The following is a 72,089-nucleotide window of genomic DNA, read 5'->3' on the forward strand; positions in this document are numbered from 1 at the left end:
AGTGAAGTAGATCTTAAACAAAAGAGTAAAATGCTTTGAGAATTTAAAAGACAGAGAAAGCAGTGCTTAATTTGCAGCAAAGTAAAAGAGGTTGAAGATCTCAGGAGTGGAAGAGACTAGATAACAAGTCTAGATCTCAAATCCTTCCTTGATCCAACAAGAACAATTGCAAAGGAAATAAAGAAAAGTAAATTGCAGAAATAGTAGAGGAATGAAGCAGTAAAGTAAACAGAAAGTGCAATTCAATTATGCAGAAAATTAAAACAAGATCTCAAGGTGAGATTGAAACAGAAGTTCTTCAATTCTCCTCCCAAGATCCAAAGCAAGAAAATAAAAGAGTGCTCAAGCAAGAACCAAGAAGAAGAGAGATCAATTCTCCTTCCAAGTTCTCAGAAATTACAAACTCAAAGAAAAAAGATCAGAATTAAAATGAAAGCTCCAAAGGAAAATACAAAGTAAAAGTCTAGAGGTAAAAGAAGATAAAAATCCAAAAGTTCAAAAGTCCTAATTACATCAAACTAACTCCTATTTATACACTTTCTATTCTTGGATTTTGGAATTTGGGTGGGCTTTTGATTTGGTGAGGAAATGAATTAAATTGGATTTTTAATCCAATTTTTAGCCCAAATTGCACCTCCAGGGGAAAGCTCAGTTGGAAAATCCAACTTAGCTTTCAAGTATGCTGCCATCCGTGCCAAAATTGGTGCGCCCAGCACTTGGTGGAGTGTGTGACACTAGAGCTCAGTTGGAATTTTGAACTGAGCTCTAGGTGTGTCAAAGTTGTGCGCTATGCTTCCTCTTTGGTGCGCCAAAATGCTTGTCACAGCCCCCTTGTTGCGCCAAGATGCTTGCTCCTTGGTGTCATGACCGTGTCAAATTGTGGAGGCTTGGAGGGTTGATGCTCAGTTGGAAAAACCAACTGAGCTTTCCTTGCAGCGCCTTGCTTATGGCCTCAATGTCCCCAAGTTCGAATCCTGGTGGAGGAAGTCTTGGAGCTAGTTTCCTTGGATGAGTGGGTGCTCTTCCCTTGTGTTTCCAAGAGCTCCTTGGTTCGAACCTTGGCCCAAGCATTTCAGTTATTTTCTTTTGATTTTCCTTGCAAGCTTGGTGGCACTCCTTCCTTATTTTTCAATGAATTCCCACGTTCGAATCTTGGAGGAAGCATTCTAGCTATTTATTCTTGAATTCCCTTGCAAGGAGTAGCGTGTGGTTCCAAGTTCGAACCATGGAGAAGGCCTTTTGGCTATTTCTTCTTGAATTTCATTGCAAGGAGTGTTCCTTGCTTCCCTTAGCTCATGAGTTCGAAACTTGGTGGCTTCACTCCTTGGAAGTTCATCTTGAATAAATTTGGAGAGGTCCTCGATAAAGTTAACTTAGTTAACTTTGCTTTGTACCATTTCCTTGCTTTCTTTAGTGCTCAGTTAACTATTTGAACTTAGCTTTGTACCTTGCCTTCTCCTTTCATTCCTTGTGAAGCTCAGTTTGCTTTCTCAACTTAGCTTTCCTTCTTCCTCAATGTGGTTATGCTTTTTCTTCCCTTTGCCACGCTTTCTCTTTCCTTGGGCACGCTTCTTGCTTCCCTTGGAAACGTTTCTTATTTCCTTTGGGCACACTCCTTAAGCCACGCTTTTCTTGTTTTCTTCTTTCTTCACCTACAATTAACCAAATCAACCAATCAAAGTATCAGAAAATTCACAAGGTTTATAAAGCCATTAATTATCAATTAAATTTAGCTTTTGATTTAAGGAAGTCATGCATTTTCATTCCAAATCACTTACTTAGAATGCAAGAAAGTGCATAAAACCTAATAAAAACAAAGAAAAAGGCTAGTGAAACTAGGCTAAGATGACTTGTCATCACAACACCAAACTTAAAACTTGCTTGTCCCCAAGCAAGCACTTAAACATAAGAGAAGATAGAATGAAATAGATAGGTACGCTTGTCCTTATTATGCAAATAGTTGAATTTTGTTTATGGGGTTTTATGCAGATCAAAAATAGCTCATTTATTACTTGCTGTGAAAACAAACAATGTTTCCTTAAGGGTTCACCAAGGTTGCTGCTATGATTCCTTTCCTTTTTGCTTAATTCCCTTGTTAGCTTTTTCTTCTTTCTTTTGCATTTCAGAGCTTATTATTTATTAAGGGCTTGGTGTCAAATGTTGCAGTGGCCTTTGGCTTATTTTCACTCAACATTTTTTTCACCACAGACACATGGCTCACTTCTTTCTTCCTAGGATCATTGATGCCCAGCATCTCTTTGGATTACTAAATGTTTTGTAGCTAGGTTGCTCTTTATTGTGGACTTTCGGTTGACAATCCCAAATCAGTTGATCTAAGTTGCCAAGTTTTAAAATACTCCTTAGAACCTACTTTTCCAAGCATATCCTAGTACATAAACACCACATGCATATGTCCTAGGGTCCAAGCTATTGGTGTCTAGCCTTATTGTTTGTTTCTTTGCCAACTTTTGGTTTTTCTTCTTTCTTTTTCTTTCTGTTTTGGTTTATTTTCAAGGGTCTTTCATTATTTGAAGGATCATAGCAGCAAACTAGCTTAAGCTTTAAGAAACAAGTCATTCTGCAACATTTATTTCATGAGCTAATAGTTGAATCAAACACACACCACCACTAATCTTTCATTCTAACTTTTGCAACATTGAACAATTATTTTTCTAAATCAAACATCTTTCTTTTATTCAAACAGCAAGGGAGACAAGACAAAGTATTCAAGTTAATGAGTGATGACAATTATTATGAAGATAACTTTCTTTAACTAGCCACTAATTTAAACAAAAGAAATAGTAAATCATGAAGCAATTGGAGGCATGTCATGTTTCAGATATGCATCTTCCTTATTTAAGTAAAAGCAAGAAAAGGAACTTCACCACCTCTATTTGTCAGGCATTTCCATTCTTTTGGATTTGCTAGATTCTCCCTTGTTCTTCTTCCTTTTCCCAAGCTTGGAGTAGTCACGAACTTCTTCACTAGGGCACCTTCTGTCCCAGATGGGATCTATGAGACCTGTGAGCCCAGCTGTCTCCAATCTCTTATACATCATTGCTGTATAATGCTTGGTCTTTGCTTTCTGTTGGTCTCTTAAATCTTGGCACAGCTCAAATGGTTTGATTTGTGAATTTAATCCTGGCATGCAGCGGATTAAATACTCCAACTTTGCTTGTGTATCTTCATAATGCTCTATTTGCTGCACTTGTCTAGTTTCTCCGATGGTATGATGAACATTCTTCCACTGATACAATTTGTGAGTATATTCCCCATACTTAGCTTGGGTCAGGAACATCTTATCATATGACTCTTGAAGTCCTGTTGTTAGTTCCCTTTGTCCCTCAAGAACTTTAGCTTGAAGTTCTTGTTGTTGGGCCATTGATTGTTGCTGCCAGCTCCCCAATCTTTCCTCCATTCTGTGTTGCCAAGCTTCATCTTGCTCCCTGTCCTTCGAATATTGTTCCCGGTGCTCTAGATATTGCTCTTGTTGTTGCAGATGGAGTTCCTGTTGTCTTGAATACTGCTCTTGCGCTTTCGCATTCTGTTGTGATATTTCATCAAGAACTTCCTGCAATTGACTCATATCTATGACACCCTGAGCTTGTTCGTCCCTCCTATGTAACCTTCTTCTTCGGTGAGTTCTTTCTTCTTCTTGATCTTCCTCTTCTTCTTCATTAAGGCCTTCCATTTTTCTCTTTGTAATTCCTCTGGTTTCTTTCACCTTCTCTGTATCCTCATCCTCGAAGAGCACTCCAGCCCTGTTACACAATCTCAGGATTGTGCTTGGGTGTCCAAGCCTACCCGATTTATTTGTGTCTTCGGCCATCTCCTGGATGCTATCTGCTATGAGTTGGGCAAGGTCGATTTCCCCACCATGTAGGATGCAGTATGTTAGGAGAGCTCTCTTGATTATGACTGATGAGGTATTTGCAGTGGGGAGTATTGATACCCTTACCACCTCATACCACCCCTTTGCCTCAGGTCTGAGATCAAGTCTCTTCAGACAACTCGGGGCTCCCTGTGAGTCTCTTTCCCAGTCTCTTCCTTCAATGCATAATCCCTCCAATATTTCATCAGGATCATTGTCGCCACGCAGTCTGTCTTCATAGCTAAGCTCATCGTAAGTTATGGTTCTCAACTTTAGAGCTCTTGTGATTGATGGTGGGCTAAAGTCCACTTCAACACCTCTGACATAACTTTTGTACGATGGGCTGTTTTCGTTCTCCTTAACTGCATTGGCGTAGAATTCCCTTATCATCACAGCACTAATAGCAGTGAGAGGACGGCACAGAAGATCCCATCTTCTTTCCTTGGTGATTTGTCGCATAATGGGGTATTCTCCCTCCTTTAGTTCGAACCCCATTTCAGCAATGACAATCTTTGTTTTCATGAGTCTTTTGTATCTTGCTTCATGAAATTGGGATTTGAACCTTTTTGTGTCATAGGATGGAGGCTCTGTCACCATTGGTTCCTTTCCTGGTCTTCTCCTTGATCTTGAAGAGGCCATTGAATATGTGTGTGAATAAGAGATAGTTGGGGATTGTGTTTGGAGTGATGTTCGGTTTGGTTGTGAAGAGAAGAAGGAAATTGTGTGCTTTGAGTGAGAATGGTCTGTATGAAAGTGTTCTTTATAATGTGTTGGGGGCTATTTATGGAAAAGGTTTTCAAATTTCCCAACAAGATCACAAAAGAGTATTGCATTCGGTTATGATGATGAATGGTGGGGATTAAGTTGAATAGTATAGGTATTCATGAAATGAATGGCCTGCATGTATTGTTGAAGCTTGACAAGGATTCTCTTCCTATTGGTTGCTTGCTTTTTCGATGTCCAATGGTGCATGCATGCAGATTTTGCTTTCCAAGATTGGCACACCTCTCTAGGCACATGTGATCCTTCTCTTGGCTTGTCATAACCGTTCCTTCCTCTTGTCTTTTCTTCAAGCCCCTTTTTTTTCTAATTAAATCAAAACGAAATGCTTCAGAACTCATTTAAAGCATGGTGGTCAAATGGTATATGCTTATATTTTATCTAATGGTCCTTAGTTGTGAAAGATCAATTGTGTCCTTGAACCAAAGTTTGGTGAACACCAAACTTGTCTCTTGCTCAGTGATTTGAATAAGCGCTTGTTACAATTGATACTTTCACCATAAGTGCCAATTTATCTCTTAGCATAAATTTCTAAAACTAAACAATGTATGATCCATCTTTGCATGACTTTGATTTTCTGAACAAAAGTTAAATTTTTCTCAAAATTCGTACATATGCAGACACCAAACTTAATGTTTGGTCATATACTTCACCAAAATGACTAAGCATATGATCTAAGAATGCTTGAAATGTTAACTTTTGTGTGCTGTCAAGCACACCAAACTTAGAAGTCTGGCATGTATTTCAAAGCAGTATATGCATCTGTCAAGGATGTCTAGACGAATTCAAAATCATGCTAAAGTGATCATACTTTTATTGAATTTAAAAGCAAGCAGGAATCATAAATCATGGGTTGCCTCCCATGAAGCACTCGTTTATTGTCATTAGCTTGACATTGACTCCCTCTTTTATGGTGGTTGATGACTGTGGTGCCTCAACTTGTCCCCTCTAATCGTGAGCTTCTTCTTTGTTCCTTGGTGCTCTATCTCAGCATGTTCTAGTGATAATATTTTGCTCACAGTATAGTAATCGTTAGTCTGTTAGTCTGCTCCCAGTTGTTGATAGACTACCTGCACTTTGTCACCTTTGGAGAGCCCTTCTGTTGGAATTTTTTTGTTCTTCCAACCCTTTTTGATTCTGTTTTTGTTTTTCTTCCCTCCTTTTGTTGACTCTTCTTCTTTGAAAACAGGCTCCCTTTTGAAATTCCTTTTCTTAGTTGCCAATACTACAATGTTCTCTTGAGCTTCTTCATTACTTTGCACAATCTCTTTCTCTTTTTGGCCTGTTGTATCATCTATCTCTTGCTTGGGAGAGCAGTTGTTGTTTGTCTTGTTGATTTCCTCCTTCCACTGCAGATTCTCCTTGTCTGTTTCTGTACCATCCTTCTTTCCATTACTGCTCTGTGTTTCTGGTAGTACACTCAGAGTGATACTTTCATTATACATCCAGAGGGTTAATTCTCCTTGCTCTATGTCTATGATGGCCCTAGCAGTGGCCAAGAACGGTCTTCCCAGTATAATGGAGTTGCCCTCATCCTGATTCGAATCCATGATCACAAAATCTGCAGGGAAGATGAATCTGTTTACCTTGACTAGAAGGTTCTCTATTATACCCCTAGGGCATATCACTGATTTGTCCACCAATTCTAGAGACATCTGTACTGCTTTCACCTCTTTTATGCCTAGCTTTTTCACTAGAGAGGCAGGCATTAGATTGATACTAGCTCCCAAGTCACACATCACCTTCTTGATGGTCATACTGCCAATGGCGCAGGGTAGAAAGAAACTCCCAGGGTCCTCGAGTTTGGGAGGAAGTCCCTTCTGGATTAGTGCTCTACATTCCTCAGTGAGCAGTACAGTTTTATTGACTTGCCAATTCCTCTTCTTGTTGATAAGTTCCTTCAAGAACTTTGCATACAGGGGCATTTGCTCAAGTGCTTCAGCTAAGGGAATATTGATCTCTAACTTCTTGAAGATTTCAAGAAATTTTGGGAAGTGTTGGTCCTTAGTCTCCTTGTTGAACCTTTGAGGATATGGCAAGGGAGGAGTGAAGTTCATTCCCTGCCTTTGGTCCTTAGTTGGCTCTTTAATTACTTCCTTTCTCTTTCTTGATTTTTGTGGCTGATCTTCTTTTTCTTGAGCTTGATTCTGAGTTTGCTTGCTTGTTGTCTCCTTCTTGTCATTGACTTTCTTTTCTTCAGCTTGTTTCTTTTCACTTTCCTTTGGCTTCTTGGTTGCTTCTTCATCTTTCACCAGGACTTTTTCACTCCTCAGTTGAATTGCCTTGCACTCCTCTTTAGGATTAGGAATGGTGTCACTTGGCAGTGAGTTTGATGACCTTTCAATGGTGATTTGCTTGGAGAGTTGTCCAATTTGCCTTTCCATATTTTTCATGGAGGCTTCTTGGTTCCTCAATGTCATCTCTTGAGTTTTCATCATTTTTTCCATTAGGAGCTCCAGGTTGTTAATCCTTTGAGATTCTTGTGAGATTGGTTGATTGTGGGGTATTGAGGGTTGAGGGTAAGTGTTTTGATTTGAGGTTTGGTTATTGGATGGGTAATGGTTGGAGTTGGGGTAGTTGTTTTGGGGTTTTCTATAAGGGTTTTGGTTAGTTTGCTGCTGGTTGTGGTTTTGGTTGTTTCTTGAAGTGTTTTGATTTGAGTTTCTCTGCCATGGTTGTTGATTCTGGTTGTGATTGTCTCCCCACCTAAGGTTTGGGTGGTTCTTCCAAGAAGGGTTGTAGGTGTCACCATAGACTTCATTTGGCCCAGAATTTTGGTTGTGCATGTACTGGACTTGTTCTTGTTGTTGCTCCTCTTGAGTTTCTTCATTTTTCCCCCATGTGGATGATGGTTGGCTTGTATTAACTGCTATAACTTGGAGGCTATCAATCCTCTTGGCCATTTGCTCAAATTGTTGTTGAATTTGCTGCTGCATCATTTTGTTTTGAGCCAAGATTGAGTCCACTCCTTCCAACTCCATCACTCCTTTCCTTTGTGATGGTTGGCGTTGCCTTTGGTGAGCAAAGAAATATTGATTGTTGGCCACTATATCAATGAGATTTTGAGCTTTCTCTGCTGTTTTCATTAGTTGTAGAGAGCCCCCTGCTGAATAATCCAAAGCCTCTTGAGATTTCAGTGTCAAACCTTTATAGAAATTCTGCAATTTGTCCCACTCACTGAACATTCTTGGTGGACACTTCCTGATTAGAGCTTTGTATCCTTCCCATGCCTCATACAAGGGTTCAGCATCCATTTGTGTGAATGTTTGCACTTCAGTCTTCAATCTAATAACTCTTTGAGGTGGGTAAAACTTGGCAAGGAACTTTGTTACTAGATCATCCCAATTGTTGATGCTGTCTCTTGGAAAGGATTCCAACCATTGAGTGGCTTTGTCTCTGAGAGAAAATGGAAATAGCAGTAGCTTGTAACTGTCAGGGTGCACACTATTGGTTTTGACAGTGTCATAAATCCTCAAGAAGGTGGACAAGTGTTGGTTAGGGTCTTCAAGTGGTCCTCCTCCATAAGAACAATTGTTTTGAACCAAGGTGATGAGTTGTGGCTTTAGTTCAAAGTTATTTGCATTGACATTTGGGGTGAGAATGCTACTCCCACAATGTCTAGGATCTGCACATGTGTAGGAAGCCAAAACTCTTCTCTGTGGTGGATTATTGTTGTTGTTGGCTGCTCCTTCAGCTCCATTTGGTAGGTTTGTTAAGTGTTCCTCCATATCTTGGAATTTTTCTTCTGACTCCTCTTCTCCAATAATGTTTTTTCCTCTTTCAGCTCTTCTTAATCTTCTGAGGGTTCTTTTGTCTTGTTCACAAAAAGTGGGTGTAATTCTCCTTGTACCTGACATACAACCAAAGCATAAAAATCACAACACCAGAAAGCAATAACACTTGAATCCATGGCTGAAGTGAAATGTTAATTGGCTTAAGCAAAAATTCAAACAGATAGTGTGTTAGTCAAAAACAGAAAAATAAAAAGTGCTTGATCTAGATCTTCACTTCACTTAATCATTGTCAATCTAATCAATCCCCAGCAACGGCGCCAAAAACTTGATGTGTGGAAAACGATCCAACACAAAACTCACCGGCAAGTGTACCGGGTCGCATCAAGTAATAATAACTCACATGAGTGAGGTCGATCCCACAGGGATTGAAGGATTGAGCAATTTTAGTTTAGTGGTTGCTTTAGTCAAGCGGATCAAGTATTGGTTGAGTGGTTTGTAATTTGCAGAAGCTAAATTGCTGGAAATGTAAAGGGAGAAGGGAAAATTGCAGTAAATGAAAGAACAGGAAAGTAAATGTGCTGAATCTTAAAGTGCAAGTAATGTAAATTGCAGAAACTTAGATTGCAAGAAATGTAAATGACTGAATCTTAAAGTGCAAGTAATGTAAATTGCTTGAATTGTAAAGGGATTGAGAGTTGGGTTTGCAGAATTTAGACAAGACAGAAGTAAATTACATTAAACATAAAAGACAAAATTGAATTGCAGTGAAGTAGATCTTAAACAAAAGAGTAAAATGCTTTGAGAATTTAAAAGACAGAGAAAGCAGTGTTTAATTTGCAGCAAAGTAAAAGAGGTTGAAGATCTCAGGAGTGGAAGAGACTAGATAACAAGTCTAGATCTCAAATCCTTCCTTGATCCAACAAGAACAATTACAAAGGAAATAAAGATAAGTAAATTGCAGAAATAGTAGAGGAATGAAGCAGTAAAATAAACAGAAAGTGCAATTCAATTATGCAGAAAATTAAAACAAGATCTCAAGGTGAGATTGAAACAGAAGTTCTTCAATTCTCCACCCAAGATCCAAAGCAAGAAAATAAAAGAGTGCTCAAGCAAGAACCAAGAAGAAGAGAGATCAATTCTCCTTCCAAGTTCTCAGAAATTACAAACTCAAAGCAAAAAGATCAGAATTAAAATGAAAGCTCCAAAGGAAAATACAAAGTAAAAGTCTAGAGGTAAAAGAAGATAAAAATCCAAAAGTTCAAAAGTCCTAATTACATCAAACTAACTCCTATTTATACACTTTCTATTCTTGGATTTTGGAATTTGGGTGGGCTTTGGATTTGGTGAGGAAATGAATTAAATTGGATTTTTAATCCAATTTTTAGCCCAAATTGCACCTCCAGGGGAAAGCTCAGTTGGAAAATCCAACTTAGCTTTCAAGCATGCTGCCATCCGTGCCAAAATTGGTGCGCCCAGCACTTGGTGGAGTGTGTGACACTAGAGCTCAGTTGGAATTTTGAACTGAGCTCTAGGTGTGTCAAAGTTGTGCGCTATGCTTCCTCCTTGGTGCACCAAAATGCTTGTCACAGCCCCCTTGTTGCGCCAAGATGCTTTCTCCTTGGTGTCATGACCGTGTCAAATTGTGGAGGCTTGGAGGGTTGATGCTCAGTTGGAAAAACCAACTGAGCTTTCCTTGCAGCGCCTTGCTTATGGCCTCAATGTCCCCAAGTTCGAATCCTGGTGGAGGAAGTCTTGGAGCTAGTTTCCTTGGATGAGTGGGTGCTCTTCCCTTGTGTTTTCAAGAGCTCCTTGGTTCGAACCTTGGCCCAAGAATTTTAGTTATTTTCTTTTGATTTTCCTTGCAAGCTTGGTGGCACTCCTTCCTTATGTTTCAATGAATTCCCACGTTCGAATCTTGGAGGAAGCATTTTAGCTATTTATTCTTGAATTCCCTTGCAAGGAGTAGCGTGTGGTTCCAAGTTCGAACCATGGAGAAGGCCTTTTGGCTATTTCTTCTTGAATTTCATTGCAAGGAGTGTTCCTTGCTTCCCTTAGCTCATGAGTTCGAAACTTGGTGGCTTCACTCCTTGGAAGTTCATCTTGAATAAATTTGGAGAGGTCCCCGATAAAGTTAACTTAGTTAACTTTGCTTTGTACCGTTTCCTTGCTTTCTTTAGTGCTCAGTTAACTATTTGAACTTAGCTTTGTACCTTGCCTTCTCGTTTCATTCCTTGTGAAGCTCAGTTTGCTTTCTCAACTTAGCTTTCCTTCTTCCTCAATGTGGTTATACTTTTTCTTCCCTTTGCCACGCTTTCTCTTTCCTTGGGCACGCTTCTTGCTTCCCTTGGAAACGTTTCTTATTTCCTTTGGGCACGCTCCTTAAGCCACGCTTTTCTTGTTTTCTTCTTTCTTCACCTACAATTAACCCAATCAACCAATCAAAGTTTCACAAAATTCACAAGGTTTATAAATCAATTAATTATCAATTAAATTTAGCTTAAACCTCATGATTTAGCTCTAATTACATGGTGGTTGTTTGATTTAAGAAAGTCATGCATTTTCATTCCAAATCACTTACTTAGAATGCAAGAAAGTGCATAAAACCTAATAAAAACAAAGAAAAAGGCTAGTGAAACTAGGCTAAGATGACTTGTCATCAACCATACCACTTCTTGATGCTATTCAACAAATTTCAAAGTATGCAAAATTTTTGAAAGACTTGTGTACACACAAAGATAGGATAGGAGAATTGGAGACATTATCCTTGGGTAGTTCAATTTCTTCCTTGATGGAACCTATTCCAAAGAAATGTGGTGACCCTGGACCTTTTTTGGTGTCTTGTTGTATTAGCGGACGCACTTTTCATGATTGTATGTGTGACTTGGGAGCTTGTGTAAGCATCATGCCACTTTCTATCTATGTGCGGCTGAATTTAGCTCCATTAAAGAAGTCGGCGGCGAGGTTTGCCTTAGCCGATAAAAGTGTGATCACGGTGATGGGAATAGCGGAAGATGTACTTGTGGCGATCAAGAATTTGGTTTTTCCGGTTGACTTTTACATCCTTGAAATGCCTCCAACAGAAAATAGAAGCTCATCCTCCGTTCTACTTGGTAGACCCTTCCTCAAGACCTCTAAATTCAAGTTAGATGCCTTCACCGGCACATATTCCTTTGAGGTTGGAGACAAGACTATCAAGTTCAATTTGGAAGAAGCCATGAAACATCCTCCCGAAGAACATTCCGTGCTCCGATGTGATGTAATTGATGAAGTGGTAGCGAAATTGCAAGAAGAAGACCACAAAAAGGTGTTAGATTGTGGATTCTGGTGGCCAACCTTATTCAAGGATGCTAGCCAGTTATGTGTGTCTTGCTATCAGTGTCAGAAGTTCGGAAACACATCCCAAAGGGATGAAATGCCTCAGCAACCTATGTTGTTCTGTGAGATATTTTATGTGTGGGGTGTTGACTTTATGGGACCATTTCCCAACTCTAGTTTGTATCTGTATATTCTGTTAGTGGTTGACTACGTGTCAAAGTGGGTAGAGGCCATACCTACCCGCCTTGACGACGCCAATACCGTTGTTTCTTTTATTAGGAATAATATTGTATGCCGTTATGCGTCACCACGAGCAATCGTGAGCGACCAAGGATCCCACTTTTGTAACAGGAAGGTAGAGGTATTGCTCAAGTGCTATGGAGTGTCGTATAAGGTTGCTACTGCTTATCATCCGCAAACAAATGGACAAGTGGAAGTATCCAACCGGGAAATTAAGAGGATTTTGGAGAAAGTGGTTAATCCACAAAGAAAGGATTAGAGCCTCCGGTTTGGAGATACACGATGGGCGTATAGAACAGCCTACAAGACTCCGATAGGGATGAGTCCCTTCCGAATCGTCTATGGTAAGGCATGCCACCTTCCGGTGGAGATTGAGCATTGAGCCTATTGGGCGGTAAAGCAGTGCAACATGGATTTAGCCAAGGCGGGTGAAGCCAGGAAGTTACAACTAGAGGAGCTTGAGTGTTTGAGGAACGAATCATATGAGAATGTCCGGATCTACAAAGAAAAGACTAAAGCATTTCATGACCATCACATCCGCAAGAAGGACTTTCAAGAAGGTGATGAGGTTCTTCTCTACAACTCGAGGCTTCGATTCATGCCTGGCAAGCTCCGTTCTAGATGGGAAGGACCTTTCAAGGTGAAGGAGATAAAGCCCTATGGAGTGGTGGAGTTGTTTGATCCCAAGAGTGAAGCAACTTTCAAAGTGAATGGACATAGAGTGAAGAAGTATCATGGCTACAAGCCCCCAAAAGAGCTGGAGGTGTTCCTATTGGAGGATGCACCGAGGAGAGAGGAAGCTTAAGAAATGGACCGTCCAACTTAAGGACGTTAAAGAAAAGTGCTTGGTGGGAGGCACCCTACCGTGGTAAGATCTTCCTTGTATATACCATCTTGTTTGTAACCTTAAATTCTTGTGAATTTTGTGATTTCTTGATGATTGATTAATTGCATAGGAATGCTAGTTTTATTCTTCTTGTTGAATAGATAGGATGTTCATATAGTTTTCATCATTTTGGTATGGATTAATTGTTGAAGTAGGGAGAATGTCATGTTTTGGATAATGCATGAAATTGTGAAGTGTTCTCTTTGACTACTAGCTTAGACACCTACCAAGAATGTGTTAGAATAGATCTTGTTATATAAAAAAAAAAAAAAAGAGAAGAGAAAAAGGAAAAATGGGCACCGACGCGCCATCGCACTGTGCGCGCGCGCACCGGTAGTGCACTTCCAACTCTTGGGCCAAACACCGGAGAGTCATGCCCAATTCATGCCCATCTCGTGCCAGGCACTCACGCATCCACGTACTTGCCGCCTGCGCGAACCTTTGCACTTCACCCATCGACGCGCAAGCGCACTGTGCGCGGGCGCGCCGATGGCGCTATATGGACTCCCTGGTACAAAAACCAGAGAGTTATGCCACACTAATGCCACACTTGTGCCCACACCGACGCGTCCGCGCACTGCGCACGTCCGCGCCGGTTGACAACTGCCTCAAGCACGCGCTTGTGCACTGTGCGTGTCCGCGCACCTGCGCCAATCACCATCTCTAGTACAAAACCCAGAGACTCATGCCAACTTTGTGCTAGTCTTGTGCCAGGGGCACAACTAACCTCGCACGTGCGCACCACTGACGCACACGCGTCCCTTGCCAACATCTCACCGAAGCGCCAGTGCACTGTGCGCGCGCGCCGGTTGCGCGAATCAGTTTTAAAGCCTCGCGCCTTGTTCTGTTTCCTTTCTCACTTTTTTTTCATATCTTCTTTCTCCTTCCTTCCTCTCCATCACTTTTCCTTTCTTCTTCTTCTTCCACAATCCACCACTACCGTTGCCGGCCACTCATCGGTGACAACCACCTCTTCCGGTGGCACTACACCTCTCCTATTTCTTTCTCATCTTCACAAAACAAAATTCAACCTTATTCTTTTATACTTCTCAAGGTTCTACTTCCGCCATATCTCATCTATTATTTTCTTTGCATTATTTATTCTTCTAGTTAGATTCTTCTTGTTGCTTTACTTAGTTTCTCTTTTAGTTGCATGATGGTATTCCTTACTTTTGTTTGCTTACTTTTCCTTTTTCTTATTTTTCCATGGATGTTGAATTTGAGTTTAATTTGCTTTAATAGATTTTTTGTCATTTTTTCCTTATGTTTGCCAATATGTGATGTTTATGTGATGATTGATGTTTCATTCTGGGCTTTAAATTGATTGAGTATCTTATAATTGCTCTTTGCTTGATAATTGCACACCAAGTGTTCGAGGAAATGCATGAATGCCATTTTGGTTTCTTTTAATAATGTACTTTCAATTGGGTGCTTCTCCTCATTCACTTGTTGTACTCTATATGCATTGAGTCCACTTTGCTTGTTGATTAGATACTCATTGAACATGACTTGCTCTTCATTATGGATTCTTGAGACTATACTTCTCATGCCATTTTGCATGCTTCACTTCCTCTTGCATCCAATGCCAAGTGTTATGACCCATGTCTTTATGATTAGATTATTGCAATGTTTCTTTTGGGCACTACCTTTTACTTGCATGTTTTTGTTAAAATGATTCTTTGGGTTTAATGTTTTCTTATTTCCCTTCCTTTCTCAAGATGTCCACCAAGAAAGGCAAGGAGAGAGCTCCAAGGAAACCGGCCGCAAAGAGGGCGCCCCAAAGATCAACTTCTAAGGCGCACTCTTCATTGGGAGCCAGACCCCTAACTAAGAAGGCGAAGACACCCGCTCCTATTGATGAGAATGAAAAGAGCAAACCGGCAAAAGATTCTTCAAGGTTTCCCAACCGCTTCTGTGAACTTATGTTCCCCTCCATAGCTGTATGGAACTATCAACCTAAGCATCTACTTGCTCGCCGGACAAGGTTGCTCCTTATATTCTACCCCGCATTGAACAGCGAGGATGGGAGTTTCTTTTGAGAAAACCAAGGGAGATCAACCTCTCTTGGGTGGAAGAATTCTACACTAACTACCATCTCTCCTCCCTTCAATCGGTATACATGCGCCGGAAGCAAGTCTCGGTTTCAGAAGAGGCTATTCAGCAAGTGCTTAATATCCTACCGGTTCCAAGTGACATGGATGGCTACCAAGAAGTCTTACGTCAGCGAGAGAAGTTTGGATTTTATTGGGACTCGATCTTCCGAGTCATTGCTGAACCAAAGGCATTTTGGATCCATGGTCGGATGAGGCCCAAGTGCATTGACGCTCGTTTCCTCACTATGGAAGCTAGAGCTTGGGCCCAGATCCTATCCCACTATGTGCTACTGATGCCAGGGCATTTTGGCCAGTTTCACTGACCTTTTCTTTACTGTTTTAGGGTAGTTTCATGCATTTTCTTAGTTAATAAGCAAGTTTTGGGTAGATAATCACTTACATCTTGATTCAAGCAAACATTGTGAATTTTATATAATTTTATGAGAATTATGCATGAATTGAATGATAAAGTGGATGATGCATGATCTCATGAGTTAGAACCTAGCTTTGATGCACTTTACTTGCTTGATTTCAGAATAAAGGAAGCAAGGAAGATGCCACGTTAATCGCCACGTTAGTCTAACTAACGTGACCATTAACGTGGAATGGGAGCTAGCTTGCAACGTTAATGAGAAAAGTGATCGCCAATAACGCCTTCGTGAGCCATCATAGCCCACGTTAGTTGCCACGTTAACTACATTAACGTGGAAGCTAACGTGGAGGAGAAGTAAAGCTCCAACTTTAGTGGTAAAAGTGAATACCACTAACGTTGGAAAAAGGGGCACGCTTAGCCACGTTAAGAGTCACGTTAATTACATTAACGTGAACTCTAACGTGGAAGGAACAAAGAAGTGCCAACGTTAGTGACACTCACCTTTGTCACTAACGTTGGACCAAGCCACTATTAGCCACGTTAGTTGCCACGTTAACTACATTAACGTGGAAGCTAGTGTGGAGGAAAGAAATGATGAGCCAACGTTAGTGACACTCACCTTTGTCACTAACATTGGAGATGGCAATCATCACCACGTTAGTGTCCACGTTAATACAATTAACGTGAGGCACTAACGTGAGAAGGGGTGTTTGGAGCGTTAGTGACAAAGGTAAGTGTCACTAACGCTCTCGAAGCTGAGGCATGCCCACGTTAGGGGTCACGTTAGCTACACTAATGTGGACTCTAACGTAGGAAGGAAAGGCAACAAGAAAACATTATTGGAAAAGGTGAATGCCAATAACGTTTGCGAAGGGCCAAGAGGCAACGTTAGTGGTCATGTTAGTGCCACTAATGTTGAAGTTAACGTGGACCATCCTGAGTTAGGAACGTTAGTGAAAAAGGTGATCGTCACTAACGTTCTCAAACCCACATTTTCACTTAACGTTTCCGGTCCCGACCGCCCTTTGCGCATTGTTCGTAGCACGGAGGACTGTGCTAAATTCTAAGTGTGGGGAGGTCGTTCGAACTGATCTCCATGGGTAACAATCTCTTCCTTTCAACACCCATGGATTTATCTTTTGCTTAGTAGTTAGTACATTGTTAGTACATTGCATGTGTAGTTAGTTTTGCTTGTAAATACTCCTTGCATGATAGTTAGTTTCTATAGAGTTGCTTGGTCAAAACAATAACTTCTTCCCCAGGAAACTGTGTTTTGGGGTACCCTACCAAATTTTGAAAATTTTTTTTGCAGTAAACTTGCTTTAAGAATGTATTTTGGAACATAGTGATTGAGCTAAGAATACAAGCATGTAAGTTTTGAGCCTATTGCATGGTTACATCTTCTAACCATTATTTCCCATTCTTGTGTGCATATCTCTCTCTATGATTGTGATCCTTGCTTTGTCTGATTCTATATGTCCATTACTTTGTGTATGAATGCATTTACATGATTGAGGCCATCATTTCAATAGTTACCTTTTCCAAATGGCCTTCACCCTTTTATCTACCATTGCTAACCAATTTTGAACCCATGATAAACCCTTTTTGTTCTTAAATAGAGCACATCAATAACCCTAAGCAAAAAACCATGAATGTCCCTAAATTTGGATCCTTGATTAGCTTAGGTAAGTTAGGATGTGTATCATTCAATTAGGAGGGTATACTTGGGAAATTTGGGTAGATATATAGGTGTGTAATTGTAGTGTAATTAAAACTCTAGGATTTGGAAACATGCTCATGTATTGAATGATTGAACTATATGCATTGAAACTTTTGTACATAAAGCCCCAAGAAAAGGGGACCAATAAAAAAAACAATGTATATGGGATGTGAATTGAAAATAATGCATGAGTATGCAAAAAGTGAAACTCAAGGGTAGCTAGGTAATGTATTATAGTTGTATAGGTTGTTCTATATGTCTAGTGGGATCCTAGGTTAATCAAGGACTCAAATTTTAAGCTCACTTGGCCATATACATCCTTACCTTCACCCTAGCCCTATTACAACCCATGGATAATACCTCATGATACTTGTAAGCATGCATTAAGTAATTGTTGATTGTTAGACGAAAGACAAATCTTGAAAAGCATGATTAGGAGAGGATTGAGTGACGAACCCTATACACTTGAGCTAATAGAGCGGATACACTTCCGGTGAGGGTTCGATGCTCAATTCTTTGTTCCCGGCTTTCACAAGCATTCATCTAGCAAGTTATATGCACTCCTTAGTGATGTTCAATTTGGTAGGATTCATAAGCTACATACTATTTTCACCCCATATGTTCACATGTGTACTTGAAGGATAGATTTGCCCTTGACCAAGTAGGTAGATGATTTTACATTAGTTGTATGCATTTACTTAGGTAGTTTGCATTTCATAAACCATTTCTCACCATGACCTTTGGTCTTTTTATTCTAAGCATGAGGACATGCTTGGTTTAAGTGTGGGGAGATTTGATAAACCCCAATTTTGTGGTTTATATTGTGTAGAATTTGGGAGGTTTTGTCAATATTTCTCGCACTTATTCACAAGAAATGCATGGTTTTGTGTTCACTTTCTAATATTGCTTCATGATGAAAAACATGCCTATTTTGCCTTAAAATTGCCATATTTTAATCCTCTTCTATTGCCATTCGATGTCGTAATGTATTTGCTAAGTGATTTCAGGAATTATAGGGTAGGAATGGCCTAGAAGAGAGAAAGAAAGCATGCACAAAAGGGAGGAACATGAAGATTTGAATTTTGGGAAAATCAGCATTGGCGCGCACGTGCACTGCACGCGCACGCGTGGATAAGGATGGCTGGAAGTGGCGCGCAAGGATGGACACATCCGTGCGGATCAGAGGATTCCTATCGACGCGCATGCGTACTTGGCGCGCACGCGTGGATCACAAAAAACCAATCGGGGCGCACGCACGCATGGCGTGCACGCGCGGGAAGCTGCACGTGACCTCATTAAAGGAAATCATGCCTGGCGATTTCTGAGGCTCATCAGGCCCAAATTCAAGCTGTTTCTGCATGGAAAAGACCCAAGGATGCTAGGGGGAAAAGGGGGGATGAATCATTTTACACTAAGACACAATTTTAGCTAGTTTTTTGGTTCTTTATTCTTCTAGAGAGAGAAACCCTTGTTCCTCTCTAGATCTAGTTTTAATTTGATCTTCCCTTGTTGAATTCTAAATTGGATCTTGTTAATTACTATTTTTGATAGTTTAATTTGAATTCCTTAGTATAATTTTGCTTAGATCTTTTGTTAGTTTCATGAATTCTTGTCAATTGTCATTTTATACCCATTTCATGAATGTTGTGAATCTTGACTTGTTGCTGTTACATTGATAATTTCTATGATTAATTGTGTTGTTTGCATGATTGTATGTTTATAATTGTTAGTGGGTACTTGTTGATTTCAATTTAATTGCTATTTGGAACATGTCTTTTGTTAATCCTTACCATGTGTTCGATGAATTGTTTACTTTGATTATGGAGTAGTTCTCTTTACTCTTGGCCTAGGCTAAGAGAATTGGGTAAACTTGAGTCATTGGGTCTAATGGATTTGATGATTTGGGAGCCCTTAGTGGTTAATTTGATAGCCATTGGCGCTAACCTTCTCTTAAGTCAATTAGTAGTGAGGTTAGAACTTATGGGTTGATGTTGACCAAACCATTTGACGTACTTCAAGTATAGAAGTAGACTTAATGAGTTTGGTTCCTCATAATTGTCAAGATATGGTTATTAGACAAGGATGGTGACCCCAATTCCCCTACCTAGCCAAGAGTTGCTTTTATTATTCATATTTGAAAACCCAAAATTCTTGATTACTTGTCTTAGTTCTAGTTACTTGTTTAGTTTAGAATAGAATCATATTGGATGTTACTTTGTTAGTTTGGAATTGCTCATGTCTTGCTTAGTTATTTGAATTATTTTCTGGCATTTTAAGATTACTTGCTTGTTAAGATTTCCCTTTTATTTTCTTGTTCATGACTTGCAACCCCGGAATTCTAACCAATATTGAAGCACATGTTTGCCCATTCCTTGTGAGACGACCCGAGGTTTGACTACTTCGGTTATTTTTATTGGGGTTGAACTTGTGACAACTAAATCCCTTCTAAATTTGATACTCGGGGATTGTTGTTGGGTAGAGGCTATACTACCAACGCGGATTTCATTGAGAAATTCTACTCCGACGATAATCCTCAGCAATCAGCCATCAATTGTTATTATCTCACTTATCCCAAATAGCCCACCATTTTATTTGCCTTTATTTGCCACTTTGAGCCTTTTTAATCCCCATTTGTTCTTTATATTACCACATCACTAACCTTAAGTGAAAAAATAATTAATTACCCGATTTGAATCTTTGGTTAGCTTAAGATAGTGTGTGTCAACTAAGTGTGGGAAAATGTGAAAACTTGGGTTGATGAGAATGTGCTGTGTTTTTACTGACAAATATTGAAAATTTTGGTGCTTGCTCATGTGAAATCAGAAAAACCAAATGCATTGATATATTATGTTTTTATTTATGAAAAAAATAAAAAAATAAAAAAAATAAAAAAAAAGAGAAAAGAAAAGAAATAAATAAATAGGGGATGAAATCACCCCAATGCTAAGTTCAATAAAAGATCAATGCATGTGTGATGGAATTAAAAAAAAAACAAAAAAAATTGATACATGAGTATATGATGCAAAAGTGGGATTTTTGGGTAGCTAGACATCATTTTAGAGTTACATAGAGTGTGTGTGTGTTAGGTGAGAACTTAGGTTAGTCAAAGATTCATATTATAGCTCACTTGGCCATACATATATCCTTACCCTTACCTTAGCCCCATTACAACCTTGAAAAGATATCATGATGTTTGTATTTGTACATTAAATATTTGTTGATTAGTTAGATGAAGAACAAGGTTTTAGAAAGCATGACTAGAGAAGAGTATAGTGGATTAACCCTAGACACTTGAGCGATTAGAGTGCACATACAAATCCAGTGAGGGTTCAATGGCTCAATTTCCATATGTCCATATTTGATCATTGCTTGTCTTGGAAGTTTGTGAACTCTTTTGATTAACTCAACTCAATTGTGAATGTGTTTTAATATGATTTAGTCCTTGATTGTGCATGTATGATTTCTTGGAATTTTGACTCAATTTGACCACATGTATGCTTATATATATATAGATAAATAGTAATTAGAATAGCGTGATGCACATAGGTAGCTTGCATTTAGATAGGTTGCATTGCATAAGTTCCACCATTCTGCCTTCACTCTTTTGGTTATCTTGAGCTTAGCATGAGGACATGCAAATGTTTAAGTGTGGAGAGATTGATAAACCACTATTTTATGGTTTATCTTGTGCTCAATTAAGTGGTTTTTATCAATTCTTTGCTCACTTATTCATATAATTTGTATGGTTTTACAAATCCTTCCTAATTCTGCGATATAGTTGAAAATATGTTTCCTAGGCCTTTAAACTGTCAAATTTAATTACCCTTTATTACCATTCGATGTCGTGATCTGTGTGTTAAGTGTTTTCAGGCTCTATAGGGCAGGAATGACTTAGAGGATGGAAAGGAAACATGCAAAAGTGGAAGGAACGCGAGAAAATGAAGTTTTAAGAAGCTGGAAGTGATGCGTACGCGTGGACGACGCGCACGTGTGCCTAGCGCATAAGACAAGCGACGCATACACGTCACTGACGCGTATGGTGACAAGGACGTTCACCAAATAACGCACATGCGTGACCTACGCGTACGCGTGACATGTGCCATGTACAGAAATTGCAGAAATCGCTGGGAGCGATTTCTGGGCTCCTTTTTGGCCCAGTTCCAAGCCCGAAAACACAGAATAGAGGCTGCAGTGTGGAGGGATCAATCATCAATTCACTCATACAACTTTCATTCACATCGATTTAGGTTTTAGATGTAGTTTCTAGGTTTTATGATTTCTCTTAGTTTTAGGTTTATTTCTTCTCAATTCCAGGTTCAATGTTCATTTAATTTAGTTTCTCTTCTACTTTTATTCGTTCTAGCATTCTAGTTTATTTATTTTCCTTGTTGATTACTTTATGTTGCTATTTGGTTTATAAATTCTCATGTTAGATTTGATTCTCTATTTAATGCAATTTGAGGTATTTCATAATTATTGTTCCTTTCTTCCATTTATGTTATTGATGTTTGCTACTATTGGTTGCTTAGGTTTTATTATCTCTTATTAATTTCTATGTTTTTATGTTGTGCCTTCCAAGTGTTTGATAAAATGCTTGGGAGGGTTTTAAGTTAGATTTTTATATTCTTGGCTTTGGTTGAGTAATTGGAGACTCTTGAGTTATCAAACTCCTTTGTTGATTGATAATTAAAAGTTGCTAATTGATTTGAATTCCACTAACTCTAGTCTCTCTTTAGGAGTTGACTTGGACTTGAGGAATCAAATTATTTTATCCACTTGACTTACATTCATAGTTAGAGGTTGACTAAGTGGGAGCAATGGACAATTCACATCACAATTGATGATGATAATGAGGATAGGAATTCCAATTATCAATCCTTGCTAAGATTTTTCTTAATTATTATTTTATTTCCTTGTTATTTACATTGCTTGTTCCTTATTTCAAAACCCAAAAAGATAAAATCCCATAACCAATAATAAATACACCTACCTGCAATTCCTTGAGAGGCGACCCACGGTTTAAATACTTCAGTTTAATTTTATTGGGTTTGCATTAGTGACAACCAAATTTATTTGTACAAAAGGATTCTTTGTTGATTTAGAAACTATACTTTCAACGAGAATATATTTGTGAAATTCTTTACTAGCAAAAATCCGCTCGTAATGCACGCACGGAAGACTTTTTTTTTTTAGGAAAGGGTCAAGTATGCGTGCGCACACAGGTCCGTGCGCAAGCACAGAGTGAAAAGGGGTATGGGGAGCAGGCGCACAAGCTGCACTGACGCTTTCACCAGAGGGGTTGCGCATTGGCGTGTGGACGCATACGTTTGTGCGACCGCACAAAGAGCGCAAGAAAGGAAACTCGTGCGTACGCACACAGCAGTGCGCACGCACATGTCACAAAATAGAGGGAGGTGCGCGCGCATAGGGCGTGCTGGCGCTACGAACAGAGGGCATATCAAGGAGTGTGCAGACGCACAAGCTTGTACGGCCACACAGGTGGCAAAAAATGCAGTTTTGTGCGTACGCACAGCATGGTGCGCACGCACAGATGCCCTGTTTCACAAAAAAATTTTCTTCAAAATTCTAAGGTACCAAGCCTTAGTTCAATGAAAGCTCAACCACAAAAACATTCAAACATCCAAAAATTCATGACCCACATTCAAATTTACCTACTAAACTCAAAATTAAACTAATCCTAAGCAAACCAAAATAAGCAAAAATGCAATAAACCAAAATTATATACAAGAAAAAGGGTAAGAACAATGTTACCATGGTGGGGTGTCTCCCACCTAGCACTTGGGTTTAATGTCCTTAAGTTGGACTTATAGAGAGCTCTCATCAAACCTCCTTGAAATCCCACCCAAGCTTGTATTCTGCAAGGCTTTTGAGACTCCAAAGCTTGTGCACCCACATCTCGTTATGAATTCCTTCCATTCCATGTAGGTAACAAGCAATTGAAATTCCCACTTCTTATAGCACAATAGCAATAAGACTCACAATGCAACAAGTGAGAATTCATAGGATAAAAAGGAAACAAAAACCTTTACAATCAATCAAAATTAAGCTATTCACACTATTTACATATTAACAATAGCCAACAACAAGCACCATTACAACTCCCCGGCAACGGTGCCAAATTTGATAACGAAAATTTTGTATGGTTCGGAATTAATCAAAATAAGAATCAATTCGTTGACAGCATAGTCCAAACCAACAATGAATTCTCACTATCAAATATTAAATCCAATACAAAATAAACAAGAGTAATTAAACCTCGGGTTGTCTTCCCTAGGAGTTGCAATTAAGTGTCTATTATTGGCTATGTAGAGAAATGGGGGTTGGATGATAGCAATTGGCAAGAACAAGAAATGTAAATGGCAAGAAATTGAAATGCAAGAAGATAACTTGGCATGCAAAAAATTAAAGGTCAAAGCAATTAAAGGCAAGAAAGGGAAATTAAATGCTAAAAAGAACCCTTAGCAAGAAGTGGGTAATTAAGGATTTCTATCCTATTGTGGACCACAAACATGGTAATTGTGTGTGAATTAATCTCAATTAGTCAACCCTACATCGAGGATAAGTCAATTAGGCATAATTAATCTCAATCCCTAAGTCCTAAGTTAACATTAGTGGGTCACTTAGAGTCAAGGGAAACCAAATTAATTAACAACCCTTACACAATGTAGAATGGACATCCCCCAGTCAAGTTCACCCAAACCACACAATTTCTCAACAAAGAGTGAGAAAAACTAAGCAAAATTCCAACCAAGCATTTTGTCAAACACTTGGTGGGCATGTAAGGAAAACATGGTAAAATGACAAGAAATAATAAATGCTACAACTACTAAGCAACGAAAATAAAGATAGCAACTCAATGAAGCAGTAAATGACATGAAACATAAAATTGCATTAAATGTAAATTAAAATAACAAGAGTGTGCCCATAAACATAAAAAGCAAAAAAATGAGAAATTAACATGATAAACTAAAGAGATTAAGACAATAAAGTAAAGAAAGGTAGAAGAGACTGGATTAAAACAAGAATTAAAAGTAGCAATTACAAGGAAATTAAACTAAAAACCCTAGGTTCTAGAGATAAAGGGGAGCTTCTCTCTCTAGAAAATAAACTACATGACTAAACTAAACCATAATTGCTCCCCCCTTTACATGGAGTGAGGCCTTGTCTAATATAGGAAGAATCAGCTTCAGAAGGTCCAAAAACTGGGCTCTAGAGGCCCAGAAATCGCCCCCAGCGATTTCCATTAAATGAGTCATGTACTGGGACATGTGCGGATGCACAGGTTGTCGTGCGTATGCACACATGGTTTTGTGGATTTTGTGCGTACGCACACTAGGTCGTGCGCACGGACACTCCAATGTGTGCTTCTCCTTTGTTTACTTCATGTTTTATTCCTTTGTGCATGCTTTTCCATCACTTCTTCTATCCATATTAGCCTTGTAATCCTGAAATCACTCATCAACCACATCAAGGCACCGAATGGAATAAAAGTGAAATGAAATTAGCTATTTTAAGGCCTAAAAAGCATGTTTTCACAATTAAGCACAAATCTAGGGAGAATTACAAAACTATGATATTTAAAGGAATAAGTGTAGAAAAAGATGAAATCCACCCAAATAGAGCAAATAAATATCCTGAAATGTGGATTCATCAGGGATCTAGGAGAAGCTTATCTTGGGGCTTCATCCCTTGACAGAAAGAGCTAATAAGGACCAACTCGTCAATACGATGGTGGGGGTAAGCTTCCAATAACTTCTTGAATCTCTCCTAGTACTCATAAAGAGTCTCGCCATCTCGTTGCACAATGCAAGAGATCTCCTTTTGCAGCTTGTCTGTCTTTTATGGTGGGTAGAACTTTTCCAGAAATTCCTTACGCAACAAGTCCCAATAAGAAATCACATCTCCCGGTTGAGTATAAAACCATTCTTTTGCTTTTTTCTCCAAAGAGAAAGGGAAAGCGAACGCCAAAACTGCTACTTCATCTGCACCATCTCGTCTCGCAGTGAAGCATGCAACTTGAAAATCCTTAAGATGCTTAAGAGGATCTTCTCCAGGTAGTCTATTGTACTTGGGGAGCAAGTTGATTGTGCCGGTCTTAAGCTCAAAATTTGGATCCAAAGCCGGATACCGGATCTGTATTGGTTGCAAGTTAATATCAGGAGCTCCGGCTTCCCTTAAGGTGATTCTCCGAGGTGGATCCGCCATGGTGTCGTCACCTGAGTCACTAACAGAGATTTTAGCACTCCTCACAGATGAATATAAGGTTTCCTCATTGATTGATGAATGATGGTCACGGATTGATGGTGATAGTGAATTGGAGTGCTCTTCAAGCAAGCCCGATTCACTATTCATAAATGCTAGCCAGCGCCGAGCTTGCCTAATATGAGTTAAAGTTCTTTCTATTTCCAGATTAAAAGGGGCTAAGCTTGGGTCTGGAAGTGACCGTGTCATTCAACTGAGGAAACAGTAGAAGCATGAAATTATGAAAAGCAAAACAAGAGTAGACCATTAAACATAAACCAACCTAACAATTAACAACTACCAAGACTAGCTAGATAGGAACAATATCTACAAATTAGTACCAAGTAGCAAACAATAACCCAATATTCACGCTATTTACATATTCATAACAACCAAAATTTTAGCACTCATTGCACTTGAAGTGATTCCCCAGCAACTGCGCCAAATTTGACGAAGGCCGGATTCACCGTCAATCTAGGTTTTCACAAATTTGAATCTTATCATTGAAGGTATAGGCTAGACCAACGATCAATCCACCACATAAAATGTTTAATCTAAAGATATGTCACAATTCAAAACCAATTCAATTCCGGGAGTTTTAATTCCCAGGTCGTCTCCCAAGGACACTTGAGAACAATGAGTGTACAATCTTGGTTGTGAGGGTCATGGAGTTTGCAATAAAGAGATGAACATATAAAGTAATTAAAGAACATGAAAAATTGTAATAAATGAACTAATAAAGAAATCAATGAAGTAACTATGCAATATAGACAAGTAAAGTGTAAAAGGAACTAATGTAAATGTGTATGAAGAAATTGAAGCATAAAAGGTATCTTGGCTTGGAGTGAGCTAAGGGTCCTTTCCTTGTTGGAACCACAACCATGCCAACTAGAATGGATCAATCTCATTTGATCAACTCTCACATCGGAAAGTAAGTTAAATGAGCATAAGTGTTCTTAACCCACAAATTCTAAATTGCTTGCTAATTAACTTAGCAACAACATTGTGTTAGTGGGAACAAGAACAATTAACAATCCAAAATTGACACTAAATATTGGATATTCCAACTCTAGGAACCCAATTGCTCACTTTTCCCAAGCCAAGAGATAGAAAACTAGCCCAAAATCATGCTTGACATTTTGTTTAACACTTGGTAGGCAAAAAGCTTAAACGTGGGAAAAATGAGAAAGAGCTTGAAACCAAAAGTAACAAATGATCTCAATCAACAATAAAGACTCAAGAAAGCATGTAACACTCATCAAACATCAATTTCATCAATAAGAAATAGAAATTGCAAAGGAGAAGTGAAATTGAACTATAACTTGAATTATAAGAAAGTGTAAGAACAATGTAACTATAAAGAGTAATAGCAAGAGATACTTACAATGGGAATTAGCAAAATCCATAATCAAAATTGAAATTGCACTTGAATATAAAAACCCTATTGTAAACCCTAGTAGAGAAGATGATGAAAAACTTAAAGAAAAAATACCACTACTCCTAAGCTATTCTAATATTATGCTCTCCTATTGTCTTCATTCTCACTTCCTTATGAGCTAAATGGCTTCAGAAATGGGCCTCAAATCCATCAAAATCGTGAGTCACGCGCTACTTTAATAAAGGCATGTGCGTCCACCTGTGTGGACGCACAGACATGTGCATCCGCACACTCTGCGAAAAATCTCGACCCGTGTGTACGCATAGGAGGTTGTGCGCATGCACACTAGGCGATGCTTGACTGGACGCGTGACACTGATACCAGGGCATTTTGGCCAGTTTCACTGACATTTTCTTTACTGTTTAGGGTAGTTTCATGCATTTTCTTAGTTAATAAGCAAGTTTTGGGTAGATAATCACTTACATCTTGATTCAAGAAAACTTTGTGAATTTTATATGATTTTGTGAGAATTATACATGAATTGAATGATAAAGTGGATGAGGCATGATCTCATGAGTTAGAACCTAGCTTCGATGCACTTTACTTGCTTGATTTCAGGATAAAGGAAGCAAGGAAGATGCCACATTAATAGCCACGTTAGTCTAACTAACGTGACTATTAACGTGGAATGGGAGCTAGCTTGCAACCTTAATGAGAAAAGTGATCGCCAATAACGCCTTTGTGAGCCATCATAGCACACGTTAGTTGCCACGTTAACTACATTAACGTGGAAGCTAACGTGGAAGAGAAGTAAAGCTCCAACGTTAGTGGTAAAAGTGAATACCACTAACGTTGGAAAAAGGGGCACACTTAGCCACGTTAAGAGTCACGTTAATTACATTAACGTGAACTCTAACGTGGAAGGAACAAAGAAGTGCCAACGTTAGTGACACTCACCTTTGTCACTAACATTTGACCAAGCCACTATTAGCCACGTTAATTGCCACGTTAACTACATTAACGTGGAAGCTAACGTGGAGGAAAGAAATGATGAGCCAACGTTAGTGACACTCACCTTTGTCACTAACGTTGGAGATGGCAATCACCACCACGTTAGTGGCCACCTTAATACAATTAACGTGAGGCACTAACGTGAGAAGGGGTGTTTAGAGCATTAGTAACAAAGGTAAGTGTCACTAACGCTCTCGAGGCTGAGGCATGCCCAAGTTAGGAGTCACGTTAGCTACACTAACGTGGACTCTAACGTAGGGAGGAAGGGCAACAAGCAAACGTTATTGGAAAAGGTGAATGCTAATAACGTTTGCGAAGGACCAAGAGGCAACGTTAGTGATCACGTTAGTGCCACTAACGTTGAAGTTAACGTGGACCATCTTGGGTTAGGAACGTTAGTGAAAAAGGTGATCGTCACTAACGTTCTCGAACCCAGATTTTCACTTAATGTTAACACCACTAACGTCCTAACTAACGTCCATGCCTAACTCACATTTTCTCTGCAAGCAAAGCTGAGCCCACTGAAGACTGCAACTGCTTCAACTTAAGATCCAAAGGCCCATATCCAAGACTTGAAGAGCCAACTAGAAGATCAGAAGAGTAGTATATATAGGAGTAGTTTTGAACTAGTAAGGGAGCTTTTGGCATTTTGGAGAACTACACTCTATACTTTACTTTCTCTGCAACTTCTAGTTTTAGTTTTCATAATGTACTTTACACTTACGCTTTCCATTCCCAGAGCTATGAACAACTAAATCTCTTTCATTGGGTTAAGGAGCTCTCTTGTAATTTGTTGGATCAATAATAGTTTTCATTATTCTTCTTCTTTTTTTTCTCTTGATTTTACTAGAAAGCTTTCAATCTTCATCCTATTGGGTAGTTATCTTGGAAAAGAAGATATTCATACTTGGATCTCTTCGGACCTTGGAAGAAGATTCTGCAATTTACTTTCCGTTATTTACATTCAGTTCTTTATTTCCAGTAATTACACTTTCTGCCATTTACTTTCCCACCAGTTAATTTCCTGCAACTCTCCATTCAAATTCTGCTTAGCTCAACTAGAACATTCCTCTAATTAAAATTGCTTGACCAATCAATCCCTGTGAGATTCGACCTCACTCTATTGTGAGTTTTTACTTGACGACAATTCGGTATACTTGCCGAGGGAAATTTGTTGAGAGACAGGTTTCCGTGCATCAAGTTTATGGCGCCGTTGCCGGGCATTGATTTTGTATCAACAATGATTAAATTGGTGGATAACTAGATTGAGCATTTTTCTTTTGTTTGATTTAATTTCTGTTTAATTGATTCACTTTCAGTTTCAATTATTTTCTTCCCGTTACCCCTACTCGTTTGTGGTGTTCTCTTATTTATTACAATTTAGTTCACTAACCCACTAACTGTTTGATATATTACATCACTCACACTAACATCATTTTTAACAAGAATACTCTCCATCTCCCTTTTGCTTTGGCCTTGTTGGTTGTATGACAGGTAGAAGAAGTGGGGCTTCAACTTCTTTTGATTCTGAACCTGAGAGGACCTTCCTTAGATTAAGGAGGGAAGCAAGAGGAAAGAGAGTTATTGGTGCTGAGGAAGAGGAAGAGTACTTTGAACCAGACATGGATGAGAATATGGAGAACCATCATGAAGAAGAGGCTTACAACCATGGCAGAGAAGGTCCAGCGCAAGAGAGAAGAGTTCTGGGATCCTACATAAATCTAAACCCAGGAAACTATGGAAGTAGCATCCAAAAGCCAACCATACATGCCAATAATTTTGAACTAAAGCCACATCTCATCACCCTTGTTCAGAATAACTGTTCATTCAGAGGAAGTGTCCAAGAAGATCCCAATCAACATCTCACTACATTCCTGAGGATATGCGATACTGTGAAGTCTAATGGTGTTCATCCTGACACCTATAGACTACTTCTGTTGCCCTTCTCACTCAAGGACAAAGCATCTAAATGGCTGGAATCCTTCCAGAAGGAGAGTTTAATAACCTGGGAAGATGTGGTGAACAAATTCTTGGCGAGATTCTATCCTCCTCAATGAATCAACAGGTTGAGAGCTGAGGTACAAACCTTCAGGCAACAAGATGGTGAAACTCTCTATGAAGCATAGGAGAGGTTTAAGGACTTGACAAGAAGGTGCCCGCCAGATATGTTCAATGAATAGGTGCAGTTACACATTTTCTATGAAGGTATTTCTTATGAATCAAAGAAGGCAGTAGACCACTCATCTGGGGGATCTCTGAACAAGAAGAAGACCATTGAAGAAGCCATTGATGTCATTGAGACTGTAGCTGAGAATGACTACTTCTATGCTTCTGAAAGAGGCAACACTAGAGGAGTGATGGAGCTAAACAACATGGATGTATTGCTGGCCCAAAACAAGATGATCACCAAGTAGCTGGCTGATCTTACCAAGAAGATGGAGAGGAACCAAGTAGCAGCAATCACCACCTCATCAGCAACCCAAGAAGGAGTGAATGCAGAAGCAGAGGGTGATCAGGAACAAGCTAACTACATTGGAAACTCACCTAGGCAGACCCATGACCCATACTCCAAAACTTATAATCCTGGTTGGAGATACCACCCAAACTTTGGGTGGGGAAATCAACAAGATCAGAGACGTCACAACCCCAACAACAATGCGGCTCACCGACATTCTACACAGAGATCATATCAGCACCTACCTAACAACACCTCTCAACAACCATATTAGAACCAAAATGGCCATCCTCATCCCTCCAACCCCAACTTACCATCATCCGAAGATAGACTCTCAAGGATTGAGACTCTACTTGAAGGCATATGTAAGGAACTCCAAGATAACAAGGTGTTCAAAGAGGAGGTGCGAGCCAATTTCAAAAATCAGGGAGATACCATTAAGAGGCTAGAATTTCAAGTGGGATACCTCTCTGAGAAGATTCCCAAACCTACTGACAGCTTCCCAAGTGACACAGAGAAAAACCTAAGAGGTGAAGCAAAGAAAGTAAGATGGGAAGAATGCAAGATAGTCACTATAAGTGTTAGGGAGACTGAGGAAGAGCTGAACAAACCCTTCGAACACTATGGAGATACTTCAGCAGTGAAGCAGGAAGAGGGTCACTAAGAAACCAAAATTACACAGAAGGAGATGCTGAAACTCTATGCACCTTTTCCCCAAAGGCTCAAGGGTGGTGTAGAAAAGAGAATATACTCAAAGTTCCTTGATATGTTTTCATCTCTCCATGTAAACATACCATTCATCAAGGCTCTCCAACAAATGCCCTCATAAATTAAGTATATAAAGGAGCTGCTGACCAGGAAAAGCTCACTCAAGGGAGGACAAACAATAGTGATGAATAAGGAGTGCAGTGCTCTCATTCAACCAGAGTTACCTACAAAAAGGAAGGACCCAGGGAGTTTTCACATCCCCTGTGCCATAGGAGAAACAATGTTTGATAAAGGACTCTGTGACCTGGGAGCAAGCATCAACTTAATGCCTTTATCCCTTATGAAGAAGCTGCAGATCAATGAGCTAATGCCCACAGACGTAGTCATCAGGCTGGCTGACAAAACTCAAAAACAAGCAGTATGAGTGGTTGAAAATATGTTGGTGAAGGTTGGGAACTACTTCCTTCCCACAGACTTTGTCATATTAGAAATGGAAGAGAGTCACCTTCACCCAATCATATTGGGAAGACCATTCCTAGCTACAGCCAGAGCGCTCATAGACGTGGAGCGAGGAGAGCTAATACTGAGGATACATGACGAACAACTCGCATTCAATGTCTTCAAATCCTCACAGGAAGCAGATCAGGAAAACAAGGAACCAAGGGGAGAGCACGACAAAGCACTGGTGGAAGACACAAGCATTGAAGCACAAGCTGTACACCTGGGAATCCCTTTGGTTGACGAACGAGACAGTCAGCAGTTGTCACAGCTAAAGGAAAGCCAGGAGGAACCTAAACCACCAGAGTTATATGAGACCAGCAACAAAATTTCCTTGGAAAAAGAGGCCACAAAGAGCAGGGCAACATCAAAAGGAACAAAGAAGAAGGCACCAAGGAGATGGAGAAACAAGAAGATCCCTACAGAGGATTTCTCTCCAGGGGATAAAGTGATCTCAGCTTATTTCCCAGATATCTCACCTCACCTCCCCACCATCCCATCTAAGCTACCTAAAGTTTTCACCATCAACAGAATTCTCTCCTTAGAACATGTGGAGATTCTTGATGAAGCCAATGGAGATAGATTTACTGCGAGGGGAGAAGATTTGAAGCGTTACCAACCACCCTGACAAAGTTAGAACGTCAAGCTAGTGACGCTAAAGAAGCGCTTCATGGGAGGCAACCCATGTTTTATATGCTTTAAAGTAGTTAATAATGCAAGGTTCATGAATTCCAAATCAACTTTGACATATACTTGAATGAATCCTTTTATGCAGCACATAGTGAAGAACAAGTTTGGTGTTCAAGGCATACTAAGAAGAGCATAAATGCAATTCATATCATGTTACTCTTAGAGCCTTGAACAAAAATTTGTACACCTCATGGACACAAACTAAGTTTGGTGTCACCAATGTTGCATACATGAACAATTAAAAAGTCAGTTGGTTTGCATTCATGAATAGCACTTAGTTAGTTAGAAACAAAAATTTTAAAAAAGTAGTTATCCCAATTTTTTTTAAATTTTACCGCCACCATCCACAATTTCATTAATCACATCCCTTTTATTTTGTAGAAAAATTGATGGGACAATTGAAGGAGGTGGGTTCGTTCACCACAAAAGGAGAGGACTATACACGTGTCTTCAAGGGGAATGCATTGAGAAATGTTGCCATGCAACATTGAAAGAATGACACGCTTGGAAATCGAACCAACCCCATCATAAAGTTGATGATCCTTGTGCTCATCCCATGCTAAACCCCATCCGTTCATCATACACGCACACCATCAATCCACACCTTTCATTTACTCTCCACTCTTCTATATAAGTAGACCCTAGTCCGTACCTCCCTTCACATTCCAACGCCCACTTCTTCAAGCTTCTTACTCTCGAAATATAATTCTCCAAGCTACACCCTATCCAAACCCAATCAAATTCCACCAGCAACTCACACTCCCCACCTTCACATATCAACTCCTACTCATGGCATCATCGAGCTCCAAGAGGCAAAAGAGGAAGGAACCGGTGGAGAGCATCCCATTCGATGAAGGGAGATTCAAAACTGCATTCCATAAACTCGAATTTGAATGGATAAAGCACAAAAAGATATTGCTTGAGTTAACATTCCAGTTCAACGAGGATGAGTGCCCACAGATTCGAGAGAAGATTGAACAAAGAGGTTGGCAAAGAGTTACGAACCCAGAAGCAAAGATAAATGCAAACCTCATCAAAGAGTTCTATGCAAATGTGGTCAGAGAAGACAAAACCAAGGCCCCCACCTTCAAAAGTTATGTGAGAGGAACAGAGGTGGACTTCAGCCCCAATGCTATAACAAGGACTCTTCAGCTAAAATTGCCACATTTTGATGAGGCCAGTTATCATGTAAGAATAAGTAATGGCCCCGACAATGATAAACATGAAGAAATTGTGAACGACATGTGTGTTATAGGATCTGACTGGGAAAGGTATTCGGATAGGAGACCCCGGTTCATTAGGAGAGGAGACCTCATCCCGGAAGCCAAGGGATGGTTTGAACTCGTGAGGAGATCTATCCTCCCAGCCGCGAACAATTCTGAGGTCAACACTACTTGAGCTACTATGGTACATTGCTTAATAAAGGGTGGAGGCATCAATGTGCATGAAATTATAGCTGAGGGGATTCAAGAGTCAGCCGAGAAGAATGATCCAGGTGCTAGACTTTGGTACCCCAGCACCATCCTTAGACTGTGTACAAAAGCCAAGGTAGTCTTCGAGGACAGCAATCCAAATTGGGTAAACCCTGGGAGGTTAGTTACGCTACAGCGTATAACTTATGTGGCACCCGCTCAACAACAAAGAAGGCCTCAAATAGGGAAAAGAACATCACAAGAAGGACCTCACCGAGAAGAATCTCATCAAGAAGAATACCAGCAAGAAGAGTACTATGATCCAACCAACATAAACTTGAATCACATTCACGGAGCCATTGAGGAGCTAGTAAGGAGTTATATGGATGGACAAGAACAACAACTGCACATTCAAGCCCAAAGGATGGATCGTCAAGAAGAACTGCTCTCTAACTAGATGGGTCAGCAGAAGGAGTGGCAGAAGCAACAAATGGAGCAGCAACAGGAGCAATACTCCCAACTCACTCAAGCCATCAATCAAGTGACTGAAAGGCAAGAACGTCAAGATAAACACCTTCAAGAACTCAACCAACGTCAGCTAGCTCAAACAAAATCATTCAATGAGTTCAGCGTGCTTAATGAAGGATGGCAACTACAAAGGGAAGAGTTCAACATAAGCACTCAAGCCAAGTTGAACTATATGACTGGGCATATATATAATCTGCACTCTACAATCCCTAGGTATGATACAGTCCAAAAAGATCTAACAGAACAAGAGGAAAGGAAGGTGAAACAGCAGAAGGAAAAATTGAAAAAGAAGATGGAAGATGCTGGCTTCTGGAAAAAGTTGATTGGAAAAGTAAGGAAAGTGGGGGTTCAAGCACTCAAGAAAGACACAAAGAGGACAAACAAGAGGGAGAGCATGAGCAACCCCAGGAGTAAAAGGTGGTGGAGTTCCCTCATTGTCCTATCTTTTTCAAGTTTTAAATAAGGAAAATCATGTATGAAATAGAACATGTTTCCATGGTAGTTTAGGATTTTCAATTCTGCCTTTAAGTTTGCATTGCTTAGGTCTATGCTTGCTAGTCTAATGTCACTACTTCATTTTCAACTTGCCTACTTGTATGATTGTCCTCTAAGTCAAATAAAAAGAGATGTTATGAAAGACCAGAGTGAGGTTCATATTGTGGAGTAAGTTCTTAAGCTTGTGGTGTAGTAATTACTTAGCTAAGTTGGTTCACCAACAAGGTAGGAAGGCAACCATCTGTCCTGAATCATATGCTTGAAACACACCCCATGAGACTAGCTAAATAACAAGATCCTAATAAGAAAAAGGGAAAGAAAAATGAAAGTTGAGAAATAAAGAAAAAGAATAAGAAATAAGGCTAGGCACCAAGGGTTGAATCTTAAGGCATGTGTCTGTGGTGCTCCTGTGTAAAAGATCTACTTGGATGAATAAGCTCTCAGGGGTACCTTATCACTTGGTAACTTGGGTTAACTAACCCGGGATTATCAACTGAAAGTCTACTATCAAGAGTAACCTTTGCTACAGAACACTTAGTAACCCAAAGAGGTACTGGACACCAAGGTCTTAAGTAAGAAAATAACAAACCATGTGCCTGTGGTGTGTATGTATGGGGGAAAGAGACTTGAGGGAGTAAGTCCTTAGGGGTGTCTTAACACCCAGCACCTTGGACCAACTGGTTCGGGAGTGCTGACTGAAAGCTTATCTTAAAGAGTCGCCCTCTCACAAAGCACCTAGTCTAAGAACACAAGTAGACCTTGAAAAGATGAGGGGATCAATAAATAAAAGTCTCATAGGATGCAATCAAGTGAGTATTCCAGGGCATGATAAAGGTCTGAAAGCCAGTGAAGGAATGAACCTAAGTTGCTATGCATGAAACCCCATAAAACCAAGGACATGACTTCCACAATAATGACTCATTTCTCTTAGAATTTCATTCATCATTCTCATGTTTCAGTACTTGCTTAGGGACAAGCAAGCTTTAAATTTGGTGTTGTAATGCTAGGACACTTTGACCAGTTTCACTGACCTTTTCTTTATTGTTTAAGGGTAGTTTCATGTATTTTCTTAGTTAATAAGCAAGTTTTGGGTAAATAATCACTTACATCTTGATTCAAGCAAACATTGTGATTTTATATAATTTTATGAGAATTATGCATGAATTGAATGATAAACTGGATGATGCATGATCTCGTGAGTTAGAACCTAGCTTTGATGCACTTTACTTGCTTGATTTCAGGATAAAGGAAGTAAGGAAGATGCCATGTTCATAACCACGTTAGTCTAACTAACGTGACCATTAACGTGGAATGGGAGCTAGCTTGCAACGTTAATGAGAAAAGTGATCGCCAATAACGCCTTCGTGAGCCATCATAGCCCACGTTAGTTGCCACGTTAACTACATTAACGTGGAAGCTAACGTGGAAGAGAAGTAAAGCTCCAACGTTAGTGGTAAAAGTGAATACCACTAACGTTGGAAAAAGGGGCACACTTAGCCACGTTAAGAGTCACGTTAATTACATTAACGTGAACTCTAACGTGGAAGGAACAAAGAAGTGCCAATGTTAGTGACACTCACCTTTGTCACTAATGTTGGACCAAGCCACTATTAGCCACGTTGGTTGCCACGTTAGCTACATTAACGTGGAAGCTAACGTGGAGGAAAGAAATGATGAGCCAACGTTAGTGAGACTCACCTTTGTCACTAACGTTGGAGATGGCAATCACCACCACGTTAGTGGCCACGTTAATACAATTAACGTGAGGCACTAACATGAGAAGGGGCGTTTGGAGCGTTAGTAACAAAGGTAAGTGTCACTAACGTTCTAGAGGCTGAGGCATGCCCACGTTAGGAGTAACGTTAGCTACACTAACGTGGACTCTAACATAGGGAGGAAGGGCAACAAGCAAACGTTATTGGAAAAGGTGAATGCCAATAACGTTTGCGAAGGACCAAGAGGCAACGCTAGTGGTCACGTTAGTGCCACTAACGTTGAACTTAACGTGGACCATCTTGGGTTAGGAACGTTAGTGAAAAAGGTGATCGTTACTAACGTTCTCGAACCCACATTTTCACTTAACGTTAACACCACTAACGTCCTAACTAACGTCCATGCCTAACTCACATTTTCTCTGCAAGCAAAGCTGAGCCCACTGAAGACTGCAACTGCTTCAACTTAAGATCCAAAGGCCCATATCCAAGACTTGAAGAGCCAACTAGAAGATCAGAAGAGTAGTATATATAGGAGTAGTTTTGAACTAGTAAGGGAGCTTTTGACATTTTGGAGAACTACACTCTATATACTTTACTTTCTCTGCAACTTCTAGTTTTAGTTTTCATAATGTACTTTACTCTTACTCTTTCCATCCCCAGAGCTATGAACAACTAAACCCCTTTCATTGGGTTAGGGAGCTCTGTTGTAATTTGTTGGATCAATAATAGTTTTCATTATTCTTCTTCTTTCTTTCCTCTTGATTTTACTAGAAAGCTTTCAATCTTCATCCTATTGGGTAGTTATCTTGGAAAAGAAGCTATTCATACTTGGATCTCTTCGGACCTTGGAAGAGGAATGAAGAGATCATGCCAGAAATGCTTTCTCATGTTGGACCAAATTGGAGTTTGGGTGGACATGGTGACATATAATCCTACTAATACTTTGATTTGGGAATACATGTGGTATAATCAGTGACCATACTTCATCTCTTCTCATGAGAAATTACACCAAGGAATTGGCTATTGATCAAGATTTGAGAGATTGGATTACCAAGGAATTGGAATCCAATCACTTAAGGTTACCAAGGAGATCAATGAATGCATTGATTGAGGAAGAGATGAGAATGAACTTGATCCAGAGAATACAACATCTCCTGAGCCCAATGAATCCCCCATTTCTGATCTTACCCATTCTCTTTACTTTCTGCCATTTACTTTTATGTTCATCTTCCCCATTCCCCATTTAAGATTCTGCAATTTACTCTCCGTTATTTACATTCAGTTCTTTATTTCCAGTAATTACACTTTCTGCCATTTACTTTCCCGCCAGTTAATTTCCTGCAACTCTCCAATCAAATTCTGCTTAGCTCAACTAGAACATTCCTCCAATTAAAGTTGCTTGACCAATCAATCCCTGTGGGATTCGACCTCACTCTATTGTGAGTTTTTACTTGACGACAATTCGGTATACTTGCCGAGGGAAATTTGTTGAGAGATAAGTTTCCGTGCATTAGACACGGCTCACGCGCACTCGTGATTTGATGGCTGTCCATACGCACGCATGTCTGTGCACACGCACACTAGGCTGAGCTCTTCTCCTTTGATTCTTCATGCTTCCTCCATTTTGAATGCTCTTCTTTCATTTTCTCTAAGCCATTCCTGCCTTATACCTCTAAAATCACTAACAAATAACATCAAGGCATCGAATGGAAGGTAATTGGAATGAAATTAATCAAATTTGGCACAAAAGAGCTTGTTTTCATAATCAAGCACAATTTAGGAGGAAAGTTCAAATGCATGCTATTTAGTGGAATAAGTGCAAGTTTATATGATGGAATCCATTCAATTTCAACCAAAAATCAACATCAAATATGGATTCATCAGCGGTTAAAGTCATGGTCCAAAGCAAAAAGAGTGCGCTTAAGAACTGTGGACATCTCTATCTGGGGACTCTAGCAAAGCTGAGTCAAAATCTGAAAAGGTTCACCCAGTTAAAGTGTCTGTGGCATTATTGTATTCGGTGGTAATACTGGAAAACAAGGTGCTTAGGGTCATGGCCAAGACTCTGAAAGCTGTGTTCAAAAATCAAAATAAGCTTAACTAAGAGAGTCAATAATATCATCTGGATTCTAAGTTCCTAAGGATGCCAACATCTCTGAGTTTCAATGGATAGTGAGATGCCAAAACTATTCAGAAGCAAAAAGCTACTAAGTCTCACTCATCTGATTGTAACTAAGCTTCATTTAAAACTTAGAAATTTATTTGTATCTTAATTTTATTTTTCATCCTACTGTATTTTTAGTTACTTGGGGACAAGCAACGGTTTAAGTTTGGTGTTGTGATGAGCGGATATTTTATACGCTTTTTGTCATCACTTTCATATAGCTTTTAGTAGTTTTTATTTAGTTTTTATTAAGTTTTTATAGGTTTTAGTGTTAAATTCCTATTTTTGGATTCTAATATGAGTTTTTGTGATTTTGGACAATTTGAGGTATTTTCTGGCTTAAATTAACGAGCTGGAGCAGAATTCTAATTCAGGACAGAGAAACCACTGCAGATGTTGTCCGAATCTGACCTCCCTTCATTCGGAAGAGCTTTCCAGGAGCTACGAAAGTCCAAATGAAGCGCTTTCAATGGCTACGGAAAGCTGACTTCCATAGCTTTCTAGCAATATATAATAGTTTATATTTTGCTTCGGATTAGAAGGCCCAAAACTTGCATCCAACGAGCTTCTTGCCCCCTTCTAGGCATCCAGCATCCAAAGATCAGAGACAAATGTACAAATACCCGAAGAGGACCCCCTAGCTGGCGTTGCATGCCCAAAAGACCTCATATCACGTGTATTTTATCAAAGCTCAACCCAAACACTCACCAAGTGCGCCCTAGAAGTGGATTTTAGCACTAAATATAATGTTTTACCCTTACTAGTCATCTGTTTAGTATTTAAGGGATTAAATACATGTAATTCAGACCTTTAATCATGATATTCGCACACCATTCACGTTTTACATTGTATTTTACTTTTAGTATGAGTTTCTAAACCTCCTAGGTTGAGGGGAGGAGCCTTGCTGAGTCCTATGAATTAATAAAAGTACTACTTTTCTCTTCGATCCGTGTTTGACTAATTCTAAGATGTATATTTGTACTTCATCGTGGTGAATAGGATGATCTAACAAATTAGCTCTGCTCATCACATTAAGACGAACGTGCCTGACAAACACCCGCGTCTACTCGGGTTCAGAGTGCGTCTTTCATCGGACAATGACGAACCAATAGCTTGAATATACGTCTCTCAGATGGCTAATCCATGACTTCATTGGGGACTTCTCGAGACCTCAGTTCAGCTTATTTCAGGGGAGATTAGGGTCTTTGTGGTAGATGCTAGAACCCAAAGATGCAGCATTCTCTGATCCAGAAGATCCGACTTTGTCTGTGGCATTTTGAGTAGGATCCTTAAGGAGAATGGACTGTACGAGCTTCACCCTCAATCAGAATGGATCCGCACTAAACCTGGGGTTCAGATCTGGAGGAGTATTGGCAGTTGCTCAAACCAGTGTCAATCACATACAGCCTACCATTGAAAAGATCACTCACAAGCAAAGAGAGTAGTAATATCAGAGTTAATTAAAAAAGACAAAGCAACTCCAATCATTAACTCTATCCCTATCTCTGTTTATATATTAGACCCTTTTCTTTATTCCTCTTATGAATAGTTTCCCTTTATGAATAAAAACATATAAACCTTCTGATTCTGTCTGACTAAGACCTGCAAGATAACCATAGCTTGCTTCAAACCACAATCTCCATGGGATCAACCCTGACTCACTCAGGTATTACTTGGATGACCCAGTGCACTTATTGGTACTGCTGTATGAAAGTGTGGGGATTCGTGTGCACCAAAGCCGTCATGATCCACTGTATCATGATTAGCTACGAGGTGGATGTGGAGGACATCATTCCACAATAAATAAATAGCATCATCTCCAACTCCTTCACGCATGCAAAGCTTTCCTTCTCTCATCTTATTTATCGGCTTTGTGAGGCCACAAGAGTCAGATTGGATAATGATTTCCTCATTCCCATTGAGCGGCCGATCTTTAAGAACACTATGGAGCATACAAGGTAGTATGCAAGGATTCCGAAGGAAGGTCAAGCCGAAAAAGATGCACAATAAGATCCTCCACCACTTTTCATGCCCCAAGGGCACTACTTTCCACCTCAGCAGTATTGACAGCAGCTGACATCATCCCTTGAGTAGATGAAGGTGACCCAAGATAGCCATGGCATCCTCCTCCATTAGATTGTGGCAATGCAAGAGAGTTAGCACCATGAGCTCCTCCAAGTGAGGCAAGACATAAGGCGTCTGATAGGACCACGTGGAGCGCAGCCTGAGGAGGAAGGTGGCCCCCAAGATGACTGAGGTGGTTGAGTTTCTTTCACTCCTATTTTCCTTTCCGTATTGCTTATGTTATTTTCCTATTTTTTGTTTTCTTGTATTTACTATTTAGTGCATGATTGCTATTTTCCAAGTTTTCTATTTCCTTTAGTTTAGTTAGTTCAGATTTATGTTTTTATTTTCAATGTTCTCTCATGTACTTTCCTTAAGAAGTATTCAAAAAAAAAGAAAAAGAGAAAAAATGGAGTTTAATGTTAGAAATTGAGTCTATTTTATAATTGCCTTGTCATATTCCATGTGGTGGTGCATATATACTTGTGATTATGAATGTATTAATAGAATGATGAATGAAGTTCCTTGAACAAGAGGAATGTTGATTCTTGAGGAACAAGAACTTAGAGAAGTGTTATGAAACCTCCAAAGACAAGAAAGAGGTTGAATCTTGAACTAAAAGAAAAACAAGAAAAAGAGAGCAAAAGAAAAAGCAAGAAAAAGAGAAATAATGATGAAAAGATAAAAAGGAAAAGCTTAGTTGTAAAGCTCTTAGCATCAATGGCTGAGATCCAAATATGTGCCTGTGGTGTCTTTTGTCCAAAGACGGCTTGGGTGATTAGCTCCAAGGGATACTTCGTCACCCGATAACTTAGACTAACCGGTCCGCAATTATCGATTGAAAACTTGTTACACAAATCACCTTGAGACAAAACAGTTAGCAGTCCAAAGAGACTCTGGGCATTGATGTTTGGGATCAAAATCTCAGTTATATGCTTGTAGTGCGACCGTGTCAAGGAAAGACTTGAGTAACTAGATCTGTGGGGTGCCTTATCACCCAGTAACTTGGACCAACTAGCTCGGGATTACCAATCGAATGCTCACTATCAAGAGTCACCTTGAGATGAAGCATTTAGAGTTGTCAACAAAAAAATTCTCTCTAAGTTCGAAGAAAGGAATTCAAGGATCAATCTGGACTTAATAGGAGTGAGATTTCTTAACATTATCCAGGTTCCAATTCCTTTAAGGTGTTGACATTCCCAATGTTTCAAGGAACAATGAAAAGTAAGGAAGCATTCATGAACACAAGTTTGCTAAATCCCACTCATAAGACAAGCATAAGCTTCAAGGGAACTCCAACTTCTCATTAAACCCACTTTAGTTTTCAAGTGTTCAAGTTGCTTGAAGACAAGCAACACTTTAAGTTTCGTGTTGTGATGCGTGAGTATCATTAGTATCTTTTTTGTATGATTTATATGGCATTCTGTTGATTTGTTAGAGGAGTTGTGGATTATACCCCATTCGATGCTACTTTGAGCTTCTGTCATTATTTGTTGATTTTAGGTAGCATTTGGATGAGTTATTGGTGAAAAATACATGAAGAAGCAAAAGAGACCATCGTATGTGACAGAAGATTAATGTCGGTCTAGAAAATTCAAAGGTTTTCAAACTCGAATGTCACAAGTATAGCCTAAACCAACAAGTAATTCTCAATCAAAGTTTAGAAGAGTGTCACAAGAATCAAATTAATTACTGAGAGTATAATCCCATGTCATTTAATTTTCTTTAGGACTTGCAATTGAGTGCACATCATTGACTAGGAAATTCGGGGGTTTTAAATATGGATACGGCAAGAGTAAAGCAACTAGAATTCGAAAGCAATTAGCAATTAACAAATAAATTGTGATAATTAGAAACACCAAGCAAGTAAATGACTATCTAACAAGCATGTAACAAAGATGATAGCAATAGAAAGGCATGTAAGTAAGAAACACAAAGTCAAGATAAGAGAGCTAGGAAAATAAAGTTAACGAAAGGAGATGACGATCAATTAATGTAAAGGGCTTTGGATAGGGGTGAGAACTAGGCTATCCTTGTAGTTAACCATAAACATGATAATTAGTAAGAGTATTCCTACTTTGTCATCCTCTAACATTGAAGGAAAGTCAAATAGGCATAGTTGATTTCAATCCCCAAGTCCTAGCCAAATCACTAATTTGACTTAGTGAAAGACTAGCGTTAGTGGAAACCAAACCAACTAATGACTCTGAATTACCAATCAGAATTGGACATTAACAACTCAAGGATACCCAATTACTCCACCTCCAAGCCAAGAAATAAAATCTACTCCATACTCAGGGTAAACATTCTATCAAACACTTGGTGAGCAAGAAAAAGGAACATCATGTAATTGACAAAATTAAGCACAATTAAATCTACCCACTACCAACTATCAATGATAATAACTCAACTAACACAGAAATCATGAAAAATTCAATGCATTAATAGAAATTCAAGATTAACAAGATCCATAAACTAACAATCTAAGAGAAAATAGCTAGTAATATTTCCAAGTGAAATTAAACTAGAGAAACTTTAATTAAAGTAACAAAATGGAAATTCAACAAGATCCAATAAAGAAATTAGGACAAAATATAACCAAAGAGCACTAAAACCTAGAGAGAAGGAAGAGTTTCTCTCTCTAGAAACCTAAGAACAAAAACTAGCTAAAAATTATGTAATTGTGTGTATGCTTGAGTGTTGGTGCGCGAAATTGAACTCAGCAAGTTTCGCACAGATGAACATGCAAGTGCACCGGGTCGTCCAAGTAATATCTCAGGTGCGTGAGGGTCGAATCCTGATGAGCGGATAATTTATACGCTTTTTGGCATTATTTTTAGGTAGTTTTTAATATGAATTAGTTAATTTTATTATATTTTTATTAGTTTTTAAATAAAAATCACATTTCTAGACATTAGTATGAGTTTGTGTGTTTTTCTGTAATTTCAGGTATTTTCTGGATGAAATTGAGGGACATGAGCAAAAATCTGATTTAGAGGCTGAAAAAGGACTGCAGATGCTGTTGGATTCTGACCTCCCTGCACTCAAAGTAGATTTTCTGGAGCTACAGAAACCCAATTGGCACGCTCTCAATTGCGTTGGAAAGTAGACATCCTGGGCTTTCCAGCAATATATAATAATTCATACTTTGCCAGCGATTTGATGGCCAAAACCGGCGTTCAAAGTCAGCCTAAAATTTTTGGCTTAAAACCCCCAAACTGGAACCAGAATTGGAGTTAAACGCCCAAACTAGCACAAAAGCTGGCGTTTAACTCTAGGAACAGCCCAAGCACGAAAAATCTTCAATGCTCAGCCCAAGCACATATCAAGTGGGCCCCAGAAGTGGATTTCTGCATCATTTACTCATTTCTGTAAACCCTAGGTTACTAATTCATTATAAATAGGACCTTTTACTTTTGTATTAGGATCTCTGGAACACATTATGTAACTTTTACGTTCTGAAACCTCCATGGGAGGCTGGCCACTCGGTCATGTCTACCCTATTTTCACTTATGTATTTTCAACGGTGGAGTTTCTACACCCCATAGATTAAGGTGTGGAGCTCTGCTGTTCTTCATGAATTAATGCAATTACTACTGTTTTCTATTCAATTCAAGCTTATTCTTATTCTAAGATATCCATTCGCACTTTAACATGATGAATGTGATGATTATGTGACACTCATCACAATTCTCACTTATGAACGCGTGCCTGACAACCACTTCCATTCTACATGAAAACAAGCTTGAATGCGTATCTCTTAGCCTCCTAGTTCACGATGCATGGTTGCCTCTCCTGACAACAGAGCCTTCCATTTCATGAGATCAGAGTCTTCGTGGTATAAGCTAAAATCAATTGGCAGCATTCTTGAGATCCGGAAAGTCTAAACCTTGTCTGTGGTATTTCGAGTAGGATCTGGGATGGAATGACTATGACGAGGTTCAAACTTGCGAGTGAGAACATGAGTGAGAACCGACAGATGATTAGCCGTGCGGTGACAGCGCATTTGGACCATTTTCACTGAGAGGACGGACGGTAGCCATTGACAACGGTGATTCCCCAACATACAGCTTGCCATGGAAAGGAGTATGAATGATTGGATGAAGGCAATAGGAAAGCAGAGGTTCAGAAGGCACAAAGCATCTTCATACACTTATCTGAAATCCCACCAATGAATTACATAAGTACTTCTATCTTATTTTTTTTCTTAATTATATTTTAATTATCAAAATCCCATAACCATTTGAATCTGCCTGACTGAGATTTACAAGGATGACCATAGTTTGCTTCAAGCCGACAGTCTCCGTGGGATCGACCCTTACTCATGTAAGGTATTACTTGGATGACCCAGTGCACTTGCTAGTCAGCTGCACGGAGTTGTGTGAAAAGTGTGCGATCACGATTTCGTGTACCAAGTTTTTGGCGCCGTTGCCAGGGATTTTTCGAGTTTGGACAACTGACGGTTCATCTTGTTGCTCAGATTAGGTAATTTTATTTTATTTTAAGCTTTTATTTTTTTATTTTATTTTTGAAAAAAAAATTTCAGAATTTTTAAGAATGAATTCAAGAGTTTCATGATGATCTGTTGAAGTCTGGCTGGCTGTGAAGCCATGTCTAATCTTTTGGACCGACGTTTCAACTTATCATCACAAGAGCTTGTTGATTTCTATCAATCTAGCTGTTGAATGTAATGATCTGCTAAAGCTTGGCTGGCCATTGGCCATGTCTAGTATTTTGGACCGAAGCTTTCACTGAAAGCTTGGCTGGCTAGTAAGCCATGTCTAATTCCTGGACCAAAGTTTTAGAATAACATTGCATGATTCCTGGAATTCTCATTAAGAATTTTGAATTCCTTATTTTCTTTTTCCAAATAATTTTCAAAAAAATACAAAAAAATTTATAAAATCATAAAAACCAAAAAGTTTTTTGTTTGAGTCTAGTGTCTATTTTTAAGTTTGGTGTCTTGCATATTTATAATTTTCTTGCATTTTTCGAATATATGCATTATGTTTTTCATCGATCTTCAAGTTGTTCTTGATGATTTTCTTGGGTTTGATCTTTAAATTCTCTTGTTTTGTGTCTTTTGTTGTTTTTCATGTGCATTCTAAATTTGTTAGTGTCTCTAATATGAAAATTTCTAAGTTTGGTGTCTTGCATGCATTGTTTATCTGATCTTAGTTTTCCATGATTAGTTTCATTTTGTTGTTTTTCATCATTAAAAATTCAAAAAAAAAATTTCAAAATTATGTCTTTTCAACTAAATAATATACAGAGAGTTGAAGATTCAAAACATATAGTAGAGGAATTACAAGAGAAAAAGCTGGACGTTCAAAATGCCCAGTGAGGAAGGAAAACTGGCGTTTAAACGCCAGCCAGGGTACCTGGCTGGGCGTTAAACGACCAAAAGGGTAGTATATTGGGCGTTAAACGCCAGAATGGATACCATTCTGGGTGTATAACGCCAGGACAACACAAGGGAGGTAAGTTAGTTTTTAATTCAAATTTTTTTCAAATTTTCATAATTTTTCAAAATCAAATATTTTTCAAATCATTTTTTTATCATATCTTTTTCAAAATCAAATCTTTTCCATTTTTCTCTCACTATTTTTGAAAATCCTTGCTACCAACTAATGATTTGATTCAAAAATTTCAAGTTTGTTACTTCTTTGTTAAGAAAGCTTCAATATTTGAATTTTAGAATCATATCTTTTAAATTTCTTGTCAGCCAACTCATTAATTTTAAAAATCAAATCTTTTTAAATTATTTTTCAATCATATCTTCTAAATCATATCTTCTCAATCACATCTTTTTCAAAATAATTTTCAATCATATCTTTTTGATTGCTAATTTCAAAATCTTTTTCAAAATCACTTAACCACTTTCTCACTTTTAATTTTCGAAAACCATCAACCACTTTTTCAAAATTCCTTTTAATTAATTTAAATTTTTTTTAATTTTGTTTTTGAAAATTCTTCTCCCTCCTCACCTTTTTCTATTTAAGACTAACACTCCCCCTCTTTTAGCAATTCGGACTCACTCCCTCTCTATAAGTTCAAATTCTCCTCTCTACCTCATCCTTATATTCTTTCATATGAGCATGAACAAGGACAAAGGCATTCTTGTTGAAGCTGATCCTGAATCTGAAAGGACCTTGAAGAGAAAGCTAAGAAAAGCTAAAGCACAACTCTCTGGAGAGGACCTAACAGAAATTTTCAAAAGAGAAGAAGACATGGCAGCCGAAAATAACAACAATGCCAACAATGCAAGGAAAATGCTTGGGGACTTCATTGCACCTTCTCCTGACTTCTGTGGAAGGAGCATTTCAATTCCTGCAATTGGAGCAAACAACTTTGAGCTTAAGCCTCAATTAGTTTCTCTAATGCAGCAAAATTGCAAGTAACATGGGCTTCCATTGGAAGATCCTCATCAGTTTTTAGCTGAATTCTTGCAAATCTTTGACACTGTTAAGACCATGGGGTTGACCTTGAGGTCTACAGACTTATGCTCTTCCCTTTTGCTGTAAGAGACAGAGCTAGGACATGGTTGGACTCACAACCTAAAGAAAGCCTAAACTCTTGGGAAAAGCTGGTCAATGCCTTCTTGGCAAAGTTCTTTCCACCTCAAAAATTGAGTAAGCTTAGAGTAGAAGTCCAAACCTTCAGACAGAAGGAAGGCGAATCCCTCTATGAGGCTTGGGAAAGATACAAGCAATTGATCAGAAGGTGTCCTTCTGGCATGCTTTCAGAATGGAGCATCATATGTATTTTCTATTATGGTCTATCTGAACTGTCCAAGATGTCATTGGACAACTCTGCTGGTGGATCTCTTCATCTGAGGAAGACACCTGAAGAAGCCTAGGAACTCATTGAAATGGTTGCAAATAACCAATTCATGTACACTTCTGAAAGGAATCCTGTGAATAATGGGACAATTCAGAAGAAAAGGGTTCTTGATATTGATAATCTGAATGCTATATTGGCTCAGAATAAAATATTGACTCAGCAAGTCAATATGATTTCTCAGAGTCTATCTGGAATGCAAGCAGCAACAGGCAGTACTAAAAAAGCATCTTCTGAAGAAGAAGCTTATGATCCTGAGAACCCTGCAATGGAAGAGGTGAATTATATGGGAGAACCATATGGAAACACATATAATCCTTGATAAACCATTATTTTATGATTTATATTGTGTTTAATTGTGTGATTTTATCAATTCTTTACCCACTTATTCATATGATAAGCATGTATTTACAGTTCCTTTTCAAAATCACTCCATGGTTGAAAACTTGCTTTCTAGAGACTTTTAATTATGTATTTTAATTCTCCTTTATCTCATTCGATGCCGTGATTTGTGTGTTAAGTGTTTCAGGCTTCATAGGGCATGAATGACTTGGAAATTGGAGAGGAGGCTTGCGAAAAATGGAAGGAACACAAGAAACCAAGGAGATGACTAGTGAGCAATGACGCGAGCGTATGGCCCACGGGAACGCGCGAAGTGAAGAATTTGCAGCGACGCGGACGCGTGCCTAACGCAAGCGCGTGGATTGGAGTCTGCACGCCTAACGCGGACGCGTGCCTGACGCGAACGCATGGCAAGGAAAAATGCTGAATGATGCGAATGCGTGGATGACGCGTACGCGTGACATGCGTGATCTGCAAAAATAATAGAATACGCTGGGGGCGATTTTGGGCCACTTTTTGACCCAGTTTTTGGCCCAAAAACACAGACAAAACCTAGGGAACATGCAGAGACTCAAGAGGCATCCACACACATTGAGATTCATCACATTAGGATTACACTTAGTTTTAGATCTGAGTTTCTTAGAGTTACATTACATTGATAGTTTTATGTTTTTGCTTGGATTTGTGGATGCTGAAAGTCATTACCTCCGTTGAAGACATTACTTTAGTTTGTTTCCTTATTCCTTTATTTTTAATTAGTTACTCATTGACTCTATTCAATTAAGTATGTTACATTTTGGATTTCTTAATATATGAAGTTATTTTTATTTAATTAATTTTAATTCTCCATTTTATTTTAATTAATTATGTCTTCTCATATTTTTATGATTATTAATTTCATGTCAATGGAGTAGAATTTCTACTTGACATGGGGTTGATTAAGATGTGATACTTGAGTTGGAATGCTCAAGTGCTTGGTTAAACTGGATGTTGTTGGCTAATTCCATACCTACTAACACTAGACCTCCCCAAGGGAGAGGGCTAGGACCTGAGGGTAAGAGTTAGTTCAATCACCATACCTTTCCTTACTTAGTAAGGGGAAATCGAGTGAGAACAACAACCTTTTTACACCACACTTGAGAAGATTCCCACAAGGATAGAAGTTCCACTTAATTATTCCCCCAGTCAAGGCCTTTTATTCAGAGTATCAATAATTATACTTAGTTTATTTTTATTGCCTTAATTCACAATTGTTTTAATTGCTCATTATCAAACTCAACTTTCTGGGACCTTTCTGATTAATAAATTAGCACTCTTTCCTGCAACTCGTTGGGAGACGACCTGGGACTCATACTCCCAGTATTTTATTTCTAAAATTTGTGACAACCCTTTTTTAAATTGGTGAGGCAGATCTTAGCTGGTTAAGAGCTATACGTGCAACGCTGTTCTCTTAATTGAAATCTCTTAATTGGTTAACTTCTGTCACGCACCAATTTTTGGCGCCGTTGTCGGGGAGTTGCAATATTGTGCTAAATTATTAATTAGTGTATATATTTTATTTTATTTGCATATTTTATTTTTGTTTCTGTTACCATGAGTTACATGTCTTTCTCATTGAATGACGCGTTCATTGCCTGATCCGAGTTTAGTCCCATTTGATCCTGAAATGGAAATAACTCTTTCACTTATTAGACAAACTCGACGTCGGTTAGCCTCCGAGGGTGGTGAAGTGATTATTATCAACTCACCAGTCTCATCTGAGGGCAAATCTGAACCACCATCTTAGAGTGAGACAAGCTCATTTACTACTGATCCAGTTGATTTACGTGCAGGAAACATAGCAGCACCTAGGAGGATTACTCTCCAGGAGGCAGGAGCCCCAGATTTTACACTGCAGCCGTATCAAGTGCATCACCCGACTGTAGCTACAGATTTTGAAATAAAAACCGCACTGATCAACTTGATGCCCAAGTTTCATGGCTTACCTGCTCAAGAGCCTATCAAGCACCTTAGAGATTTCCAGACAGCCTGTTCTACTGTTAGGCGTCATGGTGCAGATGAAACTTCTGTTCTGTTAATCACCTTCCCATTTTCTCTTGAGGGAAAGGCGAGGGAGTGGTACTACTCCTAACCTCAAGCGACTGTTACCAACTGGGACATGCTTAGAAGAGAATTTTTGGAAAAATACTTCCCAGCTGAAGTCACAGATAGACTGAGAAAAGATATCTCCTGCATTGTTCAAGGTGAATCAGAGACTCTCTTTGAATATTGTGAGTGCTTTAACAATCTCCTGGACGCATGTCCCCATCACATGATTGATAGACTAGTATTGATCAGCTACTTCACCCAAGGCATGAATCCCCAGGATAAGACCACACTGGAAGGTGCCAGTAATGGTTCTTTGAAAAAGTACAAAACTGCAGATGAAGCATGGCAGCTGATCAGTGACTTAGCTGAGTCCACTAGGAATTACAGACAGCGGCGTAACCCCAAGGATGTTGCAGAGATTTCCACTAGCAAATAGACTATTGCTCTCACCCAGAGCATATGTGAAATGACCAACCTACTGAAGCAGATGCAGTTGAATCAACAACAAGCACAACAAGCTCAGCCTCCACCAAAACAGAGCCAACAGTTAGTTCCAGAAAGAGTATGCGGGATCTGTGCTGATTATAGTCATTTTACTGATGAATGCCCACAACTCCAGGAAGACAACACTGTGGCAGCCACTCACAACTTCTATGACCACCCAAATCAAGGATACAATCAACAAGGTGGCAACTACAACCAAGGTGACAACAATAACCATGGATGGCAGGACAATTCCAACCAAGGTTTGAAAGATAATGCTAACCATGGTTCGAGGGATAACTTTAACAGAGGAGGCAGAGACAATAATGGAAACCAGAGGTGGAATACTAATAACAACAACCGACAGCAGAATCAGAACCAACCTTACAGAGCACCCCACCTAAGACAATCACAAGGACCGCAGCAAACCCAACAACAAGTTTCTCGGACTGCTTACTCTAATTCCTCATCAAATGACGAGATACTCCATTCTCTTGTACAAGGACAACAAGACATGCATGCTCAGCTCAACTCTAGTCTGAATGGCTTAACTGCCACTTTACAAGCTCTCGTCTCCCGGATGGATTCCTCACTTAATTCCACACATCAACCTTCAAGCTCTAATGGAATTCCTTCTCGACCACTGCCTAATCCCAAAGGTGGCATCAATGTCATCACTCTAAGGTCCGGAACCACACTGAAGGAGAGGAACCAGACATAGTCAAAGAAGAAGAAGCTGAAGAAGAAAAGGACGCACCAGATGTAGTCGAAGAAGAAGAAGCTCAACCACAGAATGAAGCACCAAGGGATGCTGAAGGTGAAATTCGCGCCCCTCCTATTCCATTTCCACAACTTGCAAGGAAGCCCAGAAAACAGATGGAACTTTACCCTAAAATGGTAGAAATATTCAAAAAGTTCGAGGTAACTATTCCCCTTTTTGATGTTATTCAACAGGTACCTAAATACGCAAAGTTTCTAAAAGTTTTGTGCATACATAAAGATAAAATTAATGAATTAGAAACTATTCCTTTAGGTAGTTCTATATCTGCTTTAATGGGAAATATACCTGAAAAATGTAGTGATCCAGGTCCATGTATGGTTAGCTGTACCATCAGAGGTGTGATATTTTCTGACTGTATGTGCGATTTAGGAGCATGTGTTAGCATAATGCCTTTGTCTATATATGATACTTTGAGGCTCCCTCCCTTAAAAAGGTCGGCAGCTCGTTTTGTGTTAGCAGATAAAAGCATTATCACAGTAGTTGGAATTGCTGAAGATGTACTAGTGAGCATTACGGGGCTTACATTTCCCATTGACTTCTACATCCTAGAAATGTCCCCTAATGACTCAAAAAGACCATCATCAATCCTGCTTGGAAGACCATTCCTGAAGACTTCAAAGTTCAAGCTGGATGCATTCTCAGGAACTTATTCCTTTGAGATAGATGGTAGAACAGTGAGTTTCAGTTTAAATGAAGCTATGAAGCATCATCCGGAAGATCATTCTATCTTCCAATGCGACATTATTAATGAAACTATACCTGAAGTTCACCAGGAAGAATTAGAAGAGAAGTATATGGAACAAGGTCCGAGTGTGGGGACATTTTCTGAAAACAATGAAAAGACTTTACCATTATCACCAACCCCAGATGATCTAAAGCCTAGCTATGAGCAGAAATTAGAATTAAAGCCCCTTCCTCCACACCTCAAGTATGCTTACATTGAGGACAAGCAGAAGTTCCCAGTCATCATTGCAAGGGAACTCACTTCTCAACAAGAAGAGCAACTACTCAGAGTATTGAGAAAACATAAGAAAGCAATTGGATGGAGCTTGGTAGATATAGTAGGCATTAGTCCTCAAGTTTGTGAACATAGAATATTCTTAGAAGAGGGAGCAAAGCCTGTCCGTCAACCTCAAAGAAGATTGAATCCCACGATCTTAGAAGTTGTCAAGAAGGAAGTGACCAGGCAACTTGAAGCATATATTATTTACCCGATTTCAGATAGTGAATGGGTCAGCCTAGTACAAGTAGTGCCCAAGAAGTCTGGAGTTACAACAATAAAGAATGAGCATGGAGAGCTTCTGACAACTAGAGTGCAGAATTCATGGAGAGTTTGCATTGACTATAAGCGTCTAAACCAAGCCACTCGCAAGGATCATTACCCCTTGCCATTCATTGATCAAATGCTTGATCGCCTATCAGGTAAATCTCATTATTGTTTCTTAGATGGTTATACAGTCTACTTTCAAATTCTTATAGCTCCTGAAGATCAAGAAAAAACTACTTTTACATGTCCTTTTGGGACTTATGCTTATAAGAGAATGCCATTTGGCTTATGCAATGCACCTGCTACTTTCTAAAGATGCATGATGAGTCTTTTCTCTGATCTGATTGAGAACTGTATGGAGATTTTTATGGATAATTTCAGCATATATGGTGATTCATTTAGCCTTTGCTTAGATAGTTTATCTAGAGTGTTAGATAGATGTGTTAATACAAACCTTGTATTAAATTTTGAAAAATGTCACTTTATGGTCAAACAAGGAATTGTACTTGGACATGTTGTGTCTAATACTGGCATTTTTGTAGATCTAGCAAAGGTGGATGTTATTTCTAGTTTACCTTACCCTTCCTCTGTGAGGGAAGTCTGTTCGTTTCTTGGCCACGCAGGTTTTTACAGGAGATTCATTAAGGACTTCAGTAAGGAAGCACTACCATTGTCCAGATTGCTGCAGAAAGAAATCGAATTCGAATTCAGTGAGAGCTGTATGCAAGCGTTTGACAAGCTGAAAACCGCCCTGACTCAAGATCCAATTGTGAGAGGACCAGATTGGAGCCAGCCATTTGAAATCATGTGCGATACTTCCAACCATGCAGTAGCAGCAGCGCTGGCTCAGCACGAAGGTAAGGACCCTTTTGTAATCGCTTATGCATCTAAGACTCTAGATGCTGCTCAGTCTAATTATACTACTACTGAAAAAGAGCTTCTCGCTATTGTTTTTGCTCTGGATAAATTCCGAGCCTACTTACTTGGTACTAAGGTAGTAGTGTACTCAGACCATGCAGCTCTGAAATATTTATTAGCTAAAAAGGAGTCCAAACCAAGGCTAATACGTTGGATACTGCTGTTACAAGAATTTGATTTAGAAATTAAGGACAAGAGTGGTAACCAGGATTTAGTGGCAGACCACCTGAGTCGCCTTGAGCACATTAAGGGTGACTTCACTCCTATAAAAGATAATTTCCCATTTGATAACTTACAGGCAGTATCTGAAGTAGTTCATTGGTATGCACCTGTAGCTAATTACCTAGTTAGCCACACTTTTCCTCCAAACTTTACTAAGCACCAATGAGACAAGCTGAAAAGTGAGTCCAAATATTATATATGGGATGATCCATATTTATGGAGGTGTGGCGCTGACCAGGTAATTAGATGGTGTGTTCCTCAATCAGAATTCTAGTCCATTTTAGAGGCCTGCCACTCATCTGAGAGCGGAGGACATTTTGGCCCTCAAAGAACGGCTAGAAAAATTCTAGACTGCGGATTCTGGTGGCCTACTCTTTTTAAAGACACTGCTGAATTTTGTAAATCTTGTTCCCCATGTCAAAGGTTTGGTAATATATCCAAAAGGGATGAGATGCCTCAATAGCATATGCTTTTCTGTGAGATTTCAGATGTTTGGGGCATTGACTTCATGGGTCCATTTCCAAATTCTAATGGTTACTTTTATATACTGTTAGCTGTAGATTATGTTTCTAAATGGGTGGAAGCAATTCCTACCTGTACTGATGATGCTAACACTGTTGTTTCCTTTGTTAGAAACCATATTATCTGTCGCTTTGGATCACCACGAGCGATCGTGAGCGATCAAGGCACCCATTTTTGTAACAGGAGACTAACAAGACTACTGAACAGGGATGGGATAATTCACAAAGTAGCCATAGCTTATCATCCCCAGACCAATGGGAAAGCAGAGGTCTCTAACAGAGAGATTAAATGTATTCTGGAGAAGATAGTAAAACCTCATAGGAAGGACTGGAGTGCTAGGCTACAAGATGCACTATGGGCATATAGAACAGCGTACAAGACACCCATTGGGATGAGCCCCTTCTGCTTAATACGGAAAGGCTTGCCACCTCCCCGTAGAGGTGGAACACAAGGCTTTCTGGGCTGTGACGGAGTGCAACATGAATCCTACAAAAGCTGGTGCTGAAAGAAAGCTACAATTAGCAGAACTAGAGAACCTTCGTCTAGAAGCATATGACAACTCCAGGCGTTACAAGGAGAAAATGAAGGTTGTCCATGACAAGCACATAAAAAGGAAAGAATTCAGACCAGGGGAGTTAGTTCTACTATATAACTCCAGACTGAGGCTCATGCCAGGTAAACTGAGATGAAGATGGGAAGGTCCATACAGAGTAAAAAAGGTAGAGCCATACGGAGTTTTCCACCTGCGTCATCCTGTTAACTCCAAATTTCTTAAGGTTAATGGACATCGCTTAAAGCTTTACCATGGTGAGAAGATGAAGAATCAAAAGGAACTAGAGATCTTCCTCTTGGAAGATCCGCCAAGAGAAGCTGAATGGGCCTAACGAGCGTCCAACTTAAGGATGTAAAAGCAAAGTGCTAGGTGGGAGACAACCCACCATGGTATGATCGTTCCGTTTCAGTCTTAGTTTTAGTTTTACTTTATTTTTAGGATGTTAATGACACTTCTCATCATCCCTGCAAATAGCTGCATATAGTTTGCATGAGCATTTTTCATATTATAAAAAAAAAAAAGAGAGAAGCACGCGACGCAGCAGAGTTGCTGACGCGTCCGCGTCACAGGTGCAATAGGAAGAAAAGAAGAATGAACAGCAAGTCACGCAAAAGCGTGGCTGGAGGTGTGCCTTAGGCACAAACATGTCCACGCGTCCACGTCACCCACGCGGTCGCGTCATTTTGAAAATAGGCCTCCCACGCGTTCGCGTCACCTACACAAACACGTGACCCTAAAAATTCGACGTAAATAGGTGTGTGGCAACATGTTGTGATGGAGCTGGGCTGGAACCATGCTAGAAGCACCAGCCTCACCACGCGACCACATGCCCCATGCGGCCGCGTCGTTTACAACACATCACCATTCACGCGATCGCGTCAACCACTCGATCGCGTCACCTTCAAAATTTGGCAAAAATAGTTTTAAACAGAGAGTCGCGCGACTGCATGAACCACGCGTTTGCGTCACTTGACACATTCACATGCCATGCGACTGCGTGACCCACGTATCCGCGTCACATGCAGCGCACAGAATACCCAGCATAGCCAAAATATCTTCTCTTTTCTTCTCCCAAATCCTTATTTTTCTTTTCCTTTGTTATTTCTTTCTTCCCCCTTCCTTCTTCCTCTGCTCATTCTCACTTTTTACATTCTCCTTCCTTATTTTTCACACCCATCATCAAGGTTCTTTTCTTTCTTTCTTTACTTTTTACTTTCCCCTATCAATTTTATTTATGTTTTATATTTTTTCTTTTCACCTTCATAATCTATATTTTTCCTTATTTTTCTTTCTTTTTATCTCTTTTTATTGGTGTTGAAAATTTATTTCAGTCTTTATTTTCCATATTTTGCTTATGGATTATCATAGCTTTGTTTGACAATTATATATTACTCTTCATAAGGGTTGCTTGCATGTTCAAATTCATTACTTCCAATAACACATTCAACATGCATGCTATGTGTTTGGGAAAATGCCGATATGGCATTGCAAATTATTCTAATTTATTCTATTCCACTACTTTAATGCCTGCTTTTCACAAAACCCTTTTTATATTTTATTGATTAAAATATAATTGTGAATACAAACAGATTGTTAGTTTGAATGATGAGGTAATCTAACTTGGACATTGAATGCTTGTTCTATGCTACTCATGCCTTTGCCGGCATGCCAATAAACATCTTGCATTTAATTGCCATCACATGCAATTACTATATTACCTTTGATGAACTTTTCACATGTTGTCTAGACCATGTGTTAACAACATCCTTCTTTACCATGCATTGATTACCACTCATAATATTCGCTCCCTTGCTCAAACCCTTAACTTTACATGTACTTACCTCTTCCCTTTTTCAGGATGGCCATCAAGAAAGGAAAAGAGAAAGCTATTTGCAAACCACCATCAAGGAGAGGAACTAAAAGAGCATTAGTGGCAAAGCCATCTTCAACAGCAGTAAAGCCCTCAATAAAAAGAATTAAGAAGATCATCAAGTTCGATGAAAAAGAAAAAGCCTTTCCAGCAAAGGACACTGCGCAGTTTTCTAACCGCTACTGTGAGCAGATGTTCTCCATCCTGGCAGAGAGGAATTAAAACAATGAATACCTTCTCATCCTCCCAACCCGCATTGCTAAATTTGTTGAGCCGCAGATTGAACGAAGACAATGGGAATTCTTACGGAGACAGCCACGGCAGGTTAATCTCTCATGGGTAGTAGAATTCTACTCCAACTTTCACATGGCAACCATGCAGTCTGTCTATATCCGTCAGAAGCAAGTCCCCATAACTGAAGAGGCCATTCAACAAGCTTTAGATCTTCTCCCTGCTCCAGAAGGATTGGACGCATTCCAAGAAGCCTCACTCAAGCGCCAGACATACCAATTTGACTGGGATGCCGTTCTCAGAGTTATAGCACAACCTGGCAGCAGATGGATCTACGGATACCATCGATCCCGACCAAAAGGGATATCAGCTTCCGCACTTACCTTAGAGGCTCAAGTATGGGCACAAATCATGTCCCATTATGTATTTCCGAGCACTCACGAGTCCTCCTTCACTGCAGACATGGCTGTTTTACTCTGGTGTATCCTTACAAACTAGCACCTAAACTTACCAAGACACATCCAGAATGTAATGGGACACGTACAAATTGCAGGCAACTTATCTTTTCCCGCCTTGGTTGCAGATCTCGTCTCGGCAGTTGGAGTCTCCTACAGAGCTGGGGACACCAAAGCCATACTCTCACGTGATGATCAGTATGTCCCTAACGGGAAATAGATCAGACCATCAGTAGCCACTACAAGTCAGCCTACAGAAACGGCTGAAGACATTCCTCCTTCAATATCACAAGCAACTACAACAAGCCAACTGCTCCATCAGATACTTGAAAGGTTGGATTGGCAGGAACACAAAGCAAAGCTACGAGAACGGCGTAACAAGTGCCGATTCACATACCTCATGGAGCTACTTATGGGAAACTACAAAGACCCAGACACCTCGGAGTCTACTTCATTTACCAGCACAGGGAGCCATGACGATCCCGATGGTGGAGATGCTGCTACTAGCCCCCCTCTGTTCCTAACAGATGGCACCGAGGACGGTGCAAAGCCTTAAGTGTGGGGAGGTCGATCAGTACCTGACTTCCGGAGGTAATTTCTTTTCATTAAACACCAATAAAATAGGATATTTAGTTAATTTTTTCTTTTGTTTAGGATAGAATAGATTGCATAATAATAGGTTAATTGCATGCATGTTCTACTTAATTGAAAATAATAAGTTTCTTCTAAGACCCTACTTTTAAAAAAAAAATTTCACTAATTTAAATCAAAACCTTTGTGTAAACTTGTTTGAAGTTGTATTTGGAACATAGTTTAAAAAAGCTAAGAACACACAACCTGTGAGATTTTAAGCTTAATTACATGGTTACATTATTTAACCATAAATATTTTATTCTTGTGTGTTTGCTTCTCTATTATTGTAATCTTATTTTATTTCATCCTATATGTCCAATGTTTAATATGTTATATGCATGCGTATGATTGAGGCCATTAATTGTATAGCTCACTTGTCCCAAATAAGCCTACCCTTTCAATTATCTTTGTTAGCCACTTTGAGCCTTTTTATCCCATTTGTTCTGTATTTTACCACATTACTAGCCTTAAGTGGAAAAACAATTAAATACCCCAATTGAACCTTTGGTTAGCTTAAGATAGAAATTATGTGTTAATTAAGTATGGGAGAATTGTGGGAACATTAATAAGGGGATGCTTCATGATAAAATAATGGGAATTTGGGTACCTACTCATGTGAGATCGGAAAAATTAAAAATCCATGGGCATTGATAATGTTATGTTTACTTTTACTTTAAAAGAATTTAATTTTACAATAAATAAGTAAACAAATAAGGGGATAAAATAACCCCAATGTTAAGCTAATGAAAAATCAATGCATATGTGACAAAATTAAAGAAAAAATTGATACATGAGTATATAATGCAAAAGTGAAGACTATGGGTAGCTAGGCATGATTCTAGAGTTATATAGAGTGTATGTATGTTAGGTGAAAGCTTAGGTTAATTAAAGATTCAAATTATAAAGCTCACTTAGCCATATACATATACCCTTACCCTTACCTTAGCCCCATTACAACCTTGAAAAAGACCTCATGATGTTTGCATTGGTACGTTAAATATTGTTGATTGGTTAGGTGAAGAACAATTTTTAGAAAGCATGACTAGAGAAAAGTAGAGGGATTACCCTATACACCTGAGTGATTAGAGTGCACATACACCATCAGTGAGGGTTCAGTACTTAATTCTATGTTCCCTGCTTTCATGAGCTGTCTTCTTACAATGTTACCTGTATTTACTATATGAATTAAGTTAGTGAAATCTAATTTATATTTGTCTTGAAGAGCTTACTTACTTCTCACCAAGTAGACAAGAAACATATAGTTGCATTCACACACACACACACACACACACACACACACACGCACACACACACACACACACACACACACACACACACACACACACATATATATATATATATATATATATATATATATATATATATATATATTGCATTGCATTGCATGAGTTCTACATGTCCCTATTCATTCACTTTGTCTCCTTCAACTATGCATGAGAACATGCTAATGTTTAAGTGTGGGGAGGTTGATAAACCATTATTTTATGATTTATATTGTGTTTAATTGTGTGGTTTTATCAATTCTTTACCCACTCATTCATATGATAAGCATGTATTTACAATTCCTTCCCAAAATCACTCCATGGTTGAAAACTTGCTTTCTAGAGACTTTTAATTATGTATTTTAATTCCCCTTTATCCCATTCGATGCCGTGATTTGTGTGTTAAGTGTTTCAGGCTTCATAGGGCATGAATAACTTGGAAATTGGAGAGGAGGCTTGCAAAAAAATGGAAGGAACACAAAAAACCAAGGAGATGACCAGCGAGCAATGACGCGAGTGCATGGCTCATGCGAACGCGCGAAGTGAAGAATTCGCAGCGACGCGGACGCGTGCCTGACGCAAGCGCGTGGATTGGAGTCTGCACGCCTGACGCAGACACGTGCTTGACGCGAACGCGTGGCAAGGAAAAATGCTGAATGACGCGAACGCGTGGACGACGCGTACGCGTGACATGTGCGATCTGCAAAAATAACAGAATACGCTGGGGGCGATTTCGGGCCACTTTTTGACCCAGTTTTTGGCCTAGAAACACAGACAAAACCTAGGGAACATGCAGAGACTCAAGAGGCATCCACACACATTGAGATTCATCACATTAGGATTACACTTAGTTTTAGATCTGAGTTTCTTCGAGTTACCTTACATTGATAGTTTTATGTTTTTGCTTGGATTTGTGGATGTTGAAAGTCATTACCTCCGTTGAAGACATTACTTTAGTTTGTATCCTTATTCCTTTATTTTTAATTAGTTACTCATTGACTCTATTCAATTAAGTATGTTACATTTTGGATTTATTAATATATGAAGTTATTTTTATTTAATTGATTTTAATTCTCCATTTTATTATAATTAATTATTCCTTCTCATATTTTCATGATTATTAATTTCATGTCAATGGAGTAGAATTTCTACTTGACATGGGGGTTGATTAAGAGGTGATACTTGAGTTGGAATGCTCAAGTGCTTGGTTAAATTGGACGTTGTTGGCTAATTCCATACCTACTATCACTAGACCTCCCCAAGGGAGAGGGCTAGGACCTGAGGGTAAGAGTTAGTTCAATCACCATACCTTTCCTTACTTAGTAAGGGGAAATCGAGGGAGAACAACAACCTTTTTACACCACACTTGAGAAGATTCCCACAAGGATAGAAGTTCCACTTAATTATTCCCCCAGTCAAGGCCTTTTATTCAGAGTATCAATAATTATTATTAGTTTATTTTTATTGCCTTAATTCACAATTATTTTAATTGCTCATTATCAAATTCAACTTTCTGGGACCTTTCTGATTAATAAATTAGCACTCTTTCCTGCAACTCGTTGGGAGACGACCTTGGAGTCATACTCCCAGTATTTTATTTCTAAAATTTGTGACAACCCGTTTTTAAATTGGTGAGGCAGATCTTAACTGTTTAAGAGCTATACGTGCAACGCTGTTCTCTTAATTGAAATCTCTTAATTGGTTAACTTCTGTCACGCACCAATCGTTCATGGAGAAATCATCCAAATCTCTCATGGAAGGACCAATAGAAGTCTCAACAAGGCTTCAACAACAATAATGGTGGAAGAAATAGGTTTAGCAATAGCAAGCCTTTTCCATCATCTTCTCAGCAACAGACAGAGAATTCTGAGCAGAGTCTCTCTAGCTTAGCAGCCATAGTCTCTGATCTATCTAAAACCACACTAAGTTTCATGACTGAAACAAGGTCCTCCATTAGAAATTTGGAGGCACAGGTGGGTCAGCTGGTAAGAAAGTTACTGAACTCCCTCATAGCACTCTCCCAAGCAATACATAAGAGAATCCCAAGAGAGAGTACAAGGCCATAAATACGTCCCACATGGCCGAATGCATAGAGGAGGGAAAGGCAGTGATTTCCACTGAGGAAGACCTCAATGGACGTCCACTGTCCTCCAAAGAGTTCCCTATTGAGAAACCAAAGGAATCTGAGACTCATATAGAGACCATAGAGATTCCACTGAACCTACTTCTACCATTCATGAGCTCTGATGAATATTCTTCCTCTGAAGAGGATGAAGATATTGCTGAAGAGCAAGTTGCTAAGTACCTTGGAGAAATCATGAAGCTAAATGCCAAGTTATTTAGTAATGAGACTTGGGAGGATGAACCTCCATTGCTCATCAATGAACTGAATACCTTGGTTAGGCAGAAATTACCTCAGAAGAAACCGGACCCCGGAAAATTCTTAATACCTTATACCATAGGCACTATGACCCTTGAGAAGTCTCTGTGTGACCTAGGGTCAAGTATAAACCTCATGTCCTTCTCTGTAATGGAGAAACTAGGGATCTTTGAGGTACAAGCTGCAAGAATCTCACTAGAGATGGCAGACAATTCAAGGAAACAGGCTTATGGACTTGTAGAGGATGTCTTGGTAAAGGTTGAAGGTCTTTACATCCCTGCTGACTTCATAATCCTGGACACTGAGAAGAATAGGGATGAATCCATCATCCTTGGCAGACCCTTCCTAGCCACAGCAAAAGTTGTGATTGATGTTGACAGAGGAGAGCTGGTCATTCAAGTGAATAAGGACTGCCTTGTGTTTAAGGCTCAAGGATCTACTTATGCACACATGGAGAAGAACCATGACAAGCTTCTCTCAATGCAGAGTCAAACAGAGTCCCCACATTCAAACTCTAATTTTGGTGTTGGGAGGCCATCATCATGCTCTGAGTACCTGTGAGGCTCCATGAGAGCCCACTGTCAAGCTATTGACATTAAAGAAGCGTTTGTTGGGAGGCAACCCAATTTTATTCAATTATATCTATTTATTTTCCATTGTTATTTTATATTTTCTTTAGGTTGATGATCATGTGAAGTCACAAAAACAACTAAAAAAGCAAAAACAGAATAAAAAACAGCATTAAAAATAGCACACCTTGGAGGATGATCTTACTGGCGTTTAAACGCCAGTAAGGGCAGCAGAATGGGCGTTAAACGCCCAGTCTGGCACCATTCTGGGCGTTTAACGCCAAAAAAGGGCAACAAGATGGCGTTTAACGCCAGAAAAGGGTAACAAGCTGGCGTTTAAACGCCAGAAAAGGAAGAAAAGCTAGCGTTAAACGCCAGAAATGGGTAGCAACCTGGCGTTTAACGCCAGGATTGGCACTCAAAGGGGCGTTTACACGCCAAAATGGTGCAGGGATGAGAAGTCCTTGACACCTCAGGATCTGTGGACCCCACAGGATCCCCACTTACCTCAACTCTCTCTCTCTCTTCTACACACCTTTCCATAATACCCTTTTCCAAATACCCCTCACCAATCACCTCCATTTCTCTTCCCTATCACCTCTTCACCAATCACCTCCACCCACTCTTCCCCAAAAACCCCACCCACCTCACAATTTAAATTCAAATCCTTTCCCTCCCAAACCCGACCCCTAATACACGAACCCTACCCCTTTCTCCACTCCTATATAAACCCCTTATCCCTCCTTCATTTTCACACATCATAAACACTTCTTTTTTCCTTGGCCGAACCACTCACACCTCTCCATTTCCTCCATTTTCTTCTTCTTCTACTCCCTTCATTCATCTTTTGCTCAAGGACGAGCAAACCTTCTAAGTTTGGTATGGTAAAAGCGTCGCTTTTTATTTTTCCATAACCATTTATGGCACCTAAGGCCGGAGAAATCTCTAGAAAGAGGAAAGGGAAGGCAAAAGCTTCTACCTCCGAGTCATGGGAGATGGAAAGATTCATCTCAAAAGTGCATCATGACCACTTCTATGAAGTTGTGGGAAAGAAAAAGGTGATCCCCGAGGTCCCCTTTAAGCTTAAAAAGAGTGAATATCCAGAGATCTGACATGAGATTCGAAGAAGAGGTTGGGAAGTTCTCACCAACCCCATTCAACAAGTCGAAATCTTAATGGTTCAAGAGTTCTATTCTAATACATGGATCACCAAAAACCATGTTCAAAGTGTGAACCCAGACCCAAAGAATTGGCTTACAATGGTCTGGGGAAAATACTTAGATTTCAGTCCGGAAAATGTAAGGTTGGTACTCAACTTGCCAATGATGCAAGGAGATGCACGCCCCTACACTAGAAGGGTCAACTTTGATCAAAGGTTGGACCAAGTCCTTATGGACATTTGTGTGGAAGATACTCAATGGAAGAGAGATTCAAGAGGGAAGCCGGTTGATGAGCGGATAATTTATACGCTTTTTGGCATTGTTTTTAGTATGTTTTTAGTAGAATCTAGTTACTTTTAGGGATGTTTTCATTAGTTTTTATGTTAAATTCATATTTCGGTACTTTACTATGAGTTTGTGTGTTTTTCTATGATTTCAGGTATTTTCTGGCTGAAATTGAGGGACTTGAGCAAAAATCAGATTCAGAGGTTGAAGAAGGACTGCTGATGCTGTTGGATTCTGACCTCCCTGCACTCAAAATGGATTTTCTGGAGCTACAAAACTCCAAATGGCACGCTTCCAATTTCGTTAGAAAGTCGACATCCAGGGCTTTCCAGCAATATATAATAGTCTATACTTTTCCCGAGTTTATACGACGCAAACTGGCGTTCAACGCCAGCTCTCTGCCCAATTCTGGCGTCCAGCGCCAGAAACAAGTTGCAAAGTGGAGTTCAATGCCCAAACTGGCACAAAAGCTGGCATTCAACTCCAAGAATGACCTCTCCACGTGTAGACTTCAAGCTCAGCCCAAGCACACACTAAGTGGGCCCCGGAAGTGGATTTATGCATCAATTACTTACTTCTGTAAACCCTAGTAGCTAGTTTATTATAAATAGGACATTTTGCTATTGTATTAGACATCCTGGATTGTATTTTGATCCTGTGATCAAGTCTTGGTTACTCCGGTTCCCCTCTGGGGCCGAGACCAATGAACTCCATTGTCACTTATGTATTTTCAACGGTAGAGTTTCTGCACTCCATAGATTAAGGTGTGGAGCTCTGCTGTTCCTCAAAGATTAATGCAAAGTACTACTGTTTTTCTATTCAATTCATCTTATTTCGCTTCTAAGATATTCATTCGCACTTTAACCTGAATGTGATGAACGTGACAATCATCATCATTCCCTATGAACACGTGCCTGACAACCACTTCCGTTCTACCTTCTACTGAATGAGTATCTCTTAGATCCCTTAATCAGAATCTTCGTGGTATAAGCTAGATTGATGGTGGCAATCATGAGAGTCCGGAAAGTCTAAACCTTGTCTGTGGTATTCCGAGTAGGACTCTGGGATTGAATGACTGTGACGAACTTCAAACTCGCGAGTGCTGGGCGTAGTGACAGACGCAAAAGGATAGTAAATCCTATTCCAGTATGATCGAGAACCTCCAAGATGATTAGCCATGCAGTGAAAGTGCATCGGACCATTTTCACAGAGAGGAATAGGATGCAACCAACGACAAGGGTGATGCCTCCAGACGATTAGCCGTGCTGTGACAGAGCATTTGGACCATTTTCCCGAGAGGATTGAAAGTAGCCATTGGCACCGGTGACATCCTTACATAAAGCCAGCCATAGAAAGGAGTAAGACTGATTGGATGAAGACAGCAGGAAAGCGGAGGTTCAGAGGAACGAATGCATCTCCATACGCTTATCTGAAATTCTCACCAATGATTTACATAAGTATTTCTATCCTTCTTTTATTACTAAATTCCGAAAACTACATAACTATTTTATATCCGCCTGACTGAGATTTACAAGGTGACCATAGCTTGCTTCATACCAACAATCTCCATGGGATTCGACCCTTACTCACGTAAGGTATTACTTGGACGACCCAGTGCACTTGCTGGTTAGTTATGCGAAGTTGTGAAGATATGTTTAGACCATGGTTCTGTGCATCCGTTTTTGGTGCCATCACCAGGGAATTAATTTCGAACAATAATTCACAACCTGAGTAACAATTTTGCATACCAAGTTTTTGGCGCCGTTGCCGGGGATTGTTCGAGTTTGGACAACTGACAGTTCATCTTGTTGCTCAGATTAGGTAAATTTCCTTTTTGTTTTATTTTCAAAAAAAAAATTTTCAAAAAATTTCTTCTTTGTTTTCGAAAAAAAATTTTTAAAAAAAAAATAAAAATGTTTTCAAAAATATATTTTTCTTCAGAATTTTTAAGAATGAATTCTAGTGTTTCATGAAGCATGTTGAAGCCTGGCTGGCTGTAGGGTATGTCAGGCGTGTCATGTTTGAGTTACATGCTAAAGCTTGGCTGGCTATTAAGCTATGCCTGACCCTTTGATTGGAGCTTTAGACTAAAGAGCATAAGATTCCTGGAATTCATATTAAAAATTTTGGAATTCTTATTTTTCTTTTTTTTAAATAATTTTTGAAAAATTTAAAATAAAAATCCAAAAAAATTTAGAAAATCATAAAAATCAAAAATATTTTTCATGTTTCTTGTTTGAATCATGTGTCATGTTATAAGTTTGGTGTCAATTGCATGTTCATCTTGCATTTTTCGAAAAAATCATGCATTCATGGTGTTCTTCATGATCTTCATGTTGTTCTTGGTAAGTCTTCTTGTTTGATCTTGATGTTTTCTTGTTTTGCATCTTTTCTTGTTTTTCATATGCATTTTTGCATTCATAGTGTCTAAACATGAAAGATTTCTAAGTTTGGTGTCTTGCATGTTTTCTTTGCATATAAAATTTTCAAAAATAAGTTATTGGTGTTCATCATGATCTTCAAAGTGTTCTTGGTGTTCATCTTGACATTCATAGCATTCTTGCATGCATTCATTGTTTTGATCCATAATTTCCATGCATTGAGCATTTTTAGTGTTTTTCTCTATCATCAATAAAAATTCAAAAATAAAAAAAAATCTTTCCCTTTTTCTCTCTTAAAATTTCGAAAATTAGATTTGACTTTTTCAAAAATTTTTAAAATCTAGTTGTTTTTATGAGTCAAATCAAATTTTCAATTTAAAAATCTTATCTTTTTCAAAATCTTTTTCAAAAATCAAACCTTTTTCATTTTTCTTAGTTATTTTCGAAAATTTTGAAAATATTTTTCAAAAAAAAAAATCTTTTTCTTATTTTTATATCAAATTTTCGAAAATAACAATAACAATTAATGTTTTGATTCAAAAATTTTAAGTTTGTTACTTGCTTGTTAAGAAAGATTCAAACTTTAAGTTCTAGAATCATATCTTGTGATTTCTTGTGAATCAAGTCATTAATTGTGATTTTAAAAATCAAATCTTTTTCAAAAACTAATTTCTATCATATCTTTTCAAAAATATCTTCTTATCTTACCTTTTTCAAAAAAAAAAGTGATTTCAAAATATCTTTTCTAACTTCCTAACTTCTTATCTTTTCAAAATTTGTTTTAACTAACTAACTAATTTTTTTTTGTTTGTTTCTTATCTCTTTCAAAACTACCTAACTAACTCCCTCTCTCTCTAATTTTCGAAAATATCTTCCCCCTTTTTCAAAATTTCTCTTTAATTAACTAATTATTTTAATTTTTGATTTTAAAATTTCGAAAATTACTAACCTTTTTCAAAAACTATTTTCAAAAATCACTAACCCTTTTTCAAAAATAATTTTCGAAAATCCTTCTCCCTCATCTCCTTCTAATTATTTATTCATCTACTAACACTACTCTTCATCTCACATCACTGCTCCTATCCTTGCCATTGTGTTTGGATTCTTCATTATTCTTCACCCATATTCCTTTTCTTCTTCTACTAACAATAAGGAACCTCTTTACTGTGACATAGAGGATTCCTCTTCTTTTCTTGTTCTCTTCTCTTTCTTATGAGCAGGAACAAGCAAAAAGGCATTCTTGTTGAAGCTGATCCAGAACCTGAAAGGACTCTGAAGAGAAAACTAAGAGAAGCTAAATTACAACAATCCATAGACAACCTTATTGAAAATTTTGAACAAGTAAAGGAGATGGCAGCCGAACCCAACAACAATAATGCAAGAATAATGCTTGGTGACTTTACTGCACCTAATTTCAATTTACATGGAAGAAGCATCTCCATCCCTTCCATCGGAGCAAACAATTTTGAGCTGAAACCTCTGCTAGTTTCTCTTATGCAGCAGAACTGCAAGTTTCATAGACTTCCATTGAAGATCCCTTTCAGTTCTTAACTGAATTTTTGCAGATCTGTGATACTGTTAAGACTAATGGAGTAGATCCTGAAGTCTACAGGCTCATGCTTTTCCCTTTTGCTGTGAGAGACAGAGCTAGAATATGGTTGGACTCTCAACCTAAGGATAGCCTGAACTCTTGGGATAAGCTGGTCAAGGCTTTCTTAGCTAAGTTCTTTCCTCCTCAAAAGCTGAGTAAGCTTAGAGTGGATGTTCAGACCTTCAGACAGAAAGAAAGTGAATCCCTCTATGAAGCTTGGGAGAGATACAAAGAACTAACCAAAAAGTGTCCTTCTGACATGCTTTCAGAATGGACCATCCTGGATATATTCTATGATGGTTTATCTGAGCTATCAAAGATGTCATTGGATACTTCTGCAGGTGGATCCATTCACCTAAAGAAAATACCTACAAAAGCTCAAGAACTCATTGACATGGTTGCCAATAACCAGTTCATGTACACTTCTGAAATGAATCCTGTGAGTAATGGGATGCCTCAGAAGAAGGGAGTTCTTGAAATTGATACTCTGAATGCCATACTGGTTCAGAACAAAATATTGACTCAGCAAGTCAATATGATTTCTCAGAGTCTGAATGGAATGCAAGCTGCATCCAACAGTACTCAAGAGGCATCTTCTGAAGAAGAAGCTTATGATCCTGAGAACCCTGCAATAGCAGAGGTGAATTACTTAGGTGAACCTTATGGAAACACCTATAATCCATCATGGAGAAATCATCCAAATCTCTCATGGAAGGATCAACAAAAGCCTCAACAAGGCTTTAATAATGGTGGAAGAAACAGGTTTAACAATAATAAACCTTTTCCATCATCTACTCAGCAACAGACAGAGAACTCTAAACAAAATACCTCTAATTTAGCAAACTTAGTCTCTGATCTATCCAAGGCCACTGTAAGTTTCATGAATGAAACAAGGTCTTCCATTAGAAATTTGGAAGCACAAGTGGGCCAGCTGAGTAAAAGGATCACTGAAATCCCTCCTAGTACTCTCCCAAGCAATACAGAAGAAAATCCAAAAGGAGAGTGCAAGGCTATTGAATTAATCACCATGGCCGAACCTGTAAGGGAAGGAGAGGACGTGAATCCCAAGAAGGAAGACCTCCTGGGACGTCCAGTGATCAATAAGGAGTTTCCCTCTGAGGAACCTAAGGAATCTGAGACTCATCTAGAGACCATAGAGATTCTATTGAACCTCCTTATGCCATTCATGAGCTCTGATGAGTATTCCTCTTCTGAAAAGAATAGGGATGTTACTGAAGAGCAAGTTACCAAGTACCTTTGTGCAATCATGAAGCTGAATGCCAAATTATTTGGCATTGAAACTTGGGAAGATGAACCTCCCTTGTTCACCAATGAACTAAGTGATCTGGATCAACTGACATTGCCTCAGAAGAAACAAGATCCTAGAAAGTTCTTAATACCTTGTACCATAGGCACCATGATCTTTAAGGCTCTGTGTGACCTTGGTTCAGGAATAAACCTCATGCCCCTCTCTGTAATAGAGAAACTGGGAATCTTTGGGGTGCAAGCCACTAAAGTCTCATTAGAGATGGCAGACAATTCAAGAAAACAGCCTTATAGACAAGTAGAGGACGTGTTAGTAAAGGTTGAAGGCCTTTACATCCCTGCTGATTTCATAGTCTTAGATACTGGGAAGGATGAGGATGAATTCATCATCCTTGGAAGACCCTTCCTAGCCACAGCATGAGCTGTGATTGATGTGGACAGAGGGGAATTAATCCTTTAACTAAATGAGGATAACCTTGTGTTTAAAACTCAAGGATCTCTGAGGAAGCATGAAAAGCTTCTCTCACTACAGAGTCAACCAGAACCCCCACAGTCAAACTCTCAGTTTGGTGTTGGGAGGCCACAACCAAACTCTAAGTTTGGTGTTGAACTCCCATACCCAAACTCTAAGTTTGGTGTTGGGAAGTCTCAACAAAGCTCTGAACATCTATAAGGCTCCATGTGAGCCCACTGTCAAGCTATTGACATTAAAGAAGCGCTTGTTGGGAGGCAACCCAATGTTTATTTATCTAATTTTGTTTCTGTTTTTCATGTTTTCTTAGGTTCATGATCATGTGGAGTCACAAAATAAACGAAAAAATTAGAAACAGAATCAAAAAAGCGGAAGAAAAATCACACCCTGGAGGAAGCACCGGTCTGGCGTTCAACGCCAGAACAGAGCATGGTTCTGGCGCTGAACGCTGAAAATGGGCAATATCTGGGCGCTGAACGCCCAAAATGGGCAGCATTTGGGCGCTGAACACCAGAATTGCACCCTGGAGAAGAGCTGGCGCTGAACGCCCAGAACAAGCATGGTTCTGGCGTTCAACGCCAGAAATGGGCAACAAATGGGCGTTGAACGCACAAAATGGGCACTCACCTGGCGCTGAACGCCCAGAGTTGTGTGCAAGGGCATTTTACATGCCTAATTTGGTGCAAGGTTATAATTCCTTGAACATCTCAGGATCTATGGACCCCACAGGATCATCTCAGGATCTGTGGACCCCACAGGATCATCTCAGGATCTGTGAATCTCACAGGATCCCCACCCACCTCACCCTTTCTCTCTCCATTCATGGTCATCCCTTCTGTTTTCCATTCACCACTCACATCCATACACACATCCCTCTATCTCCTCCATATCTTCTTCTTCTTCATCTATTCTTTCTTCTCTTGCTCGAGGGCGAGCAATATTCTATGTTTGGTGTGGTAAAAGCATAAGCTTTTTGTTTTTCCATTACCATTAATGGCACCTAAGGCCAGAGAAACCTCAAGAAAGAGGAAAAGGAAGACAAATGCTTCCACCTCTGATCCATGGGAGATGGAAAGATTCATCTCACAAGCCCATCACTAAGAAAAGGATGGAGCAAACAAGAGAGCACATTCATGAATCTCAACAGGCACATCAAGAAGCTCATCATCAAGAAATCCCTGAGATACATCAAGGGATGCACTTGCCTCCACAGAATTTTTGGGAGCAAATCAACACCTCCCTAGGAGAATTAAGTTCCAACATGGGACAATTAAGGGTGGAACATCAAGAACACTCCATCATCCTTCATGAAATTAGAGAAGATCAAAAAGCAATGAGGGAGGAGCAACAAAGACAAGGAAGAGACATAGAAGAGCTCAAGGACATCATTGGTTCCTCAAGAAAGAAACGCACCCATCACTAAGGTGGACTCATTCCTTGTTCTTACTTTCTCTATTTTTCGTTTTCTATGTTAAGTGCTTATCCATGTTTGTGTCTTCATTACATGATCATTAGTAGTTAGTAACTATGTCTTAAAGTTATGAATGTCCTATGAATCCATCACCTCTCTTAAATGAAAAATGTTTTAATTCAAAAGAACAAGAACTACATGAGTTTCGAATTTATCCTTGAACTTAGTTTAATTATATTGATGTGGTGACAATGCTTCTTGTTTTCTGAATGAATGCTTGAACAGTGCATATGTCTTTTGATGTTGTTGTTTAAGAATGTTAAATATGTTGGCTCTTGAAAGAATGATGACAAGGAAACATGTTATTTGATAATCTGAAAAATCATAAAAATGATTCTTGAAGCAAGAAAAAGCAGCAAAGAACAAAGCTTGCAAAAAAAAAATATATATATATATATATATAGGCAAAAAAAAATAGAAAGAAAAAGAAAAAGCAAGCAGAAAAAGCCAAAAGCTCTTAAAACCAAGAGGCAAGAGCAAAAAGCCAATAACCCTTAAAACCAAAAGGCAAGGGTAAATAAAAAGGATCCCAAGGCTTTGAGCATCAGTGGATTGGAGGGCCTAAAGGAATAAAATCCTGGCCTAAGCGGCTAAACCAGGCTGTCCCTAACCATGTGCTTGTGGCGTGAAGGTGTCAAGTGAAAACTTGAGACTGAGCGGTTAAAGTCAAGGTCCAAAGCAAAAAAAGAGTGTGCTTAAGAACCCTGGACACCTCTAATTGGGGACTTTAGCAAAGCTGAGTCACAATCTGAAAAGGTTCACCCAATTATATGTCTGTGGCATTTATGTATCCGGTGGTAATACTGGAAAACAAAGTGCTTAGGGCCACGGCCAAGACTCATAAAGAAGCTGTGTTCAAGAATCATCATACTGAACTAGGAGAATCAATAACACTATCTGAACTCTGAGTTCCTATAGATGCCAATCATTCTGAACCTCAATGGATAAAGTGAGATGCCAAAACTATTCAAGAGGCAAAAAGCTACAAGTCCCGCTCATCTGATTGAAGCTATGTTTCATTGATAGTTTGGAATTTATAGTATATTCTCTTCTTTTTATCCTATTTGATTTTCAGTTGCTTGGGGACAAGCAACAATTTAAGTTTGGTGTTGTGATGAGCGGATAATTTATACGCTTTTTGGCATTGTTTTTAGTATGTTTTTAGTAGAATCTAGTTACTTTTAGGGATGTTTTCATTAATTTTTATGTTAAATTCACATTTCTGGACTTTACTATGAGTTTGTGTGTTTTTCTGTGATTTCAGGTATTTTCTGGCTGAAATTGAGGGACTTGAGCAAAAATCAGATTCAGAGGTTGAAGAAGGACTGCTGATGCTGTTGGATTCTGACCTCCCTGCACTAAAAATGGATTTTCTGGAGCTACAGAACTCAAAATGGCGCGCTTCTAATTGCGTTGGAAATTAGACATCCAAGGCTTTCCAGCATTATATAATAGTCCATAATTTTCCCGAGTTTAGACGATGCAAACTAGCGTTCAACGCCAGCTCTCTGCCCAATTCTGGCGTCCAGCGCCAGAAACAAGTTGCAAAGTGGAGTTCAATGCCCAAACTGGCACAAAAGCTGGCGTTCAACTCCAATAATGACCTCTCCACGTGTAGACTTCAAGCTCAGCCC

At 39.2% G+C, this 72,089-nt stretch overlaps 4 non-coding genes across 4 annotated transcripts; 1 reads left to right on the top strand and 3 right to left on the bottom strand.

The window, feature by feature from the left end:
* Positions 1 to 24,756: 24,756 nt before the first annotated feature.
* Positions 24,757 to 24,863, top strand: LOC148577241 (small nucleolar RNA R71). Its single transcript, XR_015903846.1, has one exon. It is a non-coding gene; the product is annotated as a small nucleolar RNA R71 (small nucleolar RNA).
* A 4,863-nt stretch (positions 24,864 to 29,726) lies between these two features.
* LOC148577242 (small nucleolar RNA R71) lies at positions 29,727 to 29,833 on the bottom strand. The gene has a single exon (XR_015904242.1). It is a non-coding gene; the product is annotated as a small nucleolar RNA R71 (small nucleolar RNA).
* Positions 29,834 to 47,026: 17,193 nt separating this feature from the next.
* On the bottom strand, positions 47,027 to 47,130 carry LOC148577243 (small nucleolar RNA R71). The gene has a single exon (XR_015904132.1). It is a non-coding gene; the product is annotated as a small nucleolar RNA R71 (small nucleolar RNA).
* Positions 47,131 to 67,403: 20,273 nt separating this feature from the next.
* Positions 67,404 to 67,511, bottom strand: LOC148577244 (small nucleolar RNA R71). Its single transcript, XR_015902957.1, has one exon. It is a non-coding gene; the product is annotated as a small nucleolar RNA R71 (small nucleolar RNA).
* Positions 67,512 to 72,089: the final 4,578 nt, after the last annotated feature.

This window comes from Arachis ipaensis, chromosome B1 (genome assembly GCF_059453495.1).
Source record: "Arachis ipaensis isolate K30076 ecotype BB chromosome B1, ASM5945349v1, whole genome shotgun sequence".
NCBI lineage: Eukaryota > Viridiplantae > Streptophyta > Magnoliopsida > Fabales > Fabaceae > Arachis > Arachis ipaensis.